A 72,089-nucleotide genomic window follows, 5' to 3' on the forward strand; every position below is an offset into this window, starting at 1 on the left:
GATGCCGGTTAAGGCAGGTGGGAACAGAGACAGGAGAAGTGATTGTAGTTGTCGACATCACCGCCAGTTGGAAGATCTGCTGGGTAGACTTGGAGGGAAAGACGTGTTGGGGTGGCCAAGGAGTAACTCAATGCCAGAATGGTTTTATCTGGGTTTAAATGACTGTTTTATTTGGATTTTAGAATTTTTTTATCTTCCACAATGCGCATTGAATTTTTTTTTTTCCATTCATCGAAGCACTGTACTTTTGGACACTTTGTTTAAAAAAAATGACTAAACACTTGCACCTGTTGACCATGTATGTCCTCATTTGCCTGGCACATACTTGGTTTTGTTATCAACAATTCCAGGTTCAGACTGTAAAGGACTGTGGAGCCAACCACTCTACTCAAAAATGATATTTTGTCTTAATATATTACATATCCCAGTCACTGCGCCCTCAGCCCTCAGGCAAAGATGAGATGAGTCTTAACCTTGTTTAGCTTGTAGTGATGGCTAAGTAGAATTTTTACTCTGCTTTCATGCAGAATGGAGATAACAAGGGTCCTGGTATTTCAGAGGTCCATATTGACCAATGCTGCACAACAGCACACTGTATCATATATAATAACTAACTGTGTTACTCGAATTTGCTTGGGAAATTTCCTAATGCAGCAGGCCTCAGTTATAGTGCTGTTAGTCAGATACATCAGAAGTACTATATAACTAAAGGATATTATATAAATTCTATATGCAATTACATGTTATTTTTTAACCAGGGGTTAATATTATTTGTTCACTGGAACACCTTACTCTTGAACTTGCTACATACAATTGCCCGTGAGTAAGACATTCATGTTGTAAATCAATTTCTGCTTTTCCTAGTGACTGACCTTGGCTTTTGTCGATGGTCATTGGAAAACACAAGTTTACAAAAAACTCTATTATTGTGAATTCCAACAGGTAATTAGCAGGAATACTGGGAATTTGGTGTGTAAATATAATTTTACTAGCTGTGTAAGCCCGTGCTGTTTAAAGCCCGGGCACCAAGAAACCATGGATTATGGCACTTCGATCAATAGATCACATTGGTTGTGCATTAGTGGCTAAGTGAGGCTCTCTTTCCTCGGTGGTTTCATTTTGCCGACGTGCTTGCCTCTGTTGTTTATCAGCAGCTAAGCGAGTTTCTCTCTCTTCGGAGGTTTCGTTTGCTGATGTGCTCACCTTGCTTGTGTATTAGCATCTAAACGAGTTTTCCTTTTGTCGGCAGTTTAATTTTGGTGACAGAGTCAATTTCTTTGAGCTTCATGCTGTACCCTCGCACTTCCAGGCTGGACAGACAGACACACACACTTCCACACCCTCCTGCGGAGGGGAGTGAGGTTTTATAGGGAGTGTTGGGGAAGTAACGTCGTCCTCAGGGCCAGGACAGGAAGTGACGTTATACTTGGGGCCAGGACAGGAAGTGACGCTAACCTCGGGGGCCAGGGCAGGAAGTGATATGTTCAGGGTCGAGACACCGGAACATGGCGGGATTTCCCTGGAAAGGTCTTCAGGGAACTCAGAAAGAAAGGTAGAGAACCCTGCTGCCCCCTGGTCAGGTGAGTCAGTACTATTCCCTAAGCCCTTTAGCTGCCTCCCACTCACACATGTGTGGCAAGATATATATTTATATATATATATATATATATATATATATATATATATATATAGTCACACATGTGCGATTAGGAGGCAGTCAAAGAGCCTAAAGGTGAGTGAAACATCGCAAGATAGAGGGTTGTCTCGTGGTACTTACCCAAATCTCTTTTGATCAACAGAAAACCTGAAGAAAAATAATCCTCCACTTCAGGGTTCCAAAATGGCTGCGACGACGTCACTTCCGGTCAACCATGATGACGTCACTTCCGGCCCCATCAATTCACCTCACTTCCGTCCAATCATAATGACGTTGTTTCCGGTTCCTGTTTTCAACGCCACTTCCTGCCAACCATTTCCTGTACCATAATCCTTTTCTGTATAAAGCCGCCATTTTGGTTAAAGAAAACTGTTCACTGTTTTATTTTTGAGACTCTGAATCATTTACATTCATTATTGTCTGGGCGACAATATATGGGGACGGTCCCCAAAACTTTGTTTTTGTTTGTGCTGTATTCTTTGGGGAAAAATAATCACCACTATATATATATATATATATATACAGGGCGGTCCAGATCTAATTACGCAACTCTTAATGCAATGCAGGAAAGCAATACAATTTCCGGTGATTGCCGCTGCCAGTCCGGTCAAACATTTTGTTGATTTGGGAGATCATGTTCCTATGCACTGCAGGTGGTCCAAATTCCTCCATCTTGCATTGCACGTTGTTATAGCGTAATGAAAATTGCATAATTAGATCTGGACCACCCTATATATAGTGTGACAGAAGGCTGGGACCCTTGCTGAGTATAGAAGGATCAAGGGAGAAAGAATATCTCCCCTAGGACATGAGAGGGCAGCTACCTTGGTTGGCGTCAGAGCCATGGGAACAGAGCTTGGAAGCTCAACCTGGTTAGGGCCTGTGGCCACCACCAGGGGGCACCTGGGCAGTTTGTATACTTTGGACAGCAGCATTTCCACCACAGTTGGAGTCGGGAGGTGGAGGACAGAGCTTGTAAGTGGAGGAGTGAAGGCAGCAGAGAAGAGAGAGAAAAGAAGATGGAACTGAGCCTAATTTGGGTGACTTGCGCAGTGTGTTGTGTAAAAACTGAAATGGAGAAAATAAACATGGGTGTTGGGACTCCTGTGGTCTGTCTGTCTGTGTTGGTGCTCATGATCTTCCACTGTACATATATAGTGAAGGACAGCATGCATGGATAGGCATCCCAGCCAGGATTGTTCCCATTTTCTAAACAGAGAGATCAGGGAGGCTCCACCAACCCAGCTAGACAGCAGAATCCCTGGGCTTCGGGACCCATTCAGATACCCACAGGGAATGTTGGGAACTGTAATGCAGTGTGGCAGCACCGCCGAGGCCTTCTGATTGACCCAGAAGTGCTTCCATCAGGCTATGCCCTGGCACCGTAAGTACTCCCGGGTCCAACATAAAAGGAGCCACTTGACATCATCCTGCTCAGGCTGGAGTTGAGAGGCAGAGGACAACACTTGTAGGAGGAAGAGGAGTTGGAAGAAGAAGAGAGAAAATGAAGAATTTACCATCCATTTATTTTTTGTATGGTTTAGAGGGTATTTGGAGGAATATTATCCATTGTTTGAACCCATGACTGTGTGCGTGTCAGTTGTGTTTAGGGTTTGGGGTTCGAGAGTGCCCCCTGAGAGAGAGACAGAGAGAGATAGATATAGATATATGTGGCAGATGCCTGGGGTGATGACCTGGCCGGGACGCCTTGGAGGACCGGAAGAGAGTCTACGCCCACCTCGGACCACGTGGGGGCAGCCACCCTGGTTGCTATGGGGACCACAGGTACAGAGCTTTGAAGCTCAACCCTGTAGGGGCCCGTGGCCACCTCCAGGGGGAGCACCGGTGCTTGGAGAGCCCTGGACCTCAGCACTTCCGCCACACCAGGAAGTGCTGGGGGGAAGAAGAGAGGGAACACCTGGAGTGCTTCCGAGGATACAGCCGGTACTTCCGCCACACTGGGGCGTGTCAGTGGGAGGTTGTCGGAACACACCTGGCGCTCATCCGGGTGCTTATAAAAGGGGCCACCTCCCTTCAGACAAGGGCTGGAGTCAGGAGAGAAGGAAGGACAAAGTCTCTGGAGGAGACAAAGAGGCGGCCTGAAGCAAAGAGGAAGCGCAAGGCCAGGACTTTGGGGAGCTTTGGGAGTTTGAGCACTTGTGACTGTAAATAGTGATTGTAAATAAACGTGTTGTGGTGATTTTACCATGTCTTCCTGTCTGTGTCCGAGGCTCGTTTCACAATATAATAATGACTTTATTGAAAAATAAGGAAAGTTTTAATGAGACAAACCATCCATTGCCCTTCCCCTAATGTTTCTAGAACAATGTCGTAGTAGTAACATGTAGGTGTGCAGAGTACATTGAAATTCTTATTTGCGTGTCTAACCAACATTCAACACGTCGCCACTGTCCACTCAGTTTGAGATTTAAAGGTCTCCAAGGTGCATCTGTCAGATTCGCTATTGAGTAACCTGTTTAGTCATAATCAAATTTCATTTATGTACTTATGTTGAGGTGATTTTAAAATGAAAGCTGACCTAATTCCTTCATAATGTTCAAACTGTTGTTAAATTCAATTCTGTGCATTCCCTTTGAAGCTCATATAGATTTAATTATTACAATAATAATTAAAATATCTGATTGACAGAGAAAAAAAAAAGTACAATTCTGGCTACATATTTCAACTGTCCTTTGCCAGATGACACTCGTATCTTTTTTTCCTGTAAAAAATAAAACTTAATTTCTCATATTTCATCATGCTAAATATTTTCTTTTGGGTAAAAAGATTAACCTTTTATGAACTTAACTCCATTCATCCATCAACCAATCCAGCTTATCCAGAGCAGGGTTGTGTGGAAGCTGGAGCCCTTCCCAGTAAACATTTGGATAAAGGCAGGAACAATCCCTGGATGTGGTGTCAGTCCATCACAGGGTGACACAAACACACACACACACACACGCTCACACACAAGGGCCTACTTAGCATCACCAATCCACCTAACCTGCACGTCTTTGGACTGTAATAGGAAATTGGAGCACTCAGAGGAAATCCACATGAACACAGGGGGAACATGCAAAGTCCATTCAGGGAACACCCAGGACATGGATTCTGGTTTCCTTATTTGTGATGCAGAAGTGTTACCGCTGTGCCTTCCCTGAGCTTCAATCATTGCTCTTCATCTGCAGTCCTGGACTTGATCTAGTAGCTCTCTTCGCACCTTTTCTCAAGTGTTGTTATGTCCTGCTTTAATACAGAGGCCGTAACTGTATACAGCATTCCAAAAGTAGCCTTACAAGTTAATTTGTTAATCTTAAATGTAATACCTCATGCCTTTTGTCTTACAAAGCTATGATTCTATAAAAACCCCTCAATCTTTGTTATCCCTTCTCTTTGTTGGCAGGACGTAGACAGTGATGAATCCACTAGGTTTTGTTGTAAGGAGTCATTTCTAGCTACAAGTCAATTTTTGAAAATTCCATTTGCAAAACTCAGTAATCATTTACATTAATCTTCATTAGCACATATGCGCATAAATTCTAGATTTGTTTACTATGTTAATTTAACAAATTAGAGGTCCCAGTACTGCTCCCTGCAAGACACAATAAAGTGTGTTTGGCTGGAGTTGCACTACGTGTCCTTTCCACCAATTTTCAGTTGTAATCTTCAATTGCATTATCTTAATGAGTCGTGTACATTTGTGTAGTGTGACATCCCCAGCGTTCTGTCAGCGTACTGAGTTTTGGTAAAAACAGAAACAGAAAACAGAGGAAGATCTAAACCAAGAGATCAAGAGTACAGCAGTAAAACCAGAATATTAGAAAAGTCAAACGTTTGTAGCAAAGAGGTCACAAGTAAAAAGCAATACTGAGACGAGGACGTGGTAAACGTGGAAAGTGGAAACGCAGCTTCAGCTGAGCTTTTTTTCCCATATGCAAATCACCTGTGGTTCACAACCTCTAAGGCCACGCCCCTGACATGTGAGACACTGTGCTAGAGAGCTGAGCTAAAAAAAATGGTGGTGACTGTTAAGAACAAAATGGCAAAACAACCCAAACATTTTTGCAAAATTTCTAAAGTATTTGGAGAATCAAAAAGTCTGAATTAGCGTAAGCTTCCCTAATTAAGGTGTCATAAGAAATTGTTTTGTCAGATATTTGAAATTATAAAATGTATGCTTCTAATTAAATGTTTAAAGTCGGAATTTTCTCATTTGCAATAGACATTTGCCATGTTTTACCTCAGATGTCCATAGAGGTCTAAAATCAAAAATAACATCATGTTCATAATCATACCCCACATGCCTTTGTTTGAAACTTGACATTTGTAACTTTCTGGGAGTGGCTTTTAGAAGACTAGGACCACCGGTAAAAAATCAAATATCTACAGTAAAATATTATCATCTTTATGATTAAAAACCTCAAAATGCATAAATTGACACTCCACATGCCTATGTTACTAATAGCAGTTTGTGAAAAGGAGTACATTTGACCCCTCGTTTCCCATTAGGGGGTGATCCCCTGGGGCCCACTGATGTGACATACACAACTTCAAGTCCTTCTCATCATTTTTGATGAAGAAGCCTATCAGTTTACTCTTTACCTTTAGGGTTTACAAAATATTGTTCAAAAAGTCCTAAAAATGAAAGTTTTTTGGGTCTAGAGGCCAAAAATAAGAGGCGGGGGGATATTCCAAACAGATCAATGTGTTGAATAACTAGACATTAAGATGAATGGAAAATTATGTTATATGTGGAGGTTTTCTCATACGAGGTGTTGGATAAAAAAGTGAAGTTATTTCAAAGTGTTCATAAATAATTGTTATAAATACTACATAAACTTAAGACATTAATTCTCTTGTTTAGAAACCTTGCCAAAAGCAAGTTTAAAATCATACAAGATGATTACCAAGACTGCATAAAAATTATTAAAGAAGCCAATATCAGACCTGTTTGTGACAAGCCCCTACAAATCAAACAGGTGTGATATTTTCTTAAGTTGTACAGGTGGGCTTCTTTGTGTGTGTATGAGGGATGACAACCAATGAATACTCATTCAGAAGTACAACGCATACACAAGAAGGAAAGTGTGTGTTTTGGACCGACTGCACAAATAGAAGAGAAGCTTGTCTGCACAATGTCTAATCTTTACTGTACCACAGTAGAATGGAAGAAGGGAAAAAATGACTGAAAACATTTGTATTGCCAAAGGCACTGACAGGAAGCACATTAGTGTTATGAATTGGGATTCCATTAGGTGTAAGACCTTGAAAAGCTACTGCTCAAGCAAGCCAGAATCTTCACTGGTCTGTCCTCATTGTAACATAGCTTGGCCCAAATGGCTACCTTCTGGCTTCAGGTGGAGCAGGTCCAAAAATGGATAACTGGCAAAACAACTATAAATATTCCAATAATGTAATAAAATCCCTAAAAGAGGAGGGATAACCATAAACTCTCTGCTTGTATTGAAGGGCCATTAAAAATCTTTTATAAGAGAAAGATTTATTTTGCGAAAAATAGAAAAATACAAGGAATAGCTGAAAAGATCAAAGAGTCTCAAAGGAGTTGCCTAAAAAGCAATTTTAAATAAACAAGTCCAAACACACAGTTCAGACATCAAAATTCTGAAACAGATAGAAAAGGTCACAAAACCCTGAAAATTGAAACTCATGACAATTAGTTGGCTGTCAAAATGCAAAAAGTGCCCAGTACTTTGGAAGTTTGAAACTATGCTGAAAGATTTTAATGAGTCAGGAGTGTCTGTGTCCTTTTTGTCTGTCGGTTTCTGTTACAGGTTAAATAGTCTGAAAGAGTCCAATGAAATTGATCAAGAATAGGAAGGGGAGGAGCTTACTTGGGAAGTTCTCTTGTAAATGAATAAGCAGAATGATGAAATGCTATAGGAGAAGTTTATGGAAGAAGAGCAAGAGATGTGGGGTGTAGCCTTGATGACCTCCTCATTATTTAGAAGATCCTGGGGAGTCCTAAATTGTGCGGTGTCTGGTAGGAAACAGTGTGTGGAGTGGGCTTGGAGGGAACCTAAAGATGTCTTCTGATAGCCATTCAAACTGTGTTTAACTATCTGGAGAGTGATCTGCCATCCATCTTATTGTACGTTTTTTATAAATCAGAGTGGTTTTCTGCAGTGTCATCTATATGGATTATATCTATTTAAAACAATGTATTGATGCCAGGACTTTTACTGATTTATTGTTTGTTTGGGGGGTGATATTCATAAGTTTATATGTAAATGTACCAGGTGGAACTGTAAATAGGTGTTTAAGGCATTGTTTTTTCCATTTCCTGACATCTATTCATATTTTCATTTATTGCCATTTGTGTGTTTTTTTATACTCCGGTGTGAGATCAGTAGGTATGTAGTGTTGGTCACCTCAACATTCGGTTATTGCTGCTGATGCTCTCGGAGTGGCGGTGTATAATTGTGGCACCAATGGTTTAGCTATTTGGACAGAGCCTTACAAGTTCATGAGGGAGTTTTATAACCTGTCATCTCCTGCAATTCCTAGAAATGTAGTGTGCAATCATCAAGGCAGGGAGGTCCAGCATATGCATTTGTTAAGTGTGACATGCAAGATGGAGGTGACTTGTGTGCAAGTGTGAGGTTGACCATAAGCTAACATAAGGTTTCTTCTAAACTACAGAATTAAAAAAAGCCTTTGGTCCTTGCCTTGTGCCCAGAGTTGCTGGAACAGGCCCCATGATGCTAAACTAGATACGTAGATTACAAAAAATGAATGGATGAAATAATCGTCCCTGTCCAAAATGCTAGTTATGTGGGCCACTGTTGCCTTGATATTGTGAAATATGACACAGTATTTTTGATAAGGCCAATGACAAAAGGAGCAGCTTATTCCAGAGTCATTAATGAAGACTAAGGCGTATCATCTGCGGCCGTGTTCTCCAAGAATCTTTGCAAATAAAGCATTTTGGGGCAACATAACTTCAGATAATTATGATCTCCGACATTCTTTTTAGCTTGTGACATTAATTCATACTGAGAGACCATTAGTATAACAGAACCAATTACGTAAGTTCAAGGGCTTGAGAAGTGGAGCTTCTGCTTACAACATGAGAAAATATTTGTAGGTCAGGTTGTATTGTCCTTTGTTCACAGTGCAATGTGATATGTATGCAAAATTAGAGAAAAAATCTAACTTTGGACACTTCACTTGCCATTGAAGATTATTGAATGAAACAGCACGCTTCCAACCTGATCAAAGATATTACTGGATTGTATACCTCACTATGGCTTGCCTTTAGAGCATTTGTATTGTGGCTGACAGACAAGGAGCTTCACTCAGCAAGTCATCACAGCATGGATAATTTGCCCCCGGAAGCAGCAGACATGCATTGTAACAGCGAAAAATGAACCATTCAATTTTGCTTGCAGCAATTTTTTATCCAGGCACATTAAGAAAACATCATGCGTGTCCAGGGCCTTTTGAGGTTTCTGTGACTGAACAGCAGCACTGATCCACACATCTGGGCCACCTGTAGCTGTTGGAAACTTGTGAACTTGTGCTGCTATAGCAAAACAAAAAAAAAAACAAAAAAACAGAAAAACAAAGCAAAATATATTTATTGAAATAATTCTACTTTTACATTACTTATCAGAGAAATGGTGTATGCTGCCCCCCTACCATTGGTTCATACCTATTAATGTTGTCAATTATCAGTTTGTAAAAAAAATTTCCTGTCTTTTTTGGGTTAATATTAAATTTGTTTGTTAGGAATTATGGTTTTTCTTCTTAAATATCTTTCTTGTTGGGTTTAGTCATTTTTACTTGTACCTTGGGAAGAGATTATTATTATTATTATAACATTTATTACTGTGTTGCCATTTGTTTCCATTGCTGATGCCTCTCCCAGTTGTTGGGGTTGTGGCCTTGTGAGACATGGCGGTTTATCCCGGCCAACACCCCCAGGCTGCTAGATGGAGTCCTCCCTGCAACATGGAGGTGCCCCGAGTTCCTGCAGGGCATCATGGACAATGGAGTTCGGCTTCACAGCCCTGCTGGATACCGTGGGGGCCGCCGGGGGATGCCGAAGGGAGGCACGAGTGTTTCTATTATAGCCCGGAAGTACTCCCTAGTCAAGTTGGACGGCAGAAAAGAAGTACTTCTGGCTGAAGAAAAAGAAGAGTTTTCATTTGACCCGGAAGTGCTATGGAAACACATGGACTGAAGGACATAAGCACTTCCGGGTCAAGGACCATAAAAAGACTGTGGGAAACCCAGCAAGCCGAGCTGGAGTTGGGAGGAAGTGTGACAGAGTTGCTGGATGGAGAGGAAGATTTATTATTGTATTGATTGATAATTGTTGTGTATTGTGGAGGTGGAGGCTTTATGCACATTATTGAAGAGATTAAAATCATTTCTGGGACTTTTACCTGGTGTCTGGATGTGTTGTCTGTGAGTTTGGAGGAGCGACAGCAACCCCTACTGCCACACGGTTTACTTCATTTGTGCAACACTACAAATACCAGTGTGATGTAGCTCCTGGTATCCATTGTAATAAGAAAATTTTAACTAAAAAAAAAAAGAGTTGGGGAAATCGCCCAGTATAATGTCCGTCAGACTTGATGAAAGTTGAGTGAAAAAACAGATCAAAAACCAAAGCATTTGACGACATACAGTATTGCGCTGGAGATATTTATACAGAAAATGGCGACAGGATGTGATATGGTTGGAGATGACGTCAAAACTGTAGGCCAGAAGTGATGTCATCATGGCGGAACCGGAAGTAATTTCATCACAGCAAGACCAGAAGTAACATACTCTTTTGGAGCTGGAAGCGGACATAATGTGGAGTGGCCATTTTGAAAACTTGGAAATGGTGGAAGTGAGTAGAATTATTATTTGTCTTCTTTGGGTCTGGTGAAAGAGAGAGAGAGAGACGTTACTACTCGAAATCAACCCTTCATCTCGCGGTAGATCACTTATCTTAGGGCTTGTTGGCTGCCTCCTAAGCGCACATGTGTGACACCATGATTAGATTCAGTTCTTAAAAAAATAAACCTTTGCCTCATTTTTTGCTCTTCTGGTATTCAGAACTTTTGCAGGTCCTATTTCACTACGAGTTTGTTTTGTGTTTTAGCTAAAGGCGTTCATTTCCTCTCATCTTCCTGGTTATGATTCATCTTCTGGCCATGCCTTTGATGAATTGTCCCCTTTCTTACTGTCAGCTTCAAATCAGTACAATTAAATACTCTGTCCTCACCTCCATGTGTCTGATTAGTTTGACAAATACCAAGCAGTTTCTTCTAAAAAGAACCAGCAGACAACCTTAATTATCTCCCTTGAAGAGAACCACATACATAAAAAGAGAGGCCAAGGCTGTTGTGTGATGAGGGAGAATGGGGTTAAGGCTTTCAAAAATGTCATAAAAAAAGGCCAGGAACTTTACTGGTTAGTCCAGGAAGAGGTTCATCCCAGACTAGCTTGACCCCAACAGCTACCTGCAGGCTTCAACTTGACTAGGCCCAAAACAGGGAAACAAGTTTTTAGAGGTCAAAATGTGCCTTAAAGACCTAAAACATTAAAAATGCCTCACAAGAGAGAGAAACCATGAAACCAACAGCTTGAAAAGACAATTCAAATCAAAGAATATTTAACAAAGAATAATTTCTTAACGGGCGGCGCAGCGCGCGGTGGCGCAGTGGTAGTGCTGCTGCCTCGCAGTTAGAAGACCTGGGTTCACCTCCCGGGTCCTCCCTGCATGGTTTACATGTTCTCCCCGTGTCTGCGTGGGTTTCCTCCGGGCGCTCTGGTTTCCTCCCAAAGACATGCCGGCTAGGTGGATTGGCAATTCTAAATTGGCCCTAGTGTGTGGTTGTGTTTGTGTGTGTCCTGCGGTGGGTTGGCACCCTGCCCGGGAATGGTTCCTGCCTTGTGCCCTGTGTTGGCTGGGATTGGCTCCAGCAGACCCTCGTGACCCTGTGTTTGGTTTCAGCGGGTTGGAAAATGGATGGATGGATAATTTATTAACAAAAAAAAAAGAATAACAAAAAACGGCTTATAGTAGCAGCCTGAAATGCAATCTAAGGTAACCAAGTCCCAATTCAAAAATCAAGAGAATAATTCAGAGACCTGAGAAGAAAATAATAAAAACAGTGATTCTAAAAGAAACAATAATATAAATGAATCCAGCAATTTCAGTCCCTCACTTTGCAATGGTAACATCAGGGTTACGACCCACAGAATGCAAAAAATGGACGCACATTTAAATATGTTTCTTTACAGTGAGCAAAGAGTCTTTTGAGTTTGTAAGAGAAGCAATGGCAGCCTCTCGTCTTTATGTATGGTGGTACCCATTATGTCATAGAGTGGCATATGCTCCTCGAAAACCACTCAACTGCAAAACTGTTCCCAACAACCAAAGAGACACATAAAGTTATGGCATCAAATCCAATGAAAAGACTATAAAATAAACGTCAAAGAAATAAACTTGAGATAGAGTTCAAACAAATGTCACTTTGGTTTCCTCTTAACCCCTAATTCACACATACTCCTTTGATTGGTAAGTTTAAGTCTGGCCACTATGAGACAACATGTCATGGGATCTACCTGTAAATGCCTGGTGCTACCCAATCCAGTCTTCAGCCACCTTATAATTAGTGATGAGCAAAATGGATGCTCAAAATTGAATTGACAGCAAAACTCCATGTTTTGCTTTGAAAAGATTTCAAAATAAAGTGTGTTTCTCTTCCAGTGAACCTCATGGCATTTACAGAAGAAGAAAGGCATCTAGTTCCTGTCAACAAGTGTTTTTGCATTAATTCAGTCAGGCGCGCCTGCCTGTCATTTAGAAGAGTGTATATCCTCTATCCTAGGTAACAGCGTGGGGTTTAGCAGCAACGACAGGAACAAACACTGTGATGTATTTTGGCATGTCCCAATGTGGAAAAGTGAATTGCACTTCCCTGCAACTGCGGTGGGCTGGCATCCTGCCCGGGGATTTGTTCCTGCCTTGCGCCCTGTGTTGGCTGGAATTGGCTCCAGCAGACCCCCCGTGACCCTGTAGTTAGGATATAGTGGGTTGGATAATGACTGACTGACTAACTTCCCTGCAATGATGAGAACGAGAAACATAAGTAAAATCGATTTTAGCTGTGCATACAGGTGACAAAAACCACACAGGTAAACATGGAAGTGTGAATGAACCTTTGAGAGCTGTGTTCCTTGTTTTCCACCCAAAAAAAAACTTTAAAACCTGCAAAGTGTGTAAGTTGTGATCTACCAGGGGGCATACCAGCCACCCTACCTGACACAGACAGGTGCAGGAGGCACAAGTGCAAGCACATGTCTACTTTTTCTTTTTCTCTCATGAGAAATGCCTAACACAGTTCAGCACACAGCACTCTTCTTCTCTCTTTTTGCCTCCACTCCTCTTGGCAAGCTTTGTCTACTTCCACCTGACTCTGGCTCCCAGAGTAGTGGCTGGTCAAGGTGCTCATTGACGCATTACCGGCAGCACTTCCGGGTGTGGTGGAAGAGCTGCATTTAAGGGCTCAGCAGCAGCTGCACCACCCCCTGCTGGTGCCCATGAAACCCAACAGGGCTGTATTAAACTCCAGCTCCCAAGGAGCCCTGCAGGAGTCCGAGGCACCACTGCAACCCAGGGCGGCCGCCATCTAGAGCTCTGGAGGAGGTAGTGCTCTTGATACGTTCTCTCCCCCAGTCCTTCCAGCATGGAGGCGTCCTGGCCGGGCAAGGGTCTCGGTCATCTGTCACAAAGTGTTTTACAATTATGAAATCACACGTGAAATGAATTTTAATGTCACTTTCATGAAACTGTGAGTGAATAAAAGCTTGCCTGTCTCTATCATCACAACTTATATTGGAACAAGCAGACTCAGAATTCATGACTATCAGGATTTTTTGCCCACAATGATGACTGGCATAAGAACCAATTTAAGCTTCCTAGAGCTATTCTCGTGAGCTGGGCCTGGCATTAGAAAGACAGACTTCTCATTCATAGATCAAAATCAGAGAGTGTAAGCAGATGTGCTTTTCCTCCTCCTGTTGTATTCATACTCTGCCGGTGACAAGCGAGCCACTTCTTCTCATCCACCTTGAGGTCATCTCACTTTTGATTTATTTAGTCTTTTTCTTTAATTTTAGGTAGGGTGCGGGTAGTAGCGCTCACCACATTCACAGCAACAGTAAAATATTGCCATTCCACATATTTCCGCTTAGGCCACCAAATAAAGTTCTTTGTGTGCCTCACTTCAGATACGAGAACTTCTATTTCCCACTCTTCAAAGTTTTTGCTGTCTTCCTTCCAGGTAAATCTATTCATTTTATACATGTGAGGGTGCTTAGCATTGTCCATATGTGGATATTTTAAGACGGCAACCAGGTGGGGTTCAAGCTGCATTCTGGTACAAACATTTATAAGATTATTATGATTTTTTTAAAGAGTAAAATTGTGTGTGTGCTATGTTTTATAAATAAGATGGTTTTTTTTTTTTGGGCATATGCTTTTTGCTGGTTTTTGGCTTATGTATTGTAAAAGAAGCACAAGAACACAAAGGTTAAGGGTTCGGGAATCCGTCCCCGTATACTGTAGATCCAATAAATTATAATTACAGTCAGTTCACAAAGGTGTAACACAGACATTGAATGGTAGACAACACAGAGCATTTATGAGGTGGGAACGGAAATGGGATAGCTGGGAAAGGAGGCGCTGGGGATCTTGGGATGCGTGACGTCATCAAACAAGGACTGGAGGAAATAAGGGAACCCGGAAGCGGCAGGGACTTCAGGTTAAGGTGGTGTTTTCTCATCTTTCCTGTTAAAATAAAAGAAAGATCAGTTAGTACACCGTCGTCGCCCCATCCTGCCTTGTGGTTTTGCACTGCTCGTCAGGTTTTTTAGCTGCTCCCTATTCGCTCGTGTGTGACACTATATTTTCATGCTCTAATCCATGCAAAGTTTATAAACAGGACTCCTGGTGCTCATATCTTAAAGATTGTAAATCAGAGGATAACATCTTCCAAGGTGAAAAGATTTCAGTTCTGCAGCTGAGCACTGGAGCGCTTTTTTGCAAATTACATATATAAAAAAAATTGTATTTATTTATGTCGGAGTGTAGAATTATTTTTTTAAAGATTACATAACATCTTGTCCTGTCTTTCCTAAGGTTAGTTGTTTCCTCTCTAAGCTCATCTCTTTTTTGTCTTCAAACTGGTGTGCTCTTCCCAAAACGTCAATTAATCCTCTCTATGGTTAAACAGTAATCTGCAAACTAAAAAACTAAAGCTGCTTCAGAAGACCGCAATTCCTTTTCCACAGTTGCTTTTCACAGCACCCATTAGAAAGAACAGAAAACAACAAAACAAAAGAAAAAAAAAAGTCCCGTCAGTCTCTGCACATCAGATGTTTGACCTTTGTAGAGTTGGGGGCAGCTAGTCTTCTTATCCCCATTCATATTGATCAAACTCGCTGTTGCTCACCTCCTCCCCTTCTGTCCTATATTTTTGCTTTTCTTTCTAGCACCAGATGATGCTTTAATTGAAAGCATCCTACTCTGTCCCCATGTGAAGCATTTTTATAAAGGGGGAAACCTAACGAATAGGGTGTTCTGCTGACTCTAGATAACATCGCAGTCAATAATTCAATCTGCTACATGAACAGGCAAATTCACTAGCTGCCATTGAAGATACACACCAGTAGCAGAAATGGTCTACTCTTCTTCTAACCAACTGTCATCAGAGAGAGAATGAAATATTCAAGCTCTATACACACTACAGTTTTGTTAAGATCTACACCTTAGTCTCATTTCTGAATCAAGGAAACATTTTAACATTTACAGCACACTACATACATGTAGCTATTATTTAACAGCTTTACCTAAAGAAACTTTAAAGGCATAGTGCCTGTTGGTATGGTAGTTAGTGCTGCTACCTCACAGATCCAACATTCTGGGTTTGAAATACAATACCAAGTCATTACCTCTCTCTGAATTCATGTGATCTTTTCTTCTGAATATTCCAGCTTTCTACCCAGAAGCATTTTAGGTTAATTGGCAGTTCAAAATTGGGCCAGCATGTGTACAAGTGTGTCTGCATAAGTAGGTCCCGCAATGGACTGGCTTCTTGTTCGGGTCTGACTCCTACCTTGTGTCTGTTGCTGCTGGAATAGAATCTTGCTTCTAATTTCTCTCACAAACGAGGCGAGCATGTCGGCAAAACGAAACCTCCGAAGAAAGCAAAGAAAGACAAAGTCACTTAGCCGCTAACATCAGCAAAACGGCATCCCTTTTACTTTTCCTCCTGCTGCTAATACACAAGCGAGGCAAGCTCGTCAGCAAAACGAATCCTCTGAAGAAAGACAAAGTCGCTTAGCCGCTAACATCGGCTAAACGGTATCCCTTTTACTCTTCCTCCTGCCGCTAATGCACAAGCAACAACAACATTTATTTATATAGCATATTTTCATACAAAAAAGTAGCTCAAAGTACTTTACATAATGAAGAAAAGAAAAATAAAAGACAAAGCAAGAAATTAAAAATAAGACAACATTAGTTAACACAGAATAAGAGTAAGGTCCAATGGCCAGGGAGGACAGAAAAAAAAACTCCTGACGGCTGTCAGCAATCCATCAGCACTAACTTGGAAATTATAGGATGCAGTAGGAGACCACTAACTGACAGATAACAATTACAAGTTCAGTTCTCTAATTCAGCCAGAATTCAAACATGTCAGTCTATATGTGCATTTCAGTTCTGCAAGTTTAACACAGAACTTAATGTAAAATATTAAAGGTGGTAAAACAAAAACTATTTTGAAACTGTCAAAATGTAAACTGTTTACCTGAATAGTCGACTGTGACTCCTCTTGTGTTTTAATTTGATTAGAATAACCAGTGTTGGACCTGCCACAATAATAGGATCAGAACTTTGAAGCATGCCAAACTGCCTCCTTATACTGCTATGATCTCTGTAGAGAAATCAGTATCTTCCCCTTACATCAAAATAGCAAAATCCATATTGCTTGTATTATTGTTACATATTTGTCTCACTCACTTTATCCAAGGCTTACAACATTTGAGATCAAATAAGTTAAATCTTTCCATGTGCAGCACACGGTGGGGATGAAATACTTTGCTAATGGTGACACTGCTTTTTAAATAGCGTGGACACTTTTTCAAAGTCATAGATCGTAAATAAAAATTGGTGAGAGGCGAGACTAATGTTATACACAAATTTGTGAATCCAAAAACAAGGCATTATTACTATTATTCAATGACCTGTCCCTAGTCTGTGCTTGGTGTGTGTGTGTGTGCCCTACAGTGGGCTGGTGCCCTTCCCGGGGTTTGTTCCTGCCTTGCACCCTGTGTTGGCTGGGATTGGCTCCAGCAGAGCCCCGTGACCCTGTGTTAGGATATAGCGGGTTGGACAATGACTGACTGACTGACCTTTCATAATTGTTAATACGGATTTACGTTCTACTTCAAATGCAATACAGTTCTACACCACTGTCTATCAAAGCAGCAATTGTTAACCACACGTATTTTACGCTTTCCATTGTACATTCCAAAGACTAGTAAATAAAACGTCATATTTATTTTGAACCGTATTCAAATGAAATATTGTGTTTTGCCAAAAATCTAACATTTCATTAACACAAATGTTATGATATTGTGACACAAGTTTAGTTTGAAGAAAAACGGTGCTATATGCTCATACTATCTTCAGCTTGAATCAGTAGCAAAAAAAGTGTAATCACATATGCGTAGAGCTCTAATTCCAAATCCCAATTATCGCCTATATGACTTGGACTAAACCGCCATTAAATTCTTGAAAATCTCAGTGGACAAGGCACTGCATGTTAAATTGAAACGCCTGCACAAATAAAAGCACGGCTTTATTGGGGGAATATCAGACCAGGAAGAAAAACAAACCACAGTGGCAACATGCAGCAGAACAGCTCTGGTATGAAACAAGACTCTCCAAGACTGAGCTCACTTAATCTCCTTTTAAAAAACACATGATTTTTAAAAGGCGCAGACGTGTTTACATAAAATGACTACCAGGACATCAAAATCGTCAACTATTTAAAACAGGCTTCGCAGGTCTAACCGAGGTAAATACGTACAGGAAAAACGGTCGTTCATGAATGGTGCAGAACGAGTCTTTGTGCCTTTAAGTACAAATAATACCAAGCTGTGTCAAAATGCCCCAGCTACGGACATCAGACACATTCCTCAGGGTCGCTACAACACATAAAACAGAGCTTAGGAGAAGTCGTAGGGTGTCACTCGGTGACCAAAACCTGTGTCACTGACAACAGTGAAATCGGCCGCTCTATTCTTCTCGCTTTTGACTATTTTAAAAATATACAAGCGATACAAGCACTTCAGCAACATGAATCCTCTTAGGAGAGAGATGCTCAGAGTAGTTTCCTTTCAATTACCTGAAATCTCTACATTTCAGTTTTTTTTTCTGATGATTTCAATAGTTTCTAGGACCCCGGGTTTATTACAGCACTTGCTTACGTAGCTAGTATATATATGTGCATGTGAAAATCCTATTCAAATTCTGTCCATTTTTGAATAGGTGTGGTGCTGACAGGTTAAGACAGGATATCTTAAGATCATAAGAAATTTCACAAACGAGAGGAGCCCATTCAGTCCATCAGGATTGTTTCTTCAGCTAATAGATAAGCTGTCCTGATATCTCATCCAGATCTTCTTAAAGGTTGTCAATGTTTCTGCTTCAACTCCACGTTTAGTTAGTTTGTTCCAGCTTCCCACAACTCTTTGTGTAAAAAAGTGCCTACTGTCCTCAGCCTTAAATGCACTTCACTGTTCTCTGGTGTCTTCCCGTACATGATTAACCCTTAAACTGAAAGAATATTGCTGGATCTACTTCATCGATATTATGCTACAATCTCATGCTCGAATATTTCTAAAATAACCATGAGTAAATACATATTCAGAATCATGTTGAAAACAGGGAGATTTTCTGCACTGTTACCAAAGCCAAATAAAATGTCAAAAATTAAAGTCAAAATATCAAGTTGAAACTAGAAAAAAAGCTGTTAGAAAAAAAGGTATTAAGAAGTCAAAAAAACAATTGACAAAAGTGTGTTTTGCAACCCCAAACTCAGAAAGGAAGTGCTTCTTTTAATGTCATTTTATACCCATTGCATAACAAACCAAAGATTATGACCTCAAAGGGCACTTCCCTAACAATGTGCAATGAGTTGCTAACGATACGGAAGACAAAAATGGCTCTGATGCACACTGTAAATAAGAAAATGGCAGTGAAAGTGGACCAAATAAATTAAAAACACCAAAAGCAAAACTCACAAAATGGATTCACAATCAAGGGCTAAAAACAAAAAGAAGTGCTCACACATGTGAAAAGACAAAGAGAAACACAAAGAATGGAATAAAGACCTCATTTATAACAATCAATGCCTTTGAGAATTGAAGACCTGTATTAGTTCCCACGATGTCTCCTCTGCTCGAGCCTTAACAGGTTTAATTCTCTGCCTCTGTCCTTAAGTACAGAGATGCACTTGAGTGTTCTCCGCTGCTCAGCTCCAAGTGCTGCTATGTCTTTTATGCAGCGTGGTGACCAGGGGCCTCAAGTATAAACAGTTCGTATGCACAAAAATGTTGCATAAGCCCATTTCCATGCTCAAGTCGTGATGAATAAAACCTAAACTTGGCGTAAAGCCATGCAGATTTTCACGCTAGCTAAAACCCTTGCGTATGCAAGGTCTCCACTCAGTTTTGCAAACTGGCAGCACCCAGAGTCAAAGCAGTGCTACTGTTCCAGTGTGGTTTCCCTTTCTTTTTTAGATCCACATCCCTGACACGGCTTTATAAATACACTGAAATTAACCACATATTGTTTATTAGTTTAATGCATCTGATTGTAATTAACCTGTAACAATATAATGGTCCACAGAATGGTCAAACTATTCTAAATACCATAGCTGCTTTAGCATTGTTACTCTCACTGCACCTTCTTCTTCTTTCAGCTGCTCTCATTAAGAGTTGCCACAGCGGATCATCTTTATCCATATTACTCTCACTGCACCACTCAGAGTATTTATATCACTGTATCTGAGTGGAGAATCACATCAGCAGCTGATCGGAATAAGAATTATCGGGATACAGCATCAAGCACACGCTGCCTCAGCCATGCTGTCTATTGAACTGCTCTCATACAGCAAATGCTTCAGAGCCTTTCCTGCACGGAACTTGCGGTTCAGAAACAGTTTCATCCCAAGAACTATAAACGCACTCAATCAGTCCATCAAGTGCTCCTTGTGGAACACGTTGTACTTATAAGTACAATCACCTCACTGTAAAATTGCGATACAGTTATAATAATGCACAACCTGAGCCACTTTATAAAGCGCGTATTTATATATGATGACGATATAATTTTTAAGATGAAATGCAGCAAAATATGTTTATTATATTATACAGATAAAACTTTAACTTCATTTAAATAATCTGTATTGTTAATAATTAAACATGTGAGGACATGGTGTCACAGTGCAAGCAAGGAGTTGGCACTCTGTTCACGGATTGTTCCTGCCTTGAGCTGTATCTTGCTGGGGTTGGCACGACAAGGAAGGATAGATAAATGAAACATGCATTATGAAAATATTTCAATGTTCTTTAAAAGTTTAGAAGAATTGGCGTTCTAAGCTTACAGATGGCTTAATGTCTATTACAGACCTGATTGTGTGGCGATTGGGTATTTGGAGAAAGAAAACGAAGGAAATGGGTGTGTGGACGCTGAAGTTGAAGTAACGATGGGAGACAAAATACCAATCTAAAATAAAAAAAACTATTTCTTTATTCTTGGTGAGTTTTAAAGAGACTGCAGACCCCCAGCTCAGTCAGCCTGGTCAGATCAGACAGCCTCACATTCTAAGGAGTTTCTCTCTTTTATAGTAGATCTGTTACATGTTCAAAGCAGCACTTACCATAGCAAGCTTTAGTGATCAATATCTTATCTTGTTTAGGCATGCAATATTTTTGCACAATAGCCAGGAGGAACTTAGCTACATGCCCAAGTCTTTAGCAATATGCTCAAACCAGTTTAAGCAAGAGTTCAGAAACTGGTCCCAACTGATTTCGTAATATCACAGGTTGTTCTGTAATTATCAAGAGGTCGTCAGTTTCTTATAAATGATGCAAGTTAGTCTCTTAATGCTGTACACACAGCTTAATTCTTTTTCTGCATAAATGAGGAACAAATCATATAGCTCTCTGCAGCATGATTAATTCAAAATACAGTCCTTGATATTGTGAGTTAAATGCTGATAATCATTACAGTTAATAATGTTTTTCTTTCTCGGGGTTAGTACGTTTGAAAGAGACAGTAATGCTGCAATAAATTATTTCATCGAAGGTCATGCAAGGCACATCAAGCATCTTGCGTGAGGCATGAACAATCACTGCGCCACCGTGTTCCCATGTTTAATAACATGCTTTAACTCCTATCATCATGAAAATGATAACAAGTATACATCTCAGGATTTTAATTATTCAGAGAGCTGTAATATTACGAATGTAATGGATTCTGTCTCTTGTCGAAGGAAGAGAAAGCCAGTTTAAGAAGCACATAGTGATTCACACACATAAAGCACATAGAAGATCACATACAAAACAAAGCATTTAACGTGCTACTTTAGTTACGATGGGATTTGAGAAACTAGTAAATTAAACAATTTTAAGATGAAGTTTATGATGTTCTACTTCAATGACAAAATAAACTATGTGATTAAAGTGGAAATTTCGATATTAAAGTTGAAATTGTGTGCTTTTTTCCCCCACTGTGTGCCTATTTTTTTTTCTCTGTACCCTAATAAGCTTTCATATGACACTCAGACGTTGGGCTACGACTCACTTTTTATGGCGACTTTGATATCTGACAACTTCTTTTTTATTTCAGGCACTGTGTGACTTTGTAAACTTGAGCTTTCGAGTTTCTCCAACACTCTATGTCACTTGATCAACTTCCTTTTGTTGATTATATCACAGTTTAAACCGACAAAAAATACATTTTTCCTTGCCTCCACTTGGCATTCGCTGAAATTCTTCTATTTCCCCCCGTGCTTTTGCCGTTGCCTTTTCACTGAACACTGAGCTTAAGGGTTATTTATACTGATTTGCATATTCAAAGAGGCGTAATTCTGGAAGAAGTTGGGGTGGGGCAGCAGGCACGTGCGCTACTTTTCACGCTGACCGGGATTCATGTAGCGGAAGAACATGGAAGTTGGCGAACGCAGATTTATGCATCTGGATTTTTTTGTGTGTATGAACCTTTACGCTTTCGTCCTTACGCCATGTTTTAGCGTGAGTTCTACGCACGGCCTTATGCATGAGGCCCCAGAACTACACACACAGTACTCCAAGTTCATTAAACAGTCTGAGTCTAACATCCCATGATTTTTACAATATAACTACATATTTTATTTGCCTTTATAATAGTTTCTGCATGTTGCCTAGATTATGAAAATGTTGTGGGCAAAATATCCAGACAATTTAACTAGCAGCTAATAGAACAAGCTTCACTAAAGGAATGGTCTCCTCTTGCTACTAAAGCTTACTGTATATTTGTAAGTGTCCGTACTGCGAGTTAGTCATGGAATATAAAAGACAGTTAAGTCTATTTTTAAAATGACAGCTGTGGTCATCTGAGTCAGGGAAACATTTTATTTATTTAGGTGTTCCAACATGGCCTTATCTGTTTACTTGCAGTTTGTGGTTTTGTAGCCTTTTCCTGATGGCAAAGCCGTTTTGTTTACCATTGTCAGGGTCACATCCTGTGTTTCTAGGGGCATGGTCTCCAAGGTTGTGATTTTGAATAAATCAACAGATGGGATAAAATGTTAGCCTTTTCTTTGGGGCCTCATCCTATCTGCAGATAAAAAAGACTTCTCAATTGATTACTTTTCTAGTCTTGCCTGGTTTTCGACTTATTGCTTGTTATTTGACAGTGAATTTTGCCTCCCACCTGGGTTTTGGTCACTTCAGTTTATTTTTATTCTCATTTGTTTTACCTTTTGCGTGCATCTCCTGTGTTTACACATTAAAAGGATCAATACATATTATCTTCTAGACCAGTATTTCTTAAACTATGGGTTATGACAGCATAGGACTCAGAACACAGCCCTGTGGAGCACTTATGTTGAGAGCAAGAGATAATGATGTGTGGCCACCCACTCAAACCATCTGAGGTCTGCCTGTCAGGAAGGTAAAAATCCAGCTGCACAATGAAGTGCTCAGCTGCAGTTCCCTGAGCTTGGTGATGAACTTAGAGGGGTTTATTGTGTTAAATGCCAAACTATACAGTAGTCTATAAATAGCATTCACACATTTTCTTGCTTGATGTCCAGCTGGGCCAGTGATATGTGATGGATCAAGGTGACTGTAACCTCTGTGGATCTACAGGAGCGATATGTGAACTGTAATGGATCAGTTCTTTTGGCGAAGAAGAGCATATTTTTTAATATTATATTATTATTATTTTAAACCGGGAGTTTGCTCTGTTTTTTCATTTCAGTATTTGTTTTTCTTTTAGGTATTCTGGTTTTCCTGCCAAGGATATGTAGGTAGGTGGATTGGAAATTTTAAATATCAGTAACATACATACTATAACTGTGACCCTGTGATAGTCTACTGGCCATTCTAGGTTTTTCCCCACCCCTTTTACTCATAATATATAATACTGTAAGATAAAAACATACTGTATGAATGAGTAAAGTGCTGCCTGCCTGTCACCCTGAGTCATTTATACTCAACGTATCACTACAGAGATGAGATTATATGACAACTTATTTTTTTTTTATTCTCTGATAATAAATAACATATAAGGATCCTAGTTTATGAATCTTGGATTTTATTACTAATGGTGACTTATAACTATTCTTTATTTATAGAGGATAGTGTGAGAGAATAATTTAGATGTAACATAATATAATTTAGATGTAACAGTAAGTATTTTGGTTTGCAGTGTGTACACTAAAAAATATAAGAATTGGTTTTAGAAAAATATTGAGATCATCAAGTAAATAAAGAATGTACCAGAAGAAGGTTAATGAAATACACAGAATGAACTGAAGGATAACTAAGAGATGACTAAGAAGACAGCAGATGTCCTACACAATCAGAATGGACAGTTGTTATATGCACAGAAATTTCAAGGATGGTAGCTCAACTCAAAGGTATAAGAAGAACCAGAAAAATAATAAGATTGACTTTTATTTTATATATCATTTGGGTATAAGCTGATGAACCAACCAGAGTAAATGTGACACTGTTATGTAAATTCATTTGTTTATAAAACCGTCCTCTACCCTTTAATATTTTGACCCTTCTGACCATGCTGTAATAGACTGCTTGTGAGGAATGACATGACATTAAAAGCATATAGAACGGCTTTTCTTCTGCCTGGTTTCCAATAGTAAGAGGTTCTAAATTTAAGATAAGATTTTATTAAAATATCTAAATTTAATTTCTTGCATAATAGTTCCTAACAAACATACAGAAAAAAATCACTGAACCATAACAATAATAGTAATAATTAGAAATAAAAAAATATAGCATACGAAAGAATAATATTTCATAAACATGTTTTGTATACAAGTGCAACATTTGTTAAATACACAGACAATAATGACACATTAGATATTGATTGAACTTCATGGCTGCCTACAACAACACAAGATACTGCTGCAGTTTCAAAGCTCTGACCAGGGTGAAAGCCAGGCTGAAATTTTTCATAATGTCTTTATTTTTTAGAAGTCTGAAATTTAACAATTACAATTACAGTATGTATACAATTTATTTTTGTATAGCCCAAAATCACACAAGGAGAGCCACAATGGGCTTTAACAGGCCCTGCCTCTTGACAGCCCCCCAGCCTTGACTCTCTAAGAGGACAAGAATAAACTCCCAAAAATAAAAATCCTTGGAGGGAAAAAAATGGAAGAAACCTTGGGAAAGGCATTTCAAAGACAGACGCCTTTCCAAGTAGGTTGGGCGTGCTGTGGGTGTCAAAAAGGAGTCAGTACAATACAGTACAATACACAGAACAAAACAAATCCTTAATACAGTATAAAAATAAAAAATTTTGAAGTACGGAGTAGAATTTAACAGTAGATGATATCACATAATATGATTTGGATTTGTTTAGAATCCTGGAGACCTCATTCATCAAGCTGCCTACCCCATTTGGCCATTCCACAGCTGAAATAGCACTAATCCAATGAAAGGACCCCTCTTTCCCATGATTCCTGCGATCCTCCATCAGGGATGACTTTACCTTAGGCAGGCAAAACAACTTGGCAGGTGGGCCGTGGCACCAAGTGCAACATTTGAGTACAGAGAAGAGAAACAGAATAGGTGAGGGTTGGTATCCAATTATAATTATAACTATCATGTTACGTAGGTTTTAGTGTTAATGACTAACAACAGAGATGCAGTCTGTACAGTTAATCAGCAGCTCTAGTCAGGGTATGCTAAACTGAAGTAGTGAGTCTTCAGCCGGGATTTAAAAGCTGAGACCAAAGGGGCATCTCATATAGTAGCAGACAGACCATTCCACAGTTTAGGGGCCCTGTAACTAAAAGCTCGACCTCCCACTGTTATTTTATTAATTCTTGGAATCATAAGCAGACTGGCAGAGATCTTAATGTGCACTCTGGTTTGTAAGTCATGATAAGTTCAGACAAGTAAGCCGGACCTTGGCCATTTAATGCTGTATATGTTAAAAGGAGGATTTTGAAATCTGCCCTTATAGAGTCAACCAAACCTAAAACTTTATTCTTACTTAAATTCCTCATGGTTTTGGTTGTAAATGGAACATTTATTGGCAAAAGACACAATTGACACAAATAAAAGGTAATGAAATGAAGATCTGGAATGGCTTCATTAACAGGAGAGATAATTACATTTAGATGTCAACAACATGGGTGATAATTAAATAAAACCCCCAATCAGGAGAATGTGTGTGAGACCTTTGACATTTCGGTGAGGCCCCACATATTAGTCAGGGAGAGAAAACTTTCACTGCTGTTTTTAGTTTCTTCGTATGTTTATATGCATATATTAGAAGTAATTTTAAAAAATTAATAGTTAAAAAATGTTTCAAATTTATGTTACAGTTGAGGTGAACATACAATTGAAGTGTACATAACAGCACAGTGGAGTGGATGAACCAAACCTCATGGCAGGAGGGTAGTATATGGACAAGTACAGAAGAATGAAATTAAAACAGACACCTAGCCACTTCACCATACTGCCCGTAGACCACTCTGCTCATCCAGTAATTTTGCTATTGACACCCAAAGTGTCGTGTTTTGAATCATCTTGATAACGTTCACTTGGGAGATGGTGAGCAGATCCTTTCATCGGTTCCGGCAAGAAGGGTTCAGAATAAAAGGAAGAGAGGAACCAGCTTACAGGGCAGCAGATGAGTTGTAAGCAGTACCCTCCATTTGGTGAGAAAATGAAATGCAATTGTTGCACCGCGACTAGAGTAATGAAATGCACAACAGCTGATAGCGGTAGGAGTGTGCGGACAAAGAAAGGAGGGCTGCAATCCCGTATGTAGGACATCTTCCAAAGCAAATAGTCTGGCATATTCAAGCTTCAAATTAAAAACCAGAAGTACAGCCCTGCATTCATTACCAGTACTTATCAATTTTGGAATATTTCAATTCTTAGCAAGTTCACATTCTCCACGTGGCGTGGAGAGTTCTTTATTAATTATAAATTAGATGCTATTCCTCACTTTTACATTTTCTGTCCAAAGATTAATTTTACCACCGTTTGCGATTTTGAAAGAGAGTAGAGAAACCTGAGAATGGCAAGCATTGATGAGATTCTTTTAATAATAATAACAGGTTGAGCCTTAGACTTTGTGTCTCCATCTTAGGTAATTAATCAAACGCTGTCATGTTACTGCAGATATTTACATTTTGCTACATATGTCTATAACGCTACGTGTTTTCTCTTTCCTGCTCACAATCGAGGAGACAGGCTGAGTCACTTACACCATCTGGAGAAGTGGGGATAGCAGGGAACAGAAGCCTTTGAATGTCATTGAACAATACACCCCCCCACCATCCAAAGCCCATTAATGAGCAGCAAGCTTTGTTAATACATTTCTGACTCCATTGAAACACTTTCTCTTCTCTTGCCCGGTTTTAATTACTTTCTTCTTTTACTTTCATGTCCTGCTGTGATATTTCATTTTTACAGTGGATATTGTTGTTTTTTTTTTTTGAACTGCATACTTGCATCCCAAAATAGAACCTTGTATTTCGCCCTGCATTATATGCTGCAAAAATACCAAAGGCCGATGCCTGATATTTGATCTCACTCTTGCTGGGCAAACCTAAGCCGTGCGTGTTGCAGCTTCTGCAGGCCTTGCTTCACTCCCACCAGCTGAACAGAAGGTCACCTTTGTGCAGAGAGAGTGAATATCCAGCCACACCGGCTGCACAGTAGTGCAAAGATCAATGCGGCATTCCCCAGCTGGACCCCTGCTCAAGTTCGATGGCTGCAGTTTCTTCATGCGAAGTCTGTTTTGCTTCCTGCAGTACCCTAGGTACATGACTTTTTTTTTTTTTTTTAATATTGTTATGTGGACTGCTGCTTTCAATTTAATTTCCGGGAACTAAAAAGCACAAGAGCGCAGTGCTAAGTAGCTCAGTGCCACATAAATTTCAGTTCCCTTTAAAGAGCAGACACGCTCAAGGTGAAGTTGTTAAGTGTGAACGTATTAGTGTGCCTTTTAAAGCATTTATTTAAAAAAGCTTGCCATTTCTATCCTACATGTGTCATATGTCAACGGCATTGCCAACATGCAAATTAGCCCCGTAAATTGAGACAAGTAAATAATGGTCTGTGCGCAGCCAGGGTTTTCAACTTTGCTCGCCAGTCAACATTACTGTCATGTTACCCGCAAGCTTAAACACATGCAGTGCCGTTAAAAAGTATTCATCCCCATGGAAGTTTCACTTTTTTTTTTTTCACGGTGGGTTTTTTTGACACTGATCAACAGACTTTCTCTGTTGCAGATGACAGTGAAGAAGTAAACTGAGGACTTGTAAGGTGTCTCACACCACACACTCTGATATCCTTCTCCTCCCATCTTGGCCTTCCCCTCCTTTGTCTCTCCTGGTTAGGTCCAGTTTGCTGTCTTCTCTCAAGACAGTTATAGACACCTTTGTATAACATCTTCAGCTTCTTGATAGTCTCTCACATTGAATAACCTTCATTCTGCAAAAAAAAAAAAAAAACCAAACAAACAATATACTGACATATTTCTTGGGAAAGCCATTTCATTTTTGAAACCAGAACTGAATTTTAGGAATGAGAGTCCCTTGTAACAAAAGAAAAGCAGGTTTCACTGGTACTAATGCAATTACAAAGGTTTCTCTGTTGTATTAGGGTGTTGTACAGTGTTAGCCATTATGAGTGTAGTGAGAAGTCAAGCAAAATGACAATTTTTATTGGCTAACTAAAAAGATTGCAATATGCAATGACAATTAGCTTTTCAAGGGACTAATTATGGAAAAGGGGAGGGTGGTTGACCATCAGGACACTGAAGGAATGGCTGCTGAAAATGGGACTTTGTAGCCCTATATAAATAATATATTAAAAAAAAAAGCCATTTCAGGTAGTAGTACCTATTAGGCACACTGATAATATCTTGGCCATATTTTTAAATCAATTTAATAAAAAGTATCAATTACTATCACAAATTTCTTGGTGACCCCAGTGTAAATACGGAAAGACTCAGCTCTGCTGATGAGTAGTGTCTGGGGATGGCACATCTAGGTGGCATCACATCTCAATCCAGGGCTCTTTTCAATGTGTAGCTCCTACTTGGTGGGGCGAGCTGCCCACTTCCATCTAAACTGCTGACTACCGCATTGTGTTTAAGAAGTGTTTGGAGAGTCTCTTATTCATTTAATTTCTGTCAAATTGATGATGGCTTTTTTAGGTTTTTATAGCTAGTTAGCATTATGTCCTGAGCTCTTCACTTTATTAACAATCTTCAATTTATTAACCTTGTCCTGTAATACTTACTGTAAAGCAGTATCCCAGAATGCTATTTATTTGATTTTGTAAGTCTGCTAAGCAAAGAAATGTAAATGCTTATTTAGGCAAACCCTTTTATATTATTTGTGTATTTCATTTCCCCTACCTTTCCTGTTTGTTCTTATTTTCTTTTTTTGATAAATTATCAAAATATAAAAGAACATTGGTTCAGTTTCTTGTCTGAAAAATCAGAAGTTTATGGTTTTATTTTTAGGTGTTTTGAAATGATTTCCCTCCAACATATTTAGGGTCTGTGCATGCCAGAAAGCCTGCTATTTGAGTTTGGGGCTAGGCTGTGGTTTGAGGCCTTCCTTCTGAAACCCAGACCTAGTGGCTTTGGTTTATTTATTTTGAGGCCTGCTTACCCTCTTCTCTACTTTTTAATATATTTGTTGGTCCTTGGCACTTACACTTTGTACCATTGGGCATGTAAAATATTGAAAAAGAGTGGTTGGGATACCCAAATCATTTGCAAGCTCAAGTAACAGGTTAAATTTCAAATACAAATATCATATGTAGAGCTAAGAATCTACAGTAATGGGTGCATCCAGCAAGAAAGTGTCAGGCAACACAGAAGTATGCTGCCTGGGAGGTAAGCCAGAAACACAATCAAAGTGTGATGATGGGAGGCGATGAGTGAGGCTGCCATAAATATCCGAAGGCAACAGGCTGCTTTATTGCACAGCCACATGGTTTGTTTGTTCTGAATCTCTTGTACTGGCCTGGCCATTCAGTGTGCTTAGGAGGATCAGAACCCCACACTGTCGCTGTGTATGTTGTGTTTATTTAGGATTTACTGTGTTCATCCACATTTCCCTATAATTAAAAACAAAACAAATAAACCTTTTGTGCTATAGTATAGGTTGGCAGCATTTATTGTTTCACAATTTCATCACAACACCTACAAACAGCATGGCTATAAAATGATTATTGCCTTTGCCTTTACTCCCTAATCGTTTTACGGGGGGTGATGGGTTTACAACTTGGAGAAATCGCATCATCTTTGACAGTTTATATTTTTGTAACTATATGTACAGCAATCTGTTCCTTTCTTCAGTGTGAAAACACAAAGCCACCACTCACTATGAACAGCTTGTTCTTTAGAGAATTAACACCTCTGCTAAAATAACAAAGTGCAGAAAAAAATTTTCATCTTCTCTCGACCAGGTGATAACACAGTCATACTTGAAGAGCGTAGGCATTTAAATATAGACAGACCCTAACATTTGGAGCTGCTTTGCTTCTGTTTCTGGGCACAGTCAGAGGTACAGTATATTCGATTAATCTTGCTGTCATGTAGGAGCCTGAAAATTATGTAGTTTTATGCAATAATTAAACAAAAAAAGAAATAAAAATTTGGACAATAATACATTAAGGAAATTTGGAGAAGAAACTAGACAAAGCATATGCCGGGATCGATAGATAAAAAACAAAAACTTATTTAAAAAAATGACTTACATTTTTGTCAGCATTTTTCATTTGTCAGCAGCATTTTTTAATGTTCTTTTGGCTCTCGAGTCCAGTTTAAAATGTGTAACTTTATGAATGAGGCTTATTGTGCAAATCCATCCATTCATCTTCTGAGTCACTGAATATTATTGAATAATTCCCTAAATCGAAGATAGAATACACCTGATTGATGTCTGTGCTTTTACTTGACTATATAACTAGCACGGCTTTGGCTGTTTAGCTAATGAATTATATGATATATTGGAGTAAATATGTGTTGAAAAAGGAAGAATCCCAAGGTTGTGAGGTAAGGTCCACATTTGACTGATCATCCTTGCTGATCATGCCACCAGAGAGTAAGGACATCAGAACCTTAGAAAAAAAAATGACAAGAACAGGCCATCCAGCCTGATACAACTTGCCAATACTCTCCACCTGATTTCTCCAAAATAACACCAAGTCCAGTTTTTAAGGTCTCTAACATTCCACTGTCTACCATGCATGTTGCATGATAACTAGACAATGTGACCAAAGTGACCCCATATACAATCTCCCCATCATAAGTCCTGGTTTAATGAAAAGGTTTATTAGCAGAAAAACAAGACAAAAATGATACAAGCACAGTTTACTTCTCTCTTTTTCTTTTTCCTTTCGCTCCACTCAACTTGCCTGGATGAGATTGAGTATCTTCTTTTATCTTGGACAAAGAAGTACTGCCTGTGGTAGGCCATAGCCCTTTGAAAGTACTTCTGGGTCAAATGGAAGCCCATCAAAGTAGGGATCATGGATCCTTTCAGCAACCCCAGGCAAAAACCACAGAAACTGACTAGCTGGCCGTGGGACTACAGCTCCTAGCATGCCTTGCATGTGTCTACAGGTAAAATCACCAAGGGATACTGCCACCTAGTATACTGGAGAGCATTCAGACCTGACAGTTTGTCTCCCATAGTCCATGCATCACATTGGCCTTGGATATTGTTCCTTGCCCCATCCTGGCTGGGAAACTCACCCACGTATGCCCAGAAGTCAGAATTTCGGTGTACTCTGAACACAACAATAAAGGATAGGAAGCCATACTCACTTGTTTTAGGATCATTTACAGTTTAGTCCTTTTTCAATTTGGGAAGAAACCAGACCACCCATGTGGGCATAGGAAAAACATGCACATTTTAAAGAAACACAGCATTCTGGAACAATCAGGCAGCACCACTAATTCTGGCGCTACTGAAAATCTGTTCCAAATGATACAAGTAAAAAATGTAGTAAGGGCACAGTGAAGCCAAGTGTCGAGATACTGCCAGTGTATTGGTCAAGCATTATTTGGCATACTATTTTTACCATACATAACATTCTCAAACCTCTAAATCCATTAAATAGTTTTCTCATTTACTAGCTAAGCGGAGGTAAGGTTCTCCCGGAGGCTGGTGCGTGAGTGATGAAGGCTACACCGCCCCCCCCAAAACACCCACAACGCCCCCCAAGTCGCTGGGTCTCTCTCGGATTTGTGCAAATAAATTGGTAATGCAAGCTAACTATGATACTTAACACGATGAGAGAAGGCGCAAAATCAACCGGAATGTTCAAGCAAATTATAGAAAAAAACCCGATCTAAATCAGTAAAGTTGTTTTCTTGTGAAACGCGGACAGACATACGGACAGACAAACAGATGTTGGATTTTATAAATATGGAGATTATATTTCATATTCTTTAAATTGTTCAAAGGATTATAGACAAAATTTTATGATATTTGAAACTATGTGCTTAAATAGTAAGTTTACTTTTCTTTTTCTTGAACTTTTGATCTCTGTTATGGTTTAGCTAACCACATAAAAGAGAAGTGTTAGTAGTGACAGTAGACATAAGGCTAAACTAGCAAAAAGAAAAGTGACCACATGCAGCCTGGCAAGAGGTCAGAATCTCAAATGGTAAACTGTTCATTGTGTGGAGTTTACACGTGCATAAAAGCCAAACTTTGGAACTATGTGTTCTCTGGAACCTTGTGAACATGTACTGATCTGGACTCTCAAAATAACATTGGGCAGAGAGGGGCACGGGGTGTTCACCTTGGCCCTTACAAGCTTTAAAAAGTCATCAGCTTAAATTTAAAGTATTAATGAACTGAAGAAAGGCAGGACCGGGAAGAACTTAAATGACACAACAATGTAAACTTAAGAGACTGAACACCACATTTTGGGTGTGTCGACCAGCATCGTCTATGACTGCTCCTAAAATAGCCAGGTTGTATGGTGGTTTGCCATGTGCATTTATCTTTTACTTGCTTTCGCTTTATGTCACATTAAGAATATTTAACATCAAAGTCTAAAATGACTGGAGAAAATTTTATTGCTCCTGCTTCTTTTGCTTGCATTTAATATTTGCTCTATTCTGCTGCCTTCAATACAACTTATTTTTTGTATAGCGCTCTTCACTGAGTGCAGGCACAGAGTGCTGTGAATAATTCTTTGTCAAAATGCAAGTTTAGATTATACTATTTACTAAATACAGAACTGGTACATAAATAAGTGCAGATTTGATAAAACACACAGAGAACAAGGTGCAAGTTGATTAAACATAAAGGGAAACCAACAATGTCTGTCCATTAATTAATTGTTGAACTATGGCCAGTTGACAAAGGAAGATACTAAAAGAGAAAGTCAAGAACAAAGTCCAAGTCCCTGAGACCTTGGCTAACTGTCCACCTGGCTGTCCAATCTGATGAGAGAATCTTTCCATCCAATGATTCCAATGCTCCTTTATCTGAGATGACTTTGCCATAGGCATGAGAGCAGCCTGACAGTAGAGCAGTGGCACCAAGTGCCTTATGAAGATACAGAGAAGAAACATCTAAATGAATAAAGAGAAAACATCCTCTAATATGGAAAGTAAAGCACAGTAACAGCCGGCTCTGGGTGCAGAATGGATCCATTTTGTCCCAGGTGCAAGTGGGGTGTGTTTCCTTCCATAAGAGAGTAAGAGTTGGGGTGGAGGACATGTCTGTAGGTCTATGTAACAAGATTAGGATAGGGTCTTCCCAAAACCCTAATAAAAAACAGGTGGGATTGTGACACTGTCAAAATTCTGAGAAGACGTGCTTAAAAAAATTTCATTGTGCTAAGTACACTAAAATAAACTTGAAGTTGATGTTGAACTTTATTGCCCCCCTGTAATGAACTGGCTTTCTGTTCAGGTTAGGTTCCTGAATTGTGCCATTGCTGGGACAGTCACCATTGCTTCACAAATGTATAATTAGATTAGGCAAATTTGAAAATAGGGAAACACGGTTTTGCAGTAATAGTGCTGCTGTAAGGAGACCAGGGTTAGCGTCCCTGGTCCTCCCGGCATAGGGTTTGTGTGTTCTTCCTGTATCCTACAGGTACTCCGGTTTCCTCCCAAGAAGGTTAGGAAAACCGGTGATACTAAATTGGGCCTAATGTGTGTTTCATTTGAGTGTGTGTGTGTGTGTTCATCCTGCAATGGAATGGCACCCTGTCCAGGGTTTGTTTCTGCCTTGTGCCCCTTGCTAGATGGCTCCCTATTCAGAACTAAGCAGGTTAGAAAAATGACTGACAAACTCGAAGATGGAAAGTTGGGTTGATAAGATGCAAGCAAGCATAAGCTTTTGAATTAACGTCTTAGTTTATTTCTCCAAAGCAACTTGCATATCACTAATACACGGCACATGTTTCTCCATTGCCCTAAAGTCGGAGTCCTTTTCCCCAGGATTTGTAACACAGCCTGGTTAGCTTTTTCTTTTATAAATCGCCTTTGTCTACATGCTTTCTTTATCATTTTTGATTTTTGTTTTCAGCTCACTGACTCGTGTTGTGTTGCCTGACTTTTCCAACTGTTGAGTCTCCCCTTTGTGTAAGCAGTGGCCACTGAAAGGCTTACACCGTTAACTTTCTATTTGATGGGTGAATTTAGCTCAAGCAAGGAAGCACTAGAGTCCTGTTAGGGGTGTTTGCGCTGCCATTTAAAGCTGAGCTTTGCTTTCTAGTTCAGTGATTGCCGGGCACCAAAAAGTGAAGTGTCAAAATCTGAGCCGATACTTGTAAACACGCTCGGCTTAGTGTCCTTCCAATTTGCTTTCACTGCTGTATCCTCCCGGCATTCTGAACTTCATCACGTACGCCATACCCAATTCACAAGCTAAATATATCATGCTGCAGGAAGAGATGGGAGCAGGTCGTCAGATAACGTCTGTACTTTTCTAAGGTGATCTCTGAGATTAGCGGTACCGCTCAGCTAACAAGCAGAACAGAATAAAATAGCAAATCCATGGCTCGCAAACGTATTATTCATATTTGTAAACCTCAGCCTGACCTTGCGGCGCCAGGCTTATAACCTCACTTACTGTGGACTGTCAAGTTGTCACCTGTGGTATCAAGGCAGTCTCTCGACTCGGGGTCTTTTACACCCTTCTGTCTTCCTCTTGATTTTTTAATACCCAGCCAGAACAAAAGGCTATAGATTTGGAAATACTGTGTCACACATATTTTAAAGATTTGATCAGGTTTACTCCAGGGGCCGAGACACACATACTCTCCTCCTATATATATATATATATATATATATATATATATATATATAGATTTCCCAGTGGTTTTCGAATGGAGTGGCTGAAGGTGTCTGACAGTTTCCTGCAGACGTGTAATACTCTAATGCTATGAAGAAGAGTGTTGAGCTGCTTTTGTAAAACACCAGTGATTTATTTAGGTAACATATTTTGTTTTTCATTTCTAGTAATACAATATTGTAGTGGGGCTTTTAGTTTTCTGCCTGCCCTGCCATTGAATCAATAAATCACTCCTTAAAAAGTAGCAACTGATTATTGCTTTTTAGAAAAGTTTGAAACTCTCATATTGTGGGTGATAAATTAGTCTGGGGTAGAAAACTGGCTTAGATTAGTTTAAAATCTTGATGGCTAATGTGCCTAATTCAAAAGAAAAAAAATGGCCAGTTAAAACAGCAGAGCCTGAATCTGTGCTATCAGTCAAAGGGGGGCCCTGCGATTGCCTCTGTTTGTCTTCTATAGAAAGACACTCCATCTTTCCAAGGACTGCCAAAGGGCTAATTACAGAATAATAAACAGCAGAGACACATGTGGCAGGCCAGTTTGGTGTTTTATAGACTCAAGTCCCTTGTTAATTTTGCTCTAGTCCAGTCTATGCTGGGCAGCTTTTTTCCCCATAGGGTAAACGCCCCCCTCCCCATCATCCCCCCATTCCCTGTCGGAGCACACAGGTGTTGCTGCAGCGAGAAGACAATTTTCTGCAGATGATCCACCGTCACAAAGCCTGAGGTCTCTGCTGATCAATTGGGTGCAACTCGTAATTGAGAAGGGGCCTGTGCCATTTATCACTTTTCACATTGGCTGGCGAAGAGCAGATGTGCTCACACGGCCACCATCAGACCTTGACAGCGGTGTGCAGGGGTCCCACATGCGCAGACCCCCCTTTCCAATTTGCTTTAATTAGCCCCTGGATGGAGCAGCCCCACTAATCTGGGAAACCCGAGGCCGACGTGCCTTGCTTCTGCTTTGGATCAGCTGTGTTAACCCTCCTGTGACATCTAAACTCTTAATTCATTGCTACATTAACAGTATTGATTAACATATGTGCCACTGGCTGTCTGCTGGGGAATCCCCTTATGATCTTTAAACAGACACCTTGATAAAAACAAGTTGAAAGGCTTGTAACGGATACATCCGTCTTTTGTTGTGAGCTGAAAATGTCAGTTTGCGCGGGGCAGAAGGAGTCCTGATACGCTGTGATAGAACACAAAGTGCACAATGGGGCAGCGGCTGCTCTTTTTAAAAGACTCTTGAACAATGGCTCTGCTGTCTGATCTAAATAGAATGAAAAAAGACATCACCACTTGCCTTGGCTGACAGTTGCAAATTTTTACACATTTATTTATTTATTTATTTATAGATACATGGTCTTGATAGAGTGTAAAAGCAGCTGTTTCTGTGGTTAGGATCCTAACATATCTTCAAACTCAGTTTAATTGGGAGTCATGGGGGACAGAAGTCTGTCTTGGCAGCATTAAGCATAAGGCAGAATACCACCCTGGAAGGCTGCTGTTCCATCACATACATACATCTATTCGAGAGCAATTTAAAATGAATAATTAATTAACATGCATGTCCTTGGAAAGTGGGATGTAAAATAGTTTGTCCAGAGAAAAACACCAAATAGATCTAAAAATTGAACACTGACACAAATTGGGCGCAGAATTCTAACCCAGGACCCTGAATCTGTGAGGCAGTAGCACTAACTTCTGTAGCATCATGAATGTGAAAATCAAAAATGACTTGGTGATCATTGGGAATAAACCTCAAATGAAGCAAATTGTTTCATTGAGTTTAAAAGATCGCTTGCATGTAAGGATGTCATGTAGCCTTACAGAGTAGCTCGCCTTCCTTTGAAAAAGAATTTTTGCGCACTGCATATGGCAACTGCACGCCATTGAAATGAGGATGTTGAGATGGATGTGTAGAGTAATAATGGATGTGTGGAGTCAGAGGTACAGCAAAAGTTGGGAAATTTTTAAAGAAAATACAAGAAAGAAGGTTTAAAGTGGTAAGGCCATGTAATAATGTGGGGAGAAGAATCACATATATGTAGGTGTCAGGATGAAGGAGAAGAGGATGACCAAAAAGAAAGTGGATGGACTATGTGAAGAGACATTTAAGGGAAAATGGGGTATCAGCTGAGGAAGTGTACAATAGACGAGTGTGGAGGAGGCTGGTCAAGTATAGTTTTTTGGTGTAAATATTGTGAACGGCACCCGGGCACAGACAGGCGGACATGTTGTTATCAAACCACCACACGTTTATTAAACACAATATTTACAATACTTAGGTCACCCAGACCCAGTCACGTGCACAAACCCCAAAACAGTCACTCAGTCCTGGCCACAATGCCTTCTTCTCGGGCCGCCTCCACAACTCCTCTTGCCTCGTCCTTCTTCCACCCGACTCTAGCCCCGAATGAATGGAGACGGCCCCTTTTATAGACGACCCGGATGAGCACCTGGTGTTCCCGGCATTCCTTCTCTGACCACGCCCCAGCGTGGCGGAAGTGTCGGCTGTCCTCCCGGCTGCTCTCCGGGCATCCTCCAAAGTCTTCCCCCCAGCACTTCCTGGTGTGGCGGGAGTGCTGGGGAAACAAGTCCCCAAGGCATTGGGGCGCCTCCTGGCGGTGACCACGGGCTCCTACAGGGAAGGGCTTCCATGCCCTTGACCCGTGGCCCCCAAAGCAACCCGGAAGGCAAACCCCACGTGATCCAGGCAGGGCTCTGACCCTCTTCCGGTCCCTCCTGGCGTCCCGGCCGGGTCATGGCCCCTGGCATCCCTGACAATATGTATTATCTAACTGCTTTACCATAACCTTTCTGGTTTCTATTTGTCTGTTTCATCTCATTCTGTCTGTTATTAGATGCAATTGAGAAGGCACATTTCATGTTTTCTTGTGTAAACATGACTAAATAAAGAAACCTTAAACCAGGAGAGTGGGAAAAGCTTTAGAAGAAGAAGAAGCACTGTGCAAAGCAACACTCCAGGAAGTCAGGACATCTTTTATAGCAAAACTTCATTTGCCAGGACTTTGTGTTGTGATGCTGCTATCATCTACCTGTTTTATTAATTTTCCTTGTCTTTATTTTGCTTTTTTTATGTTCTTTTCTTCTGAAAATTTGTTTCTCTTCTTCCAATTTTTATTTGAATAATAGTTAAGTATGTTCATTATATGAGGGGGAGTCAAGCTATAGTTAGAAAATTGGATTTATCATAAAATGGAAGAAACCTTAACAAAACTGATGATGTCATTTCTCAATGTAGTCTTCCACACTTCTCAATGCACTTGCGCCACCTGACCGGAAGTGCCTGAATTCCAGCAGAATAAAAGGTTTTGTCTGGTCCTCATAACCCTCTTGCACCGCTATTTTCAAGTCGTCATCTGTCTTGAATCGACGACCACCCAAATGTTATTTCAGTGGTCCAAAAAGGTGGAAATCACATGGTACCAAATAAGGAGGATGTGGCAATACCTCAAACTTCAGTTTTGCCAGACAGGTTTTGTGGACAATGTGGTCTAAGGAGTTTAGGAACTTAAGTGAAAGATGGCAGGTAGTGAAAATCTGAAGATGAACTTAGACAACATTAAAGGAAAAATGAGTCATAAGGGTCTGGATTCATCTAACTTGATGCTGCCAATGGGAGAAATGACATCAGCAGCACAGCAGATTTGACTTCATAAGACAGACAGCTAGAGGGTAAATGGCACTTTCAGTGCCATTTAGTGGTGATAAGATACCACATGAGAGGTTGGGCATCAAACTAAAAGAAATTAAAGTTCAGGATGTGTGGATGGATGCTGAATTGGCTCAGACACTGGAAGCAGATGATTATGGTGTAAGAAACCTTATCAGAATTGGCTGATGTTAAGAGTGGTGTTCCACAGGGGTCAGTGCTAGGGAGGCTGGTATTCTTAATATACATAAAAGATTTGGATATAAATATAAGTAACAAGCTGGTTAAGTTTGCAGATGACGCCATGCTAGATGGATTGGCAGGTAATCTGGAATCAGTTGAATCCTCACAGAGGGACTTGGGCAGCATACAAGCCTGGGCAGATATGCAGCAGATGACATTTAATGTCAGGACATGTAAAGTATTACATGGAGGTTTGAATACACAATGTGAGTTCTAAAAATCAAAAGTACATCTTATGAGAAGGACTTAGGAGTCGTAGTAGACTTGTCAATATCAAGTGCCAAACAATGTTCAGAAGCCATTAAGAAGGCGAACAGAATGTGAAGTTATATAGCGCCCTGATGTGTGGCGTACAAGTCAAAGGACATTACGCTCAAGTTTTGTAACACACTGGTGAGGCCTCATCTGGAGTACTGTGTGTAGGTTTGGTCTCCAGGCTAAAAAAAGACATAGCAGCACTAGAAAAGGTCCAGAGAAGAGTAACTAGGCTAATTCCAGGGCTACAGGAGTTGAGTTATGGGGAAAGATAAAAAGAGCTGAACCTTTTCAGTTTAAGCAAAAGAAGATTAAGATGTGAAATGACTAAAGTGTTTAAAGCTATGAAGTACAGTGTAATTAGTACATTGGACTGAGACTATAACTTCAAAATTAATTCAACAAGAACACAGAGACACAGTTTCAAAACCTGTTGAGGGTAAATTTTGCTAAAACATTAAAAAGTTTTTCTTCACACAGAGAACCATAGACACATGGAAAAAGTTACCAAGTAGTCTGGTAGACAGTAGGGCTTTAGAGACTTTCAAAAGTCAACTTGATGTTATTTTAGAACAATTAAGTGGATAGGACTGGCAAGTTTTGTTGGGCTGTCCTTCTTCAGACTGTTCTGATGTTAGCAAAGGAACAGTGAATAATGAAGATGATCCAGAAGAGTGTCTCTGGGATTCAAAGAAAAAAGGCTTATGGAGTTCTGTGATGTATAAGAATGAGACGTGGCTGAGGTAGCATCTTTTAAAGGATCAGATGGATTTGCACAGAACTATAAAAGGAAATGAAAACAAGGATAGACTTAAGAGACATAATTTAAATAGAAACCGTAACAGAAGAAAGGCTGAGTGGGGTTAAGTATGTTGGCAGACAAGTGGTAAATAAGTAGGTGAGATCAAGAAAGATGCTTAAGAAAAAGGATAACAAAAGATGAAAAAGAAAATAGATTAACCCCAAAGATTTCCAATGTTACACAAGGTGCAGGAAGAGAATTTCAGGGGCAACCAGGCAACTTCGACCAACATAGACTATGGCATTTATGTGTTGTAACCCATGTGAAAGATGCTTAAAGATTTTACCCACTGATTACAGGCTCTGTTTTCACCTACTTGTGATATAACTGAAAACTAGTGCAGAATTGAGTTAAATGAGGTCAAACTACTAGCCCAAAAATCTACCTCCTGTATTGGAATGTTCCTGCCAAGATCAATTCAAAATTTTCTATTAATTTATTCCTAAAATCATTTGAGCCATATTCTCATGGGACCAGACGTGATTTTCAAATGAGAATAACATCTGGGAACAATTTGCTTAAAAGTTTGCAATAAATCACTGCAAAAGCCGGCACTGCAGTTTCCTCCAGTCCATGCATTTTGAATGGCCAGGGTTGCAGTGTTCCACAACTACAGCAATAATTTATCGTCATGTGTTAGATAAATTAATAAAATTAGTATTAAAAACACAGAGACAGAGCAAAAGAAACCGAACATAAGGAGTGACGATAGGAGAAAATTAAAAGCTGCAATTGCTGTTATCAATTCAGAAGCTCAGTAGCATAAGGTAACAGAAGCTTAATGACTGATTTTTATATTGTAATGAGAGATGCAACAGAAGAGTCAGACACATACATGTAGACCTGCAGATGCTTGGCTCCACGCATTTGAGAAAGGCCTGTCTGTTACGATCTTTCTGTATTTTGACTATCGCGTCACTATATGGCATAACAACGGCAAATGGAGTTTCAATAAGCATTGTGGTCTAAGGATATGCTACATGTTAAAGCTCTGTGGCTATATTATCATTGCCTGTTTGCATTACCAATTAGTCAGTAATGTTAAATTGTTTTCAGTTATTCCCTTATATGTGCAGTCAAAAGATGGATGCTGTGCAACTTCGTCTGTGGGTCTTCTGATGTTGTTAGGCAAATTTACTCTTTCTCGTGTTTTGAGTACTAAAATTTACATCTCATGTGGATCTTTGTTATTAACCCTTTTACCAGCAGTCTTTTTCACCTCCTTTGAAAGGATATTGACACACCATTAACTTTGAATGCATATTTTGCAATTTACCCTTTCACAAGAGTAGCTTCAAATTCATTTAGCCTTACATTGAATCTGACAGAAGTTGTAATAACTGAACTACAGAGAGCACACAAAAAACAATAAAAAAATCTATAAATACAAACACATTAAAAAAATTATACATTTATAAATCTATAAATTGGTACGCCAAAAAAAAATAAACCCGCCACCATAGCACAACTCACCATATACCTGCAACAACATATTTTTCATTTTAGCACTAATTCATTGATGTCTTTGAAAGGCAACGTATAATTTGATTTTACAGAAAGGTTTTTCCCTTGCAACAAGTTATATTTATTATATTTACACATGCAGTGTGCCCTCAACACACATAGCACATATTTTTTATGTTTAATAGGGTCCTTTAAGGAGTCTTTTTAACTGTAGTCTTTTCATTCTAATCAGAAGCTTACTCTCTGTTGGGCCAGGTTAACGAGAGAGCTATTGCTCTTTGCAACTGATAATCACCACCTGTATGTTAAGCACTGCCTTCATGTGACGTTGGATTGGTTTAGAAATGTGACACTCAGGAGTCGTCGAATTGTTCCCACCCAGTTTTAAGCAAAATTCACTCCTGGTCAGATGTGTGGTTTTCATACCAAATTGGGCTTAATAGTGTTCTTTGGGGAAAAGGTTTGATTTGGTCATATGAGGGAGTGAGGACTCGGATTAAAAGCAGTTTTGGGGCAACAGAGAAGATCCCAGTTAGAGTAGGTCTGCACCAGGGTTCTAGTTTAAATCCTTACCACTTTGGTCTGGTTGCGGATGTGTTGAGTTGTTAGGATAAAAGACCAGTCGCCCTTGTGCAAACTTTTTACTGATGACATTGTGCGGTGTAGCACCAGAAAAAAGGAAGTGGAAAGGAAGTTGGAAGAATGGAGGACTTTGGAAGCTAAAGGGATACAGGTAAATAGGAAGACGACAGAATGTATGAGGTTTAATGATGATCAGGATTCAAAAGTTAGCCTACGGGGAGTGCTATTGAAAAGAATGAATAAATTTAAACATCTAAAATCAGTGGTAGCCCAAGATGAGGATTTAGATTCGGAGATAACCAGCAGAGTGGAGTGTGGATGGAACAAGTGGAAGAAGGTATCAGGAGTATTGTGTGATCAAATAATTAAGGTGAGGTAAGGTTTTTAAAGCAGTGGTAAGAATAGCAATGATGTGTGGAGCTGAGACATGGGCAGTGAATGGAAAAAACAACAACAACAACAACAACATTTATTTATATAGGGATGCAGGAGAAGAAATTAGATGAGGTAGGAATGAGAATGTTGAGATGGATGTATGGAAAAAAGGACAGAATAAGAAATGAGACAATCAGAGGTACAACAAAAGTGGGAGAGAAATCTAAGAAAGTACAAGAGAGTAGGTTGAAGTGGTATGGACATGTGACGAGGACAGACAATGAACAAGTAGGCAAAAGAGTGAGGTAAAATGAACTTTACTTAAGAAGGGAGGTTAGAGATGGGTCTAAAATTTTCAAGAGCTGAGGGGTCAAGATTATGTTTCTTAAGTAGGGGGGGAACAAAAAACAATGAAGGCCAAAGTGGAGGTGGATGGATAAAGTAAAATAAAATCTGAAGGAAAAGGGCTTGACTGGCAAGGAGGTGCAGGACCAAGCTGTATGGAGAAGGCTGATCGTTATTGTTATTTGGAAAACAGTATTAATGGTGTGAACTTTAACGGAAGACTCTATTAAACATTCATCATGTCCTGGCACAGCAGTATTATTTCGGAAGGGGTTAAGAGCAGAGATAGATAGTCAAGAAAACGAATTACCTTCGATATGTTTTCGGAGAGGACCCGGCCGAAACTGTTCGGATGCAGGCCATCACGCTTGAAGAGACGCGCCTTTCCAAAAGAGATTCCAATTGTTGATGAAGCCGACATCCTTCTTCTTGCAGAAACCCTGTAGCCAGTTGTTCAACCCTAGCAGACGATCAACCCCACATAGAAGTGGGAAATCATGAAGAGGAAGCAAAAGAATAAGGTGTGTGTTTTTGTGCTATGTTAAGGGCATTGTGCAGCTGCTCAAACCCCTATATCTGCCCCCTACACTGGACAAATACAGCAGCAAAACTCCAACGAAGGACTTAACCCCCTAACAGACACTGACAGTGGCAGAACCTCAACAGGGCTGTCAGGCCAACAGCGCCATTAGGAGGGTTTCAACTGTCATTGGCCTGGAACTATTTCTGGGACCTGGCAACCCTGCTCATGGCTGTTTCTTAACGTTTATATCAAACATCTGGCTCTGCAAGACTAATTCAGTCATTGAGTAGCTGGAACCCTTCATATAGTGCAGCACCAAAATCAGTCAGTTAAAACAGGCCACATGTGTTTTAATTATGGGATAGAACCTATTCAAGCATGGGCAAGTCCTTCCAAGCCAATGAAATATTATTTTTGTGTAGCACCCTTCGCTGATTACAGGTGTAAAGCACTGTAACAAGATCACAGGTAAATGCAAAAGCAAACTTTACAAATGACTAATTAATAAAGAGACAGGTTTGTTTAAAAGACATGAATGCAAGATAGTTTGAAACAGATTAACGTGAAAGGAACCCAGCACTCTCTGTCTGTTAATTAATTGTTGAACCATTTCAGACCTCACCTCACTCAGAAGGAACCCTAAGTCAGTTCACATCTGAGTGATACAAGTAAGTGTTATATTATTACTCAGTAAATAAAAAGGTCCTGCCATCTTGAAGGCCAAAAATTTAATAATGAGTAACTACTAAAATGCTTTACATAAAGTATAATTTAAAAAAAAAAATCAAATCTGTTGTAAATTATTTTACCGGGTGCTCAAGTAATTTTCCATAAACATCAGCAAGTTATGAAGTTGTTATTAATGCCTTTTAACACTAAAGCTTTTTTTTATTATCTTGGGTTGTTCATAATCTGTCACGATTGCATTAGCAGAATATTATTCATTTATAATTTTATAAGTGGTTTATTAAACTTTACTCCTGCCACTTTAATACAATGTTTTCCTGAACAATTTAATTACTGTGACTCAATTCAATTATAAGAAATCATTGTCTTCATTTTTGAGCAATATGAGATGCGCGTAGGCCTAGAAAACTTGCACTGAGAGGGAATCTCAATACTCTCCAGACCCCCCCGTCCCCCACACCTCCCACTCCAGTACTAAAGCACAGGCATAGAAGTCTAGGCATATAATAACACAACTTGTGACTGGCCTGTTACATCTTTGCTGAACAAGGCTATAATGATGCTTAACTGCCTCATTCCGCTGTTATTGAGTTCATTACCCGCTGTGGAGAGGCAGGTGCTGGTGGGAGAGGAAAGAGAGAAAGAAGGCAAAGCGCAAGGGGGTGGGGTTAGCCAAGAAGACAAAATCTCCTTTCAATAACCAACTGATTTGAGATAAGTGGTCTTCTTGGAAGAGGAAACATTTTCTTTTTCTTCCAGTTCCTATGAAAAGACTATCCACCTGCTCCCAGAAGCAAATGGCCCTCTTGTGGCTTTTCACTGTTCCTTTGCACACCCCACCCCCTCACAGCCACCCCCTGCCTAGCCTTCCTCCCCCTCCCACCCGCTTTCCTCAGATTCCAAATGCTTTGTATATCTTTAGTACTCATTCTGTACAGCTGCTTTACGCATTTGGGGGCGGGGGGGGGTTGAGTAGTAGGGAAAGGGGTAGATTCTCTGAAAGTGCCATGTTTTATTGTGCAGAGGATTAAATGTTCTGCATAACAATCAAACAAAATGTAAAAGGCTAAACTTTGCTTTGTGTGCCGTTTCCATTGCAATTTGTGTGGTTCACCGTGTCAGCCGGTCAGTTGCTCTTAGTTTACTTTAAATATTTTAGAACACCGGAAGTACATGTGAACAGACAAAGCTTCTTTAAAGTCGCTTTCAGTATGTGATCTTAAGGCTGTGTTTAATTAAAAAAGTTGAAATTACAGAACTACAATAAGATATAATATAAAACTGGTACATCACCTGCCAAAAATAACAGGCTAAGTCATTTGGGGGGTTTATAACTGACAAAGCCATCTTTGGGAGTGGCTGCAGCATTCTTCTCTCGGTGTCCAACTGGCAGTTCTGACTTTGGCAAGCGCTTTCTTCTGCCCATACTTCAGTAACTTTTTCAGTGTCTGACTGACATGCTGTGAGTGATGCAGCTCCCCCTTTCTTTCAGCATTTTGGAAATTACATCCTGCCACTTTTTGTAGTGATTCATGTGTTCTTTTTAGCTGATGTGTTGCTCTTATTTTCTGAGCTATGGACTTCCGAGGTGATGGATCAGGACCCATAAATAAATAAGTGATGGTAGTGCAGACAGAGACAGCCAGATACTGCGTGTTGTGTACTGTTCTTATAAGCCCTTGTTAGCCTCTTTCTGTCCCATCAGTGATAGGTCTTCATATTTCCCCAGGCAACATGCAATCCTTAGTTCCCAAAATTGTTTTATGACAAGGAAAGAAAGCAACACCTTCCAAGCAAGAAATACCCAGAAGTGAGACAAACAGACATAATGAAGCAAATTGTAAACTCTATGTTGATAATATAATATAATATAATATAATATAATATAATATAATATAATATAATATAATATAATATAATATAATATAATATAATATTGATGCTGAGGTGTACATTGATTACTTAGATTTCAACCCATCTTAGACAGGTAACACAGCTAGACCACCTAAATAAAAGGGTAAGTGTCTATGTGTCTATATATCTGTCAGGTTGCTTTGTCTCTGTCATTCCAACAGATTTGGCATCACAGACACTTTAGTAAGTTTGAAATGTATTGCATTTGTCATTCCAATAGGTGGCGCATCACAGACAGTAATACTACTTTTACAAATCTCATAGCAAATGGGAGAGACATATATATTTTATGGTGCACTGTAAACGTTAATGCTGAGGTCTATATTGATGACTTACATTTTAAACTTTCTTAATCAGGTAGCACAGCTAATATAATATAACAAATAACGCCGCACTGCACGATAACGTGCAGTTAATACACTTGACTTGAGCATTCATAGTTTTTATACTCTTTCTTTGTACGTTTAGCATTCGTTTGCTCAGAGGTTGATGCGCTTGCTGCTTCCTGAACAGCTCTTCTTTTCTCTACCCAAGCAGGCTGCACATTTTCTTCTTTCATCGGCATCTTTTCGCGTTAAAACTGATTAAGTCAGTGTTTGTGCTAAAATTACTTCATGCGTTTTCTTTAATTTTTCAGCAAAGCTGGCACTTAAGTCTTCAATCTGCCTCAAGAATGATTTAAGATACGAAGAGGTAGCGGAAGTGACAGCAAAGGTGGTAGGCATGAGAACGGTGCCCGTATGCAAGCTCCACACAGCCACCCTGATGGCCGCTGCCGAGAGTTGATTCTACAATCAGATAACATAAAAATAAAAAGAGGAATAACCTTGGAGGTCAATCATTACCTCAAAAGTGGATAGTAGACGTCACGTAGTATATGTGTACCAAATTTCAGGTCAATAGTTCAAACGGTTTGCAAACTACAGGTGATTTAAAATCCTGGACAGACAAACAAACAGCCACGCTAGTGAATTATATATAATATAATATAATATAATATAATATAATATAATATAATATAATATAATATAATATAAGTTGTATGGGGAGTTTGATTGGGTATTTGGGAATAACTAGGTAAAGGTGCACTGTAAAAGAGAGGAAGCTGGTGAGGCCAAGTATGACATAATCTGTTCATCCATCCATTCAGAATTTCTCCAGGACAGGGTCATGGGTAGAGATAATATAATATACATCAATTTTATTTTCCTTTTGTATGTCATCTTTGTTTATTTTAATGTGCTATTTTTCATGTGTTTATGATATATGTATTTTTAATATTGTTGTACTTATTCACTATCTATGTATAATGTGTTCTCCAGTGTTCTTTGTGTTTTGTATGTGAAACATCAAGATGTTTTATGGTTCCTTTACCTTGAAGAGGAATTTATGTGCATTTTGGTATATTTTGGGACATTTAAAGTAGTATAATGAACTTTGAGGTCATTTCCCCAATGTAGAGAGACACATGTTTGTAGAGTTTGAGGCCAGGCTGCCTGAGGTGAGGCCAATATCCATTGAAGATTTTCTTTTTTAGAGGCCTCACACCAATTTTACATTCTGAGTGCATTCATGTCATAACAATCCAAAATTACAGACAGAGTCTAAGCCCATCTTGGAAGCAGTGGGCACAGTTCAAGAACTAACTCTGCATGGTGTGGAAGTCCATCACTGGGCACAGTTCCACAGTTACTGACACCAGGCTAAAAGACAGCTGCATATTAACCTAACCTGCATGTTATGAGAATATAAAAAGAATATAAATATCTCTAAAAAAAATTCAAACACAAAGAAAAATATGCATATTTTAAACATTCTTTAATATTGACCCTCAAGGTGGGACGCAGCTGTGCTAAACACAGGGTCCAGTGACTGAGGGGCATCTGTGGGTGAAGAAAGATTCACAGATCTTGACTTTGCTGACGATGCTGTGATCTTCGCATAGTCAATGGGGGCTCTGATCAGGGTGCTCGAGAGACTGAGTGAGGAGTCTGAGTGTCTGGGCTTGTGATCCAGGCCTTTAATGACCTCTTGGGCACAGACATCAGCAGCATGTCTGTTTGCGGAGAGAGTGTCGACCTTGTCAAGAGGTTTACTTACTTTGGCAGTGACACTCATGTCTCTGGTGACTCTTACTATGAAGTCAGTAGATGGATTGGGAGAGCGTGGGGGTTCATGAGATCACTGGAAATGGGTGTGTGGTGCTCCCAATATCTATGCAAAAGGACGAAGGTCCAAGTCTTTAGAGTCCTGGTGCTTCCTGTCTTGCTATATGATTGCGAGACATGGACGCTATCCAGTGACCTGAGACGAAGACTGGACTCCTTTGGTACTGTGTCTCTCCAGACAGTCCTTGGGTACCGTTGGTTTGACTTTGTGTCGAATGAGCAGTTGCTCATGGAGTCCCGAATGAGGCACATTACCTGCATTGTGAGGAGGTGGCAGTTTCGGACTTACAGCCATGTGGCACATTTCTCCGAGGGTGATCCATCTCATAAGATCCTCATTGTTGGGGACCCGAGTGCCTGGACCAGGCCAAGGGGTCGCCTACGTAACACCTGGCTGCAGCTGATAGAGGGTCATTTCCAGAGGATGGGACTGGACCGCGTGTCTGCCTGGGGGGTTGCCACCCGGGAATCCAGAGTTGTTTCGTTGTGTAGTGGGTGCGGCAACGCACTGTACCAGTGCATGCTCCCCAACTTGACTTGACTTGATTATATTATATTGTATTATATTATATTATATTATTGGAATTGTAAAACACAAAAAAGTCTTAGTGTCTGTGGCAAAGCCCAATTTAATTATATATTAAAATAGGAGAAGTACAGTGTTTATATGGTCAAAAATAATGGCTTTATCAGCTCAAGAGAGTTTCTTCAGAGGCAGGCCTGAGAATGAACCTTGACTTCCTGTTTAACTCGTTCTTATATAGGGATGGAGTAGAATAGGCATAGTTTCCATGCTGGAATAGGAAATGACATCAGTGGTCCTACTAAATGAATTTGTCTGGTGTAGGAATAAAGAGAGAACAGTTAAAATCACCAATGTTTCCCTACTCTTTGATCTCATAATTCCTAAGCACTCAAGATGCTTCTTAGGCTTGCATGCCTCATAATATAATATAATATAATATAATATAATATAATATAATATAATATAATATAATATAATATAATATAATATAATGCAGAGCAGCATAGTGGCCTAGTGTAAAGGTAGGTTTCCTCACACAGTCCATAAGACAGGTAGCTTAAGTGGACAGCCAGTGCCAAATTGCCCCAGTGTGTGTATTTGTCCTGCAATGGCTGGTGCTCTGCCCAGGTGTTGTTCCTGCCTTGCACTCTATAATTGTTAGGATAGGCAAGAATTGTCTCTGCCCTAAATAACTGAATTAGGAAATGGATAGATGAATAATGTATTATAATATAATATACTGTATGACTGACTGGCATCCCAGCTAAAACATTTTCCTGTCTGAAGCCCAATGCTCTAGCCTTACAACTCTGAAGGTTTATAAAATGTATATATACTACATGTCTGTAATACAAGAGAGTGGTTGCTGTTACAACACTGAGGGCAAGCTATTTGCTTCTGATTAATCTTATTTTCTTCCAATAAAGGAAAGATTTATTTGCACGCTCCCAACATTATTTTCTTCATTTTAAGCAGACCCATTTTTCCAAAGCATTTTCACGAGTATAAAAACACAAACATGAGAGGTGTAACTTTCTTAGCAAACCAATGCAGCCTTAAAACCTGAACACTTAATGGGCATGTTCTTTTTAAATCATTAAAATGAAATACAAGGTAAAACATGTATGCAACCTAAAAGTATTCAGATTAAAATGTAGTGCTTGTGAAACTTTGAATTGCTCTGGATCACAGTTTGTTCTTCTTGTGTCTTGCAGTATCTGTTAATTTAATTTGCTAATCTAATTCTAGTATTGCTTTGCATTTTGCTGCCTATCTTTTTAGGACCACTGCCACTTTCTAGTAATCTGTTTGTTTACTCCTCTTTGCTTGTTTTCTGCCTTTTTTTGAACACTGCTTAAATTTCATTCTGCCCTTTCATAAACTTTTTCCTTACTTGTTTACCATTAGATAAAAATCCAAGAAATTAAATTCCTTCATTTTCAGACCCACTTAATCCAGCTATACGGTGTCAAAGCGCCAAAGTCTATCCCAACAGCATCAGACACAATTCATTTGATCACCAAAGCACAGACACAGATACAAATCTACTCACTCCCACTTGACGAAACTAAAGTGGCCCACACAAAACATACGTCCTCAGAACATAAGTGAATCTAACCTGAGAATCAAGACAAAGAGAGACTGACCAGACTCCACTCCAATTGGAAACTGGAGCAGATGGGTCAGAACCTAATTGAATGATGGCTGCATGCATGATTGGCTAAACTAAAAATATACACTTACTTTGGCTGCTTTGCTTGTTTTTACAGTGCCGCCATGATTGTGTAAAACACTCTGCTTTCTTTTCATTTGCCAACATCAGTTTGCCTCTGATTGGTTGAAATGTGTATTGTTCATAGTCCTATCTTCCATAGACGCACAACGTATCACCTAAACACTTCATAGTATTATGTCCTAAAGCACATGCCTGCTTGAAGGCCGTCAGAGTACGAGGAATGACTGCAGTAATAAGAAATCCAATCAGGAAGGAACCACATGCTGAAGGTGGTGGTATGAACAAGGGGTGGGGGTCCACAAGGTAATAGAAAATACACGGGCAAAGACAACAAAACTCACCATGCATATGAAAACTGCTCAAGGTGTTACACCCTTTGGGGGTATGCACCAAAACGGGATCAATCAAGGATACCAGCACATATAGAAATGAAGGGCAACCTGGACAGTAACATGTTGTGCTGTCCCAGGGTGCTGGAGGACAAAATGTTTAGCACATGACAGGTCTTCCTTTTTTGGTAGAGAGTCAGGCAACCTGTCAGTAGGATGCAGGGACACCAGTGGCCACTAGGTGGAGCTTTAGCCTTTGTGTCCATATTGGGCCATTCTTGACCTGCAGGAAATGTTTCCAAGACTTCCAATGAGTTTGAACCCACCTCCATGTTAGAGGTTAATGAAATGAGGAGGTGGCATCCAAATTACAGTTCAGAGCCATGTCTAAATGGGTCAGGAATAGGCTGGCCCTTTCTTTTGCCTTCTATTCGCACCTGGATCCTCCTATCTCTATCTGATGCTGGGCAACACTAATTATGGGGCAGTCACATGATTGGGAGGGGCAAAGAAAACAAAATGGGGAACTCAGACGTTTGCAAAGGTTCAAGTGCCTGTGCCTTTTTGTTTGCCTTTTGTATTTTTTTTTTCTAGCATTCTTGTCATTGTTTTTTGATATTCAATGTAAGACCATTGAACTTTAATTTTATATTATGCATTCTAGATGCCATTAGCATGATTTTTGTCTCACAATGTATGACTTTCTGCATTTTCTTTTGATTTTGGACTTTGTTAGTAAATTATCATTGTTTTACTGTTTCAAATGAAGTTGCCCTAGTCTGCATTCTAAACAGGGCTCATTGTGCCAGCTGCACTTTATTGGATGACATGCCACACTGCTGTGGCATGACCGAGAATTTCCTGTTGAGAAAAACTTGTTTGGACTCTCTGCAGATGCAATGGCTTGACAAGCATTTGACAAAATGGATTCAAATAATTTTTTGAAATATTTGTTTCTTCTTAATGCCATCAGTACTATGACCAGTTTACTCCATTAAACCCTTGGAGGGGGGCCTTACATGGTGGCATCTGGAATCATATGATTAGTACAGGGGCTCTGAAGGGTGTGCTCTCACTTTTTGTTAGGTTTATGCTTTCACTTTTTAGTTTCAGTTGTTGCATTTTGACCCTTCAGAACAACTGGACAATCACCATTAATAAGTATTGGGAATTTTTATGTTCATGTCCGCATTTGTCAACTGGCAGTATCTGATTTCGCTCAGTGAAATTTATTTTGGTGCACTGCAATAGAAGCTCAGCTAAAAAATAAGATCTAAACACTAAATTTCAGTAGAAAATGAATCAATATTAGTGAAATTATCTGTCCATGCAGCAAGATAATTTTACTTGCCAAGATATCTTAAAATAAGTTAGTTCCAGTCTAGAAATAAGAAAGCTCTGATGGGTGTTCAAAGGTTTGAAATAAGTAAAAAATTCTGGTTTTTTTTTCAACAAATTACTTGAGATTAGACTTTCTTCAGTGGAAATACACGGAATATTAGAAAAAACATTTTAATTCAGTTATTTTGCATTCTTAATTTTAGCTCATTGAAAAATGAGAATATATCACTAATATAAGTGGAAAATTCTTAATACCAGTGGAGAATGATTGTCCCGTTGCTTGAAACAAGTTAGCTCATCTTGAAAAAGATAGTCCAATATTTAACCTCAGAGCATACATCTTAAAACATCTAAAATAATTTTACAAGAAGAACATCCAGGCCAGACTCCATCGAAACAGTGCCTTAAACACTTCTAGAAAGGCTCTGCTTCTGTAATCGACTTCACAGTTAAACCTAAGCCTTTTATTGAGAGTAGACATGTAGCTCAAGAGCAGGAATAGGCTCATTTCACTCTGAGTTCTGGCTGTTTAGAGAAAATGCGGACATTAATGCTTAAAACAGTACAGCATGTGACAGGAGTGCAAAACAAAATAGCCCTATATAGTCTCATCTTGCTGGTGAACCGAAACAGCCACAAACCTATCTTTGGGTTCGATTTAAAGCAAGCATGACTAGCTTTAAAATAAAACCAAACGCGTCATCCCCGGTGTTTTGTGGGCCGTTCTAGACTCTGCGAAAGAGCAACGGACACTCGCGTTTCAAGTCTCACAGCACTTATACCTTAAACATTTCTAGGAAGGCCCTGCTTCTGTAATCGACTTCACAGTTAAACACAAGCCTGTAATTGAGAGTAGACATGTAGCTCAACAGCAGGAATGGGTTCGTTTAACTCTGGGTTCTGGCCGTTTAGAGAAAACGTGGAAATTAATGCTTAAAACAGGACGGCATGTGAGAGGAGTGCAAAACAAAATAGTCCTATATAGTTGTGAAGAAGCAACATTATGCATACAAAAAAGGAAGACATTAAGGGAAGATTTTCAAAGACAAATTGTACTGTATGTGCATTTATGTGCAGGAAAAGGTTTGCTTTCCACCTACAACCTCCCTGCGGTGGAATGCTTTCTGGTGGGTGAACATGTGAACTCAACATGTTTGCATTAAAAGGTTCCTCCTGTCATATTGCTTTCCTCCTTTCAGTGCATGTGCTTGAGTAAGCTCTCTTATCTCTCATTGATATGCTGATAAGTGTTAAGGACATGCAAGACGTCCAAGGACTGTTGGGAGTGAAAAGGACCAGGAGATGACTAGCAAGTGAAGAACCAAAGTCAGAGAGGAATTGCAAAAGTCAAAATACCAGAAGACAAAATGAGAACAAGAGGACAAAACACAACCGTTGTTAGAAGGTGGCAGGGGTTAAAAGGAGCCCTAAAGAGAAAGAGGGATGTTGCATCCCCCGAGGGGTAACTGAAAGTGGGCACATTATGATATTTATACGTCGCGTCCTGTGACTGTTGTGATCCAGGGTTTATTTTTTTCTGTTCCCTTGAAAGAATATTTGAAATGCATGTGTCTAAACGGGGGGTGTTGGTATTCAAGGATTCCAAAAATAACATTTATTTTTCATTTTATTGTGTTTTGAAAAAAATGACAACATTTAACATTGTGCCACGATGCCATCTTTGTTTTGCAGTGGGCGCCACTATTTCAGAGCAAAAGTGTCAGGTTTTCCCATGGAAATCATTCCCAGAGTTCCTCAGATCAGATGACACGTGTGATGTCAACAGAGCGACCATATACAAGTTGGCAAGTGTATTTCCGCAGTATTTGAGATTGACGGATTATTCCTAAGTAGCGTGCCAACTAAAATCTTGTGATATTTGTCCTAATGCTTTAAAATTATTTAGCTTTTCTTTTAGGTCTTCAAGTTCTGGTTAGCAATTTAAATTTTGATGACGGATCAGTGTGACATTTCGCTTTCACATTGGTTTGTTCTTTACCATATTCATCTTCCAGTCCTTATCTTTAACTTTCGGGTGCTACCACCACACGGCTGTCTTTACAGAAGCTGTCCCTCTCTTTTTTAATAATTATTTTGTACAGTGATTACTGTATTTAATGTTATTAATTAATAATTTTAAGATTTAGTCTCTGTCTCTGAATTTTTAAATTAACTTGAAGAGATACCATTGCCAATGTAGACCCACATGTCTGCTTTCAAACAAGCTGTGAACTTAAAGATGTCATAAGGTGAGAGTAAAGTTTCTGATGGCTACCTACATCTATAAAATCTGAGAATGTAAAAGACACTGAGGAATGTAAAGCGGGATATATTAAATATCTCCATGTTCAGGAGGAGCTCCATTCCACCCTATCAGAGGAGCTGCTAGTCCAGAGATCAAAAGGGTGAAGATCCAAAACGAAGATAAACATTACAAGCCTGTCTGAGGGTGAAAGGGGTGAAAATCTGGAGCAAGGATTAAAGTAAGTAAAAGTAAGGTGAAAAGGATTCAGACATGGCCTAACTCCATGTAATGAGAAATGTTTGATTGCTTTTACTGTATATAAGTTGTGAGAACTGTTAAATCTCACAGCTAGCTATGGGAAGTTCAAGTACTGTGACATTTTGAGTACTACTGAGAACTGGCTTAAACTATTTAAATGCTGGTTGGGTTTCATCAGACAGAGTGGAAAAAGCAGGGAGGGGACTGGAGATTTACTGTATGTGAATGAGCAATGGTAAGAAAGGGAGCGCAGTACAATTGAAACTAAATACATGATCTAGACATTAAAAATACGGATTGAGTTTATTGACATCCTGCCAGAGAGATAAGTTACATATATCATTCTGGCTGACTCAGTAGCAGACATAATTCACTGTGTACCAATATCTTAATGATGAATCATTCTGAATGCTGGTGACTTCAAACAAGAAAACAAAAGTCCATCAGCATGTTCAATCCAAGCTGGACCTGCTCTATTCAAATGCCAATGACTTTAAATATAAATCTGTGCTACAATCTGATCAGGCCTGACCTAAACTAACTGCCACTTACAGGCCTGTTATTGACAGCAGCAGCTCTCTATTATCCAAGCTTGACGTTTCACTATGTTTAGTGAGGTTGTTTGTTCTTATTTTAATATTTACACATTTTTTGAGCTCCTATAAAATTTTAATTTCCCCTTGGGAACAAATAAATAATCATCTATCTGTTATGATTTTTACACAAGTGAATCATTTCACAAGGGTTTAATATATGTTTTGTTTTTATTACTTGTTTCTTTTTGATTTAGAAGGTAAATTTAATGTCTATTTAGAAGCAGTCATCATCTTCGTGGGCAGATTTAATTAATACGTACAATATTTTCCTAAATAGTAATCCTTCCCAACTTTCAAATTTCTCTCGCAATTGTTTTGACTCCGAGTTGTGTCTTGGATTTGTCTCTTTGGTTAACTGATTTTTCAGGCTGCCAGCTTTCTTGCATGTTTAGACTTTGATCTTTTGGTTCCATTTTCTGGTCTTTTAATTTCTGCTATGGCCATTTTAATGGCAGTGGCGCATTATCATTTAATACATGCAGTCTCAAAAGAAGCCAGTGAAATGACATCACATGTGCGATGGAAGTTGTCACATAAATACCAAAAATCATGAGAGTAAGAACATTGTATTTAATTTCAATTCAAAATGCAAAACTAAACATACAATTAAATTCTATATGTATATAAACCCAAAATTACTCAGAAAAACACATGTAGATAACAATAAGTGGTTCACCTGAGCCGAGTGTTTCCAGGGTACTCAATATCAATGACCTAAGTCAGGAAAAAAGTAGGATTAAGGCGGTAATCATTGAAACGCTCAGTCTGTCACCATGAAATATACTGTTTACAATGAACATTACTGGTTTTGACATTTTCCCCTATAATATTTATAACTATTAACGTGATATTATTGTTTACTGTGGGGTATTACAATGGTATACTGTATATTACTGTACTGCTACATTAGACCAAAATCCGAGCTCACAAGCTTGAAGAAAAACCATAAAAAATACCCCAGCTGCAAACAGGCCAATAGAAAAGTTAAAAGATTAACAGAATGATTTAAGAAAACAGATTTTAAAAATCCAAAACAGGAATAGATAAGAAAATCTAAGGACAAGTCCAAAACTCAATATTAAAAAAAGGAGCTAAAATCATAAATTCATAATACAGTAATTCAATAAAAAACAATGCAGTTGAACATCTCAATTTTTTAAAATGTAAACTTAATAATTTTAACCAAAACATTCTTTAACTAGTAGCAAAATCGCACCCTGAAAATGAAGTAAAATTTGAACCCTTGGCTCATAAAAGGGCAGCAGTAAGCTCAGCTCCAGAACACTGACTGACCTCTATGGAGTTGGTCTTTATTCACTTGAAGCTCTTCAGGTGATTGCCGACTATTTAACAGTTTAATCTGAAGGGCTCTTAACAATTAAAGACCATAATAGGCTACAAAAAAACAGAAAAAGACTGAAGCTCAAAGCAAAGCTTGAGTTAAAACATGACTTTGACTAAAAATGAAGAAATGGACGTTTCTTTTATTAAGCTACAGCCGCTTTTGAACAGCTCTGGCCAACTTGAAAGAATTAAAGAAATGTGTGATAAGATTGTGTTACGCAGTCCACATTAAATAAACTCATCGGGGGAACAGTTTGAAGGGTTTTCACTATGTTTCTATAGTTACCTGGCAGCTCGGGTTTATTTTAATTTATCACATCTCAGTCTCACCTAAGTTGAGGCAACAGGACTATTTAAAAAAAAAGCCTTTTCTTTCTGAGAATTGGCATGTAGGAGACCCATGAGAGCATTTTATAGGTGACCCTTACAATACGTGAGTGGAAATGTGTTATCAGAGGAGACGGGCGCTAAATGATGAAGCTCTACTTCTGAATAATGACTTTGTGGCCAAATCTGTTGAAGGCCAGGCCTCCTGATAGGTGAGGGCACATTACCTGACCATCTCTAAGCATGATGGCATTGGATTAGCGGGCAGCTGTTTGAAGCAGAAAAGGCATTTAGCCAGGAACACAAGATATTAGAGCCTAATGAACGTCCATTAATCTAGTCAAGGATAAGGAACATGAAATGATGGCACAGGTTGGGAATTCATAACAGGGACCCTTAATGTGTCACAGGATCACATGTCGAGGACACAATTATTAGATTCAGCTTGGGTAATTTCAACTAACTGAGCGTATTTTTTTTTAACTGTCAGCTTCGTGACGAGGCTTATCCATAAGTGAGCTAAGCTTTCCCTTGAAGATGTGTGCCACACATCCTTGACTCTAATAAATCGGTAATCCCAGCATGGGGACTTTTCAATTACATTTGTGTACTCTGGGCTGAGAAAGAGTCACATATTGAAGAAGGTCACAACTTACCTGTTATTGGCATATTGATTTTTTATGTTTCAATGATCATTTTTTTGCTGTTATTGGTGACATGGAAATAGAAATTCTTTGAAGACGGGAGTATTATTATCTATAAAAGTGAATTTCAGTTTGTCTTAATCGAGAAAGGCCAAACAAACAGTGCAGGATGGTGGAACGATGCTTATTACTGCTGCCATAAAGCTCCAGAGTCCTGAGAGCACATCTTACAATGGACTCCACCGTACTTGTGTTCTTATGAAGTTTCTTTTCCATGTCGTGCAGCTAACTCCTACATTACACCAATGCTGTGGGTTGTGTTGGCCGGTGGTCCTAAATGGACTTGGGCGTGTGGGAGTGTGCACTGCAATGGACTGGCACTTCATCCTGAGTTGTGCTTGATGCTGACACCATAGACTTTAGAATTCACTGGTTTTGGAAAGTAAATTAATAAATAATGCACAGGGTGGCATAGGAAAAAGTAACGCCAAGCACAGTAAATGATTCTCATTCTAGTTTTTAGAGCAGCAAGCATAGTCAGGCGAAGACAGCAGGAATTTCCTGTGAACATTTTAGTGTTATGAATTCTGTTGTGTGCGTGTGTGTGTGTGTGCTGGAGAGAAGACTTACCATATTCATAGATGCAGTGTATAGTCGGCCCTCTGTATCTGCAGGAGATCAGTTCCAGGACCCTCCGCGGGTGCACAAATCCCTTATAGAAAATGACGTAGCATTTGCATATAACCTATGTGCATCATCCTGTATACTTCAAATCATCTCTAGATACTGTATTGTTTAGGGAACAATGACTCTGGCAAACGACATACCACTTTTATTTTCTTTACGCCCCTTTAAGGCCTTTTAGGGTTTGCTTTGTCCGTTTAGTTGCTTTCCAGAAGCCATTTTTTCACAGAAACAAAGGGTGCACACAATGCGATGCCAAGACACTCACAGACTTTCCAGACCGGATTGCCAACTGAACGGCTTTTTTTTTTAAAGAAATGTGGGGTAGCACTTGCTGCCGTGTGTGAGTGTGTCTCTGTCAATAATAAAGGCTTTGTTGGTTGAAACATTAGTATTTACTTGACACCATGCCAATCACCTTCAGGCAGTCTGCGTGTGCCGTTTCTAGCTTGCCGTGCACATAGAGCCGTCATAACATATGGGCACTGGCTGGGGGACCTACGAGCATAGGGGCACACGATGTTTCTGATGCCTATGTGTGTTTCTGTTTTGCTATCAAGCACACTGCTTTACCTGGTGGGCGATGATACTGTTAAGACGGCCAGACCTGCACAGTTTTTTTGGATGCATACACATAAAGGTAACCTTACCTAAGTTTAATACCGATGCCTCGCGAGCTGATAGATGGACTCACTTTTTTGGGGGAGCACCAATTTAAGGAATTCCGATTTCAGTTTAACTTTTTGGTTAGTGATTGTTTAGTCTTCTTTGTTTAAGTGATTTTACGTGTGTGTTTTGTTTAATAGTGTGTTGTGTTGTTTAATAGCTGCAGTACTGCGGGCAGTGTTAAGATGAAATCCATTTCCCACCTGGGTGACTGGTAGAAGCCGAGGTAGGAGAAGAGAGTGAGAAAAAGCTTTCCTTTTATAAAGGCGGTGACTGCCATAGAATGGAGTTTATCGACCCACAAAGTAAAGCAAGGGTGCTTTATGACAGCTGTGCTGGCCAACTGAAGAGAAGAGTGGTGGCTCAGCAATTGGGATTTTTGGTCAATCTTTTATCCATCCATCCATTTTCTAACCCGCTGAATCCGAACACAGGGTCACGGGGGTCTGCTGGAGCCAGTCCCAGCCAACACAGGGCACAAGGCAGGAACCAATCCTGGGCAGGGTGCCAACCCACCGCAGCAATCTTTTATCTTTTACTATAAATTATTTTACAGTATATTTCAGCAGCTTTAGGTTCCTTGGAGTCTTCCTCATTGATGACCTTAAATGGTCAAGTCACACAGCGGCAGTAGTCAAGAAAGCCCAACAATGCCTCTACTTCCTCAGGAGACTGAGCAAAATCCAGATTACCGGATTGGTTTACAAAGCCTTAAATAATCTCGCTCCATCCTATATATCGGAATGTCTGACACCTTTTATTATAAATCGTAACCTTAGATCCTCAAATGAGTGTTTGCTTAGAATTCCAAGAGCAAAACCTGAAAGGAGTGGTGAGGCGGCCTTCTGCTGTTATGCACCTAAAATCTGGAGTAGCCTGCCAATACGAATTCACCAGGCTAATACAGTGGAGCCATTTAAAACACTGCCGAAAACACATTACTTTAACATGGCTTTCTGATAACTTCACCTTCATTTAATCCTGATACTCTGTATATTCAGTTCATTATAATAACTATTCATGGTGGCTCTAAAATCCGTACTGACCCCTACTCTCTCTTCTGTTTGTTTTCCCGGTTTTCTGTGGTTGTGACCTGCACCACCACCTAATCAAAGCACCGTGGTGTTCCTACATTGATGGATTAAAAGCCAGAAGTCTGCATGACCATCATCATCAAGTCCTTCCAAAAGAACCCTAACTACAAAGAGGACTGTTTCATTTATGTTAGGTAGAATGCCTAGAAGGGGCTGGGTGGTCTCATGGCCTGGAACCCCTGCCGATTTTATTGTTTCTCTCCAGTCGTCTGGAGTTTTTTTTTTGTTTGTTTGTTTTTTCTGTCCTCCCTGGCCATCGGACCTTACTCTTATTCTATGTTAATTAGTGTTGTTTTATTCTAATTCTTACTTTGTCTTTTATTTCTCTTTTGTCCATCATGTAAAGCACTTTGAGCTACATTATTTGTATGAAAATGTGCTATATAAATACATGTTGTTGTTGTTTTTGTTGTTGGATGTCCCCCACAACCCTGTGCAGATTCTACAGGTGTACTGTGGAATCCATCCTGACAGGATGCATCACATCCTGGTACAGCAACTGATCAGTTTAGGACTTCAGAGCTCTGCAGCATGTGGTGAACACAGCAGAGCAGATCACGGGCACACAGCTCCCTGTCTCAGGAAAGTGAACCGTATCAGGTGGAACCCCAGCCACCCTGCACTGTCACTTTTCACCCTCCACCCATCTGGGAAGTGACAAAAGTCCATTTGGACGCACACCTCCAGGTTCAGGAACAGTTTCTACCCAACTGCAATCAGACTCATGAACAATCTGTAACCTTGTGTCACCTCCACTGCTACCTGCACATATACTTCTGCCACTGTCTCTATTTATTCCTAGGATTCTGGTTTTATTTATTTACTTATTTATATTCATTTATTTATTGTGTGTTTTTTGTCTATGTTCACTGTCTGCGGGAGCACATGCACGCAAGCATTTCCTTGTACATGGTACTTGTACACATGACAATAAAGAATTAAATAGAATTTTCCATCACAAACAATGTATATTGCTGTTTTAAATGAATCAACCTGCTTTTAACATCTGCCAGTCTTATGCTGACTCTCACTGATACCTTTGATCCTGGTTAGTCCTGACTACTAGCAGGACATCTGCCTCTGCAGGTGGCTTGTGACATTTCTACCCCCAGCACAAAGTTGTTTTTTTTTTCTGGAGCTCAAAGCTAACTAAGCAAAATATTTTATAATCCTCTTTTTCCAGCTTTCCCAGCGTGCACTGTACTGACTAAAAGACTTTTACCTGACATCTGTCAGCTGAAACGTTTAAACTGTCCCCTGTACAGGCAATACCATGACCTGCTATGAAGCCTGCTTGATCTAATTTAGGGTTAGGGAGCCTATGACAGGAGCACTGGGTACAAGGCAGCAACCACTACTAGACAGGTGGCCAGTCTATTACAAGGACCACTCATCCACACACATTTCTAGAGTGCCTAGAAATATCCCATTTGTACATCGGGAGAGCATGCAAACTCTATACAGGTGGTGACCAGGCATGAGAACTGAACACAGGCTGCTGCGGGTTCACAGAATGGCTAGCTTTGGTGACTCAATGTGACTCCTATTATGTCCATTAAAATGTAAAAAGTCTGTGCCATTCAGATGCTATCATCACTATTCGATACAATGTATCAGTAGCCACACTTATATTATTAACTTACCAAAGGGATAAATGCAAGGGAATGCTGTTCCCAGAGTGGCTTTCATTGGATCAGCATTGAAGTACATCAGATTTTTATTCATTTACAGTGCATCCGGAAAATATTCACAGGGCATCACTTTTTCCTTATTCCAAAATGGATTAAATTCATTTTTTTCCTCAGAATTCTACACACAACACCCCATAATGACAACATAAAAAAAGTTTACTTGAGGTTTTTGCAAATTTATTAAAAATAAAAAAACTGAGAAATCACATGTACATAAGTATGCCTTTGCTCAATACTTTGTCAATGCACCTTTGGCAGCAATTACAGCCACAAGTCTTTTTGAATATGATGCCACACGCTTGGCACACCTATCCTTGGCCAGTTTCGCCCATTCCTCTTTGCAGCACCTCTCAAGCTCCATCAGGTTGGATGGGAAGCGTTGGTGCACAGCTATTTTAAGATCTCTCCAGAGATGTTCAATCGGATTCAAGTCTGGGCTCTGGCTGGGCCACTCAAGGACATTCACAGAGTTGTCCTGAAGCCACTCCTTTGATATCTTGGCTGTGTGCTCAGGGTCGTTGTCCTGCTGAAAGATGAACCGTCGCCCCAGTCTGAGGTCCAGAGCGCTCTGGAGCAGGTTTTCATTCAGGATATCTCTGTACATTGCTGCAGTCATCTTTCCTTTTATCCTGACTAGTCTCCCAGTTCATGCTGCTGAAAAACATCCCCACAGCATGATGCTGCCACCACCATGCTTCACTGTAGGGATGGTATTGGCCTGGTGATGAGCGGTGCCTGGTTTCCTCCAAATGTGACGACTGGCATCCACACCAAAGAGTTCAATGTTTGTCTCATCAGACCAGAGAACTTTGTTTCTCATGGTCTGAGAGTCCTTCAGGTGCTTTTTGGCAAACTCCAGGCGGGCTGCCATGTGCCTTTTACTAAGGAGTGGCTTCTGTCTGGCCACTTTACCATACAGGCCTGATTGGTGGATTGCTGCAGAGATGGTTGTCCTTCTGGAAGGTTCTCCTCTCTCCACAGAGGACCTTTGGAACTCTGACAGAGTGACCATCGGGTTCTTGGTCACCTCCCTGACTAAGGCCCTTCTCCCCCGATCGCTCAGTTTAGATGGCCGGACAGCTCTAGGAAGAGTCCTGGTGGTTTCGAACTTCTTCTACTTATGGATGATGGAGGCCACTGTGCTCATTGGGACCTTCAAAGCAGCAGAAATTGTTCTGTAACCTTCCCCAGATTTGTGCCTCGAGACAATCCTGTCTCAGACGTCTACAGACAATTCCTTTGACTTCATGCTTGGTTTGTGCTCTGCCATGGACTGTCAACTGTGGGACCTTCTATAGACAGGTGTGTGCCTTTCCAAATCATGTCCAATCAACTGAATTTACCACAGGTGGAATCCAATTAAGCTGCAGAAACATCTCAAGGATGATCAGGGGAAACAGGATGCATCTGAGCTCAATTTTGAGCTTCATGGCAAAGGCTGTGAATACTTATGTACATGTGATATCTCAGTTTTTTTATTTTTAATAAATTTGCAAAAACCTCAAGTAAACTTGTTTCATGTTGTCATTATGGGGTGTTGTGTGTAGAATTCTGAGGAAAAAAATGCATTTAATCCATTTTGGAATAAGGCTGTAACATAACAAAATGTGGAAAAAGTGATGCGCTGTGAATACTTTACGGATGCACTGTAAGAGACTTTTGGTTACAACAGACCAGGAATAACATAATTAAAATGTATCCAGCTTTCTTGTTCCTCATTCAGTATTTTGTGTCATTGACAGATTTTAATGTTAATTATGCTGCTTAACGATAGTATCGGCATCTCAGGAGAATAAGGCAAACACATTTAAAAGGATGATCATGCTAGAAGTGCTAACTATAGAGTAGCTAACTTACAAATTTGACAGAAATAGATATATAAAACAAAACCAAGAACTAGCTACTCAGTAGAGGTGTGGACGTTAACTTGTTAACAGGAGTTTAGATAGATAATATATGTTGGAATTTAATGCTGAGGCAACAAAAACGATTGATTATAGTGGGGACTACTGTATTATTGACCTTGACATTCAAAAAGCTTTTGATCAAGTACCCCATGAGAGGCTAGTGATCAAACTCTAAAACATTAAGATTCAAAAAATAGTGTGCACGTGGGTGAAGAATTGCTTTAAGAACTGAAAAGCTTTAGGTTAAAAGTAGGCTCCCGACAAGAGATGATGTAAATATAGCAACAGTAAACTGGTAAATGTTGGAGCTCATACTAAAGTAGGTGGATTAGCAAATATCCTGGAGCTGGCAAAATCACTTTTGATGAACCTTGACAAAATGTGTGTTTGGGCAAAATCAAATCAAATTTAATATAAATAAATGTAAAGTTTTACATACAGACAGCAAAAACATTAAATAAACAGCAATTAGGTTTCAGAGTTTGGTTAAGGAAAGTAAGGTTTATAATGAAGATATGGAATCTTTTTGAACTTGTCACTACTCTCTGAACAGACCACAGTGTGAAAGACAAATCAAGAGAGGATCTGTTTTAAATTGAATAACACCAAGGTGAGATCTGGTTTGGTCTCCATATTAAAAGAGGCAGATAAAGCCTATTTTATACTTAACCTGTCTGTACTCACGAGGACTGAATTGTGAAAATTACATCAGTTTTGGAGACTGTCCTCATTTCTCTAACAACACAGTGGGGCAAACGTGGCAGCCGTGTATCCAAAATGGTGAAAATCGTGAATTTCTAGGTTACGTGGGTGCCAGAATGACAAACAAAGGGCTGAATATGATGCATCGGGTCACCAAAATGCAACATTTGAAATTCATTTGCTCATCATGTAGGCCTCCACTCCCAAGAACATTATAACTCTCCCTTCCTTCACCAGTTTTGGTCAGTAGGTCTGACATTCCACCTTCTCCTTTTCTTCCTCTTAATTGTTAGTAAAAGCAGGCACAATTCTTCTTCTATCAGCTGAAGCTTGCATCCTCTTCTGCCTGACCATACCGTGTCACTTACTGACTAGGAGCCTATCCACGTGCTGACTAAACAGGTCACACTAAGTATAAATGTGTTTTAGTCACTTACTACACCAACCAGCTTTATGCAGTAGGCATAAACCAGGCATAATGGTGCAGGAAAAAGTCCAGCAAAGATCTACTACTGTAGGTTGCTTCTAGAATTGAGAATGAGCTATGTGGTAGGCTAGAAGGAGCTGAGCCTTTTCAGCTTAAGTAGCTGGAGGTAAAGAGGATACAGGACAGAAGAGTTTAAAAGTTATGTAGAAATAAGGAATGTGGATGGCAGCTCTTATATACAGGATGATTTTAATGGGCAGAGCCCCAGCTTATGATGTGTTACTCATGTAATAATGAAGCGATAGAAACAAAATAAGTACAGTGCATACCTTGATAGATGTGTAAACAATCCAATCAAATTTTGTGTTCAAAATGGCCGCCTTCTTCTTGCAAACACAGATCGACACAGCACTCCATATTGCCAAAGGTATCTGCAAGCATTGTAGAGGTAATAGCAGCAATTTCCTGTTCAATGTTTTGCTGTAATTGTTCCAGTGTACGAGACTCGTTCTTGTACACTTTTACTTTCAGCGATCCCCAAAGGAAGAAATCCGGAGGTGACAGGTCCAGGGACCAAAGTGGCCATAGTCACTTTGAAATGACCCAATTGCCAAAAAACGATTCAATTTGTGCCAATTTGTTAGCCTTTCTTTGAATAACCTTCACTGATCTCACGATCATCCTGTCCCATGCCTCACCCGTTCATACTATGATCTTTATTTCGTTTGGATTGCTTCATTATTAATACATCATAACTTGGGGCCCCACCCAATAGAATCCCTCTTTATAACTCTTACATAACAGCTCTTCAACTAAAACATAGGGTACAAATATAAAACAGGTAAAGATAACTGTTGCTTTAAGTTTAGAAAGTATTGATTAATAGAAAGAACTATTGATATATGGAACAAGTTGCCAATATGCAGAGCTGAAAGCAGATCTTCTTCTGTTAAATCGCCACTCTATAACATTTTGGAAAACATTAGTTAATAGAAAAAAATAACAATGCTGGGGTGATTGGCCTGTCTCATCTCTGCAGCCTGTATTTTAATTAAATGAGGTTGGGAATGTTATATTTTATGTTATGTTTTTTGTGTAATTTTATTTGTTATGTAAACTTCAAGTAACTGTCTCAATCCACTGTACAAATTCCCCTTATAATTCTAAACACTTCAATCATATCATCTCTTCAATTGTAAAGGCTCAGCTCCTTCAATCTTTCCTCAAAATATATCCCCTGTAGCCCTGGAATTAGCCTAGTTGCGCTTCTCTGGACCTTTTCTAGAGCTGATATGTCCTTTTTGTAGCCTGGAGACCAAAAAAGCACACAGTACTCTAGCTGAGGCCTCACCAGTACGTTATAAAGTTTGAGCAGAACCTCCTGTGACTTGTACCCAACACATCAAGACGCTATATAACCTGACATTCTGTTAGCCTTCTTAATGGCCTCTGAACACTGCCTGGAGACTGACAGTGTTGAGTCCACTACGACTCCTGAATCCTTCTCATAAGGTGTACTTTAATCTTCATACCTCCCATTTTGTATTCAAATCAAAATATTTACTTCCTACATGTAATACTTTACATTTACTGACATTACATTTCATTTACCACAAGTCTAACCGTAAATTTTCAATGGATATTTGATTATCTCTCAGTTGACCTAGCTTGATATCATCTGCAGTCCTAACCAGCTTGTTAGTTCTGTGCCTATCCAGATCATGTTATGTACAGGGTTGGACAAAAGTAGGTTTACAATTGTGAGTCTGGAAATTTGAGCACTTATGACATTATACCTACTTACATGTTGCCATTTTGAGTTAATAAAGCTATGGAAATAATCATAACCTGTGTGTCTTTTTCCATACAAACAACTATAAACCTACTTTTGCCCACCTTTGTAAAATAAAAATAGCAGCAGCCCTAGCACTGACCCCTGTGGAACACCACTCTTAACATCAGCCAGTTCTGATGAGGTCCCTGACACCATCACCCTCTGCTTCCTGTGTCTGATCCAATTCTACACTCATGTACACACAACACCCTGAACTCCTACCTCTTTTAATTTGATGCCCAGCCTCTCATGTGGCACCTTATCAAAAACGTTCTGAAAGTCAAGATAAATAATCTCATCTGCTCCACTAAGATTGTATCCTTTCATTGCTTTGTCATAGAACTCCTGCATATTACTAAAACACAACCTCCCCGTCTCATCCCCTGCTGTCTGTTCAGTTCTTTCCATGTGTTATTCTTGCCATTCTCCTTAAAAATTCATTGCATTAATTTACCTTAATCGTGTAGCAGTCCCCTGAATGGTAGGTGGCACCCAGAAGGCCCTGTATGTTACGCGTGACTCTGCACTACATTTTTACAGTGTACAGCTAGCATTGTGGTTGCCTAGTCTTTTAATATAGAATTAGGGTTTAAATTTGTAGGAATATCTGAGACTAGTAGGGGGACTTCTAGAAAGATGGGCACAGGAACTTACAAGCCATTCCTTTTTAACTGTAGCATTAAAGCCCCTTTTGCATAACCTTTAACACAGAGTTTACTGAGGAGGAGGCCAAATGGCTTTTGACTAGCAGAAGTAAGACAGGGAGAACAGGAGGGGACCTTTTAGGTAGGCAAGTGGATCAGCCACCCTAGTAAACAGAGAGGCCTGCAGCTATTGTGTATGTACACTCTCAAAAATAAAGGTGCCAGAGTGGATTTTCAGAGCAATGCCACAGGGGAACCATTTTTAGTTCCCAAAAGACCCATCCACATGGAGGTTTTCAGAAAGTTTATTTATTTAGATCTGTAACAGGCTCAATACAGTAAAAAAAAAAACATGAATAGATGATAACAGATTTGCAAAATACCAATGGCTTTTGGTTTTAAAAATATTTTGTTGCATACAATCACACGGGCTAAGTTAAAGTTTTCTTAGTGTCCTGCTAGGTAACCCACCATGCATTAAAGACTTGAGGTTTTTTTTTCCCCAACATATTATCAAGTTTTTCAAATCACAAAAAAAAAACAACTTCAAATCCAAAGAATCCTCCCCAGAATGAAATGTGCTTTGTCAAGCAATAGTTCTGTGATGAAGCACACAACTAAGTGAAGCACCTCATGGTGCCATTTAAGATCTACTATTCTTAAGAGTGTAGTTCCAAAGGGGTATCATTGTTTTGGTTGTTCTGTTTCTTTAGCTTTTAATCTCCTGTATCCTTCTGGATTATTACTTTTGTTTTTAAACAGTTTCAGTTTTGTATATTTTTGGCCTCCTTGGAATGATTTTAGTTCCACAACTTCTCCTGGGCACACAGACCTATTTTACTTCTCATTGTAGTACTTTGGTAACAAACAGCGTTCGACAGAGTTAAGACGGTTACAGAGTTACTCTGACTGATTTGAATTCATCCTGATAAATGTGTGTGAGCCAAAAGATTTTAGTGCTTTGTTTATGTTATATTTTTATGTCTTTTATCAATAAAACAAAGTGACTTTGATGAAGTTATTGATGAACATGCATAGAAATCGATTTCAAATTAGATTTAATGTCCCAGAAAAAAATGTCTTGGTTGTACGTGCCGTCTGGTTTTATTTTATACCTGTTCAGGGAAGAGCAGATTAGAAACTTCCATTCACTACACCTCAACAAACCGCTTGCTTTTCTGTGCAGTTAGTTTGTAGTTTGTTTCTTATGTCAGCTATAATTCATAAATGTGAGACATGGGAATGCATATTTGATAAGTTTTCTCCCAGTTCAGCTTTGATCGGCAGAACTTGGAAAAATGCAGTGGAAGCATGGCTATAATGATAATGAAAGCTATCATTAGAAAGTCATGACCCTGTCAAAGGAAAGCAGCCCAAATGAAATGGATGAATGGGTGGATCATTAGAACATAGCGATTTTTTTTTCCCGTTTTATTGTAGCAAGCGGCTCACATACACATTCTGGAAATGATGCATTGCAGGATTCACCAAAATAAAGCAGAACGAAAGAAACTCTGTCTACCCTGCAGGTGAGCCTCGCTAAACAACTTAACCTGCTGAGCATGCATCACTGGGGGAGAGCTGCTAGTCTTGATTCTGCTCTGTGGTGTTTTCTACTCATTCCGCAAAAATAATAATTACTGGAAACAAGTCCTCCACTTCCCTTGTTGTTACCTGTCTTTTTCATGCTGCCACATTCTAAGTTTGGCAACTATTTTTTTTGTTTTTTTAAGCCTGCTGATTATTATTCTTTCTTTAGCTTTAGGTGCCTTCATCCCAGGCAGGTTTGAAGAGTAAATGCTTATGCTCAACATGTCTTGGTGATTAGAAAGCACATTAACATTGTGATAATCAGCCCGACCACAGACAGACAGACACCGGATGTCAAATGCCACACACGTTTATTAAAACTATTTACATGTTCTAGACAGTCCTGCACCACACATAGTGCTCCAGCACCAAACACCCACATATACGGGCCTTTAAATGTCCGTGGGACGCCTTTCTTCCTCCTGTCGCTGGAGCTTCGTCAACCTCCAGCGCCCGACTCTCGCTCCATGACTGTAGGAAGGCGGCCCCCTTTATTGTCACCGGGACATGCTCCAGGCTGTCGCTGATCCTGGTGTGGCGGAACTGCCGCATGAGCACCCGGAAGCACTCTGGGCGTTGCTGGAAGGTCCTTCCTCCACCTTCTCAATTGTTGCGGAAGTGTAGATCTCCTGGGCTTTATGAGGCTTGGGGTGCCCCCTGGTGGTAGCCACGGGCCCCCATGGCTTTGAGCCTCCCTGCTGCTTCCCCGTGGTCCCCTTGCTATCCAGGGCGGTTGCCCCCTAGTGGCCCAGGGGACATATAGAATCCTTCCAGGCATTCCGGCTGGGTCTGGCCCCCAGCCTCCTGCCACGACATATAACAGCTTACAAGGTCTTACCAGTAAGGGGAGACCACTCAGTCCACACTGCAAAAAAATGCATATACAATACAACAACTAGACAAAAACACTTAAAGTGAGAGTTGTTTAGCTTCTATTTAGCAAGAAATCGGCCAATGAGGTAAGTAAATTTTACTGGACAAGATTACAAAGATCTTTAACCTGTCACTGTCCTAGGCCTCAGTTCCTCCCTATCTGAAATCCTCCATCTTACTTCCTTTACCAAAAAAATCACCCATAACCTGCCTGAATGACTATCGGCCAGTAGCGCTCACCCCGGTGTTGATGAAGTGTTTTGAGAGTCTGGTCCACAGTCATATCATGTCCTTTATCCCTCCCACCTTTGATGCACACCAATTTGCTTACTGTGCTAATAGATCTACTGAGGATGCTGTTGCTGCTGCTCTCCATGCTACCCTGTCCCATCTGGAGCACTAGGGGAGCTACGCACGTCTCCTCTTTATTGATTTTAGCTCTGCTTTTAACAGATTGTTGTGCAAGCTGCTCTCTCTGGGATTCCCGTATTCCACCTGTATATGGATTAAAGACTTCCTCACAGACAGCACACAAAGGGTTAGGGTGGGCCCTCACATCTCCTCGGCCATCAGCATCAGCACCAGCTCTCCTCAGGGCTGTGTGCTGAGCCCCCTGCTCTTCATGCTGTACACACATGACTGCGCCCCCACCCACCACAGCAACACCATCATCAAATCTGCAGACGACACCACTGTGGTGGGGCTCAGCTCTGGGGAAGATGAATCCGCCTGCAGGGACGAAGTGGAGTGGCTGAGAGCATGGTGTACTGACAACAACCTGCTCCTGAACACAATTAAGACTAAGGAGCTCATTGTGCACTTCAGGAAAAAGAAAATGGACTTCAAACCACTCTACATCAGAGGAGAATGTGTGTAGAGGGTGTCATACTTCCACTTCCTGGGAGTCCACATCATGGAATACCTGTCCTGGGGTGTAAACACAGCTGAGCTGGCGAAGAAGGCTCAGCAGAAACTTTATTTCCTGAGAGTCCTCAGGAAAAATGACATCCCCCAAAAACTTCTGGTGTCCTTCTATTGCTCTTCTGTTGAGGGTATTCTGTGCTACTGCCTCTGCGTGTGGTTTTCCTGCTGCACAGCAGCGCAGAGGAAAACACTTCAGCGAATTGTAAAGACGGCCCAGCAGTTCATCGGCTGTTCTTTACCCTCTCTGGATAAACTGCACAGCTCTCGCTGCCTCAGGAAAGCGGAAAATATCTTGAACACCCCGCTCATGACATGTTCCAACTGTTGCCATCAGGCAAAAGATATAAGAGCATCAAAACAAAGACAACTAGACTGAATAACAGTTTCTACCCTGTTGCTATTAGGGCACTGAATGCTACCTAATCACCTCCAGTTCAGCTGTGCAATAGATGACATCTTGTGCAATAAAGTTACATGTGCAATTAAGGTCTTATGTTGAATGTTTGTGTTCTACCTTATATCTTCTTATCCTTTTGTAATTATATTTATTTATATTTTGACACCGCAGGGACTGCACCTAATTTCGATGTATTTGTTACAATGACAATAAAGATATTCTGATATTAAAGTAAGGTGTTGGAGAGGCCAAAAGGGGGTGCTCACGCTGTGGTCTATTTGTAGATCCCAACTCCCCAGTGCAGTGACTGGGACATTGTGATGTAAAAATGGTGCAGACTCTCAAATAAGACATAAAACTGAAACCCTGATTCTCTCTGGTCATTAAAGATCCTTCGTAAAGAGTAGCGTGTATCCCGATGTCCAAGGTTAAATTGCCCTCCATGGCTTAGTCAATCTGGCCCCCTAATCATCCCCTACTATTTCTTCCACCACTTCACCACCTAACAGCTAACGTGTGGTGAGCATACTGATGCAAAAATGGCTGCCGTTGCCTCATCTAGTTTGATGCTGCTTATTGGTAGTGTTTGAAGTGCCCCCATGTAAAGTGCTTTGAGTTGTGAGAAAAGTGCTATATGAATGTAAAGAATTATTATTATTAAACTAAATAATCACAACCCAGCCACAGGGGATGTACAAACCACTGTGTTTCTTCATGCCGGTCCCAAGCCCGGATAAATAGGGAGGGTTGTCAGGAAGGGCACTCGGTATAAAATTTAGCCAGATCAACATATGGATAACAATTTAACGAAATAATCATAAATAAAATGTTTTCATAATTCAGTAATTCTTACAATAAGGAAAATGAGATTTAATGGCTTGAAATAAAATCTTTTCATGTGTTGAGATTTCATTTTTTGCATCTTGTTTGGTTATCGAATAGCTAAGCTATCGCAATATGTCATCCAGGGACTTTGCAAAAGTCGTCAAGATTTCTGCTTTAACTTAATGTCTTGGTTGTTTATTCCCAAGATTACTTGGATAATCAATTGCTTCCTGGATTTGATCTTTAATGTTCTTTACTTAGGCTACGTCCACACTACTATGTTTTCCTTTAATAACGCAGACATTAGCTTCTTTTTCCACCTTTCATTCACATAAACCTGGCATTTGTATCCTCTAAATAAAGAGACTTTTGGAAAAACTGGCTCCGCTTTGTAAAAAATGTAGACTTTTTAAAACGCAGACAAGATGTTTGCCAGTCACGTCTTGGATAACTTGTGCGTTAATAGAATGCAACTATTTACGGTGAAAAAAAAGCAGTTTCATTCTCGCTAGGTTCCCCTATCACAATATGAGTGCATTAAAGTGATCCCATTATGTTGGGAAAGCAGACCCTGCTGAAAATGTTATGTTATATGTTTTACACCCACACCATACAAAAACTGGATGCAGTATCTCACTGGTCGGTCAAAAGCTTCCAAG

General features: G+C 39.9%; 1 long non-coding RNA gene and 1 pseudogene across 1 annotated transcript; both read left to right on the forward strand.

The window, feature by feature from the left end:
* Positions 1-27,089: 27,089 nt before the first annotated feature.
* Positions 27,090-59,674, forward strand: LOC120515957. Its single transcript, XR_005630739.1, has 3 exons — positions 27,090-27,266; positions 54,111-54,241; positions 59,638-59,674. It is a non-coding gene; the product is annotated as an uncharacterized LOC120515957 (long non-coding RNA).
* A 10,523-nt stretch (positions 59,675-70,197) lies between these two features.
* The window catches only part of LOC120516118, a 4,769-nt pseudogene continuing 2,877 nt past the window's right edge, over positions 70,198-72,089 (forward strand).

Source organism: Polypterus senegalus, chromosome 15 (assembly GCF_016835505.1).
Source record: "Polypterus senegalus isolate Bchr_013 chromosome 15, ASM1683550v1, whole genome shotgun sequence".
Taxonomy (NCBI): Eukaryota; Metazoa; Chordata; class Cladistia; order Polypteriformes; family Polypteridae; genus Polypterus; species Polypterus senegalus.